Raw genomic sequence first — 72,089 nt, forward strand, 5'->3', positions numbered from 1 at the left:
CGGCTATATACAGCCCCTTGCGGCTGATTTTCAAAAAGACCCTGCTACAAGTCACATTTTTGCCTTAAAACAAATCGTGTAACTACTCCGTAAAATCCAAGACTTTTGGTCAACAATGGCTATATCAAGCAGTTTAACATCGCAATATTCAATTGATTAAGGTGAAGTTTGAAATCCACTCCTACAATATGAAACAATTCAAATGCTGAATATTCACCTGAACTGTGCATTATCAAAACACTGACAGACACAATAATGTTGACACTTTTCCTTACACGTTGGTGCCAGGCCATGCAGGAACTCCCGGCGGTGATGCCGGCATGTTTCCCGGAGTGGCAGCTGAAGGTGAAGATGTCTGCCTCCTCTGTCTCAGCTCCGCTGTGCTACTGGATTGAGCGGAGGATGGTGTGGGCCGTGGCTGGCCAGCTCCCTTAACCTCATCAACACAAACAAGAGCCGTTACTTCTTTAGAAGCTACCATCGTCTGATCTCAAACGGGAGATGGTTGGTCACACACAAAATATTTGCCCACTTCCTGAATTATGAATTGTCCAAGTATTTACAGAACTTCAGGTCACGCTTCGTTTTCACTTCAGCTACAATGAGTGATTTTAAAAAAAAAGTATTCAAAACTGGCGGAAATGTGATCTGGGTGTGCCTGTAACTTAAGTTTGGGTTAAAAGAAAGAAAAAAAGAAGGGGGGTCAGTTCAGTTTTTTTTTCATCTGGAAACTGCATTTTATACATTTTTTGCATTTTATATTATATTTAATTGTGTTGTCTTAGTGAGGTATCAAAGTTGCTTTAAAGGGGAAGTCAACACCGCCCGAAATTGTTTGCAATGGGGAAGTCACTCCCCCGAAATTGTTTGCAATAATATGTTCTATGCACCTTCACTAGTCTAAACATGGCACTGTGATTAATATTGCGTTTGTGCACTACGAGTTAAGCAGAAAAATCCACCCGTTTTTAGTCATCTCGGGGGGCGGCCGTTTTGTCACTTTCTGTCGACTGAAAATTATATCACAGTTGCTCAGGGCTCAGGTAAGGACCAATCACCGCTCACCTGTTCTCTGAAGCTCAGCCACGTTTGGTCACTAGCTGAGCCCCGAGCAACTGTGATGCCATTTTCAGTCGACAGAAAGCATCAAAATGGATGCCCCCAGAGATGTACAAAAGCAGGTGCATTTTACTGCTGAACTCATATTCCACGAACGCGAGATGAACCAGAATGCCGAATTTAGACTAGTGGGACTGCATAGAACATATTCCTGTAAAGAAAGTGTTTGGGTTGACTTCCTCTTTAATGAAAGTATGACAAATATGCAAAAACGTAACTCAGGAAGGGGATTAACGGTTTTTCATAGCACTGCAGCTGTTACTTAGTAATTCACCACCGTTGCTCTTCTCACCTTAGGTCTCGCTCCCGGATGTGCTTTGGGTTGCATCTTAACAGCAAAGACGAGATGCAGCGTGGGTATGACATCTGTCTGAGAAAGCAAAGAGCGCCATTACACAGCTGTGTCGCCCACCCCCAAAACAGGCTTTTTTTTTTTCTTCTGCACTTTCAGCACAGCTTCTTCTACATTGCCTTGATTGCAAAAATACCAACTTGAACAAAGAGTTTGCCGCTTATAGTGCTGCTTTTTGTAAAGTATTGTCATAAGGTGTTGACCGTATTCCACAAAAGAATAATGTGATCCCTGAACAAAACCAAACATATCAGATAGCTTGGCAATTTGTTGTTTTTTGCTAGGCAGGGATTCAATTAATCAAACTGCATCACATCTCACCTTTAATGCTGGCTTCATGTACCATAATAATGAATTAAAGCAAGTTAAATAAACCTTTCTACTGCTTATGTACGCATGTGCAATGTGTTACTCCTAAAGATAGCATGAGTGGTAAATTGATATACGCACATACATAGTTTAGCTAAAGTACAATAGAAAAAGCAGGGCAACGCTACTCGCGTTTCAAGGTGACACATTGTACAATTTAAAACAGTTTCCTGGTGTCTTAATAACACCCGTGGCGGACAGCACACTTTAGTCATCATATTTTCTAATCCCACAAAGAGTAGCAATGCTTGAAGGGGTGAACCTGTCTCGCTCTAATGAGGCAACGTTCCCCCTGACCAACCTGCAATACTGGCTCAGTGCTGAGTGCGGCTTTTAGTCAAAGTTACAAGACATTGCAACGCAAACATTTCAAGCACTGAATACTTCTTAGACAATTACACGCTCTATAATACTTTGAACAACTTTCAATACATCAAACATGAACATTCATTTCAACTAACAAACTAGGGATGAGAATTTCGACTAATTTGCCCGCCAACTCGTCTCAAATTTTATCTGCGACTAGTCGACTAGTCTATTAGCAAGAAAACTTGAAATTTAAAATGCAAATGTTTTGTGTATTTACAGTAGGGGGTATTTTAGCCCAAACATTAAGGACAGTTTGTTTATTTAAATTCTATTGGTGTAACAACAACTAACTGAATAAAAGTGAACAGTTGAAAGAGAAAGCTCGTAGTATCTCCTCTTTCATTTGGTTATGGCTACTCTCGAGTTGGGGCGTTATTGTTTTGCGACTTGGCACCACGTACTCAGACTCGATATACAGCGTTAATTTTTTGAACCGATTGCCCTCAACACAACAAAGCGGCAGCATATCGGGTCATTTTACAAATTCGTTCTGTAATCTTTGCTGTGCGGTGAGCGCCTGGCTGGAACAATCGCTCTCCTGCTCGTCTGCCTGGCCCCGCCGCCATCGACCTGCAGGTTCACATCGAGGTTTACTTTGGCTCCCGTCGCCCCGGGAGAGTGGTTGTATGCGAGTTTATGCTTACGAAGCCTACAGACGACCTTATTGTCATCCGCTGCATCAAAATACTGCCAAACTGTGCCGTTGTTTTTTTGTGGTAGCTTCGACATCTGAAATTACTTTTCTTCCACAAACTTCGTGTCCCCGCCCCCTATGTGTGGGTGCGTGCGTGTGGGGTGGGTGGGGAATAATTCTCTCTGTTGGTGCTCAGCTTGTTCAACAGAGGCCAAGGCGTGAGGAACAAGATGCGTGATTCTTAATGCAGCGTTTAACCGACTAGTATAATACAAAATGTTTAATAAATCGTAGACGGTTAAACGACTAGTCGCACACATCCCTATTACAAACTACTAAATGCACACCACATCAAAGTCATCGCTAGATCAAAGTACAAAATGCACACACACTTCATTTTACAGCTAACATGCGATATGGGTGTTGAATTATTGTGATATTTAACAAGTACCTAAAATCTTTATTAGCTCATGAAAGTTTTTTTCACGTGGAAAAATAAGCAGGCTCAATGTATTATCTAAATATTTAGATAATTACCTGTTCTCTTATCGTATGGTGATGCTCATTTATTTAAGGTTCCATTTGATTGGTCAAAGTCAGATAAAAGCAAACAATTCAATGTAAACTCGTCGCACATCCTTGCGATACTCATCTTGCATGTGCCATTATCACAATGACAATATTTTTTCGATATATTGTGCAGCCCTACTTTATTTCCATAACCAAAACAACAGGCCTTGCGCCCTTTTTCAACCAGGTGCTATGATGGCACACCACATGACAGCTCACATGATCTGCTTCTTTTATTGGTACACACTTTCAGATTCTTCATGGTTTTTTTTCTTTCATCTTCTACTATCTGTCGATACGTGGTTGGAAAACCATCTTTTTAATGCCACTAACTGTGCATTGCCGCCACTGACTGAATAAGGGTGGGAATTCATGAAAACTAAGCCGTACTATGGTCATTTACAAGTACACATGTAAATGAGAGTTTGAGTCCGGAAAAAATATATATATCGTGTCCATTTTATACTATACAATACAATACAATTTTATATGGCGCATTTCACAACAGCTACAGCTGTGCGCTTTACATACAACAGCAAAATAGCCGTTTCGATTCCGGTTCTCGATTTTGATTCTTTCAGGGTGTCCAACTACGGCCATTCATTTTTAGCGGCTAGCATCACAGACTGAAATAACATTTGACACAGCCCGTGTCATTTGCTTGACTTGTACTACGATACTTAGGAGAAAAGAAGAAGTTTGTTTCTCATCCACCACCTTGTTTTCAACCAATCAGTCATCGTTTGATAAGGCCACCGGCCAAGCCAAAATCTTCAAAAATCATTGTTTTGCTTTATGATCTAGCTACAGTATATATAAAAATAATGATATTATAGCTTCACATATCTTTACCTACACTGATGAATTGTGTACACATTTCTTTCTATTACCTTTTCACTTTCTCATGGTACACATTTCAGCGATATCACCCAACCCTAAATGATTTTGAATTTAAAAAATATATATATAAATAAATTCCTGGGATTGAATGGCTGGACTGTGAAAAGACAAGTAAATTCATCCATGGGAGTGAATGAGTTAATTGAATTTTCCATAGTTCCACTTTTCACTTTCACACAAGGTTGAATGGTGAGCTAAAGCGCGTAGCAGAATGGGCAGACAAACAAAACTAACTCAGACATACCTGTGTGAAGAGGTCTCTAATGTGAAGATGGTCAGGTAGAAGTTTGCCGGCGTAGATGAGCCGCTGGTCGCTCTCAGCCTGGTGGGAACAAATAAAAATAAAATAAAGACAAAGTCATGTATAGGTTTTACAGTACAGTGCTACTACCTAACACAGGTAGAAATTCCAAATAATCTGAAAACACACAATTTCCCCCACATATTAAAATGTCATGGCATTTCTTTCTTCTGACCATTTTGTTTATATAGTACTAATCTTATATCATCTCAAGGCACTTTATATATAGAGCAAATCCAAGACCACACCCCAAGTTAGAGCAACGATACTGTGTTTCTTTCAGTACATTATAATTTAAATATTATGCTTGCTCTGGTAGTTTTCACCTATTCTTTGATCTAAATGGCCTGTGTGGTGACCCACAAGGGAGAAACATTCACCAGGGACCTGAAACTTCTTTTTATTTTTTTTATCTAATAAATTAAACCTTTTTTTAATGTTTCTGGGTTCAAAGAGATTGATAGGTTGATATCTATGAAGAGTTGAATGGGAGTGGTTTGCTGTTTGCAACAGCCAGTTTAGTTGTGACAAGTAAAGAGTTAGGATTTTATTTTATTTAAAAAAAAAAAAAAAAAAAAAAAAAAAAAAATATATATATATATATATATATATATATATATATATATATATATATATATAAATATATATAAATGGTATTGCTTTAGCTTCAATACATTAACTTGAATAAATGGTATTGCTTTAGCTTCAATACATTAACTTGACTTTATAGCTGATTAAGCCATACACACCGACCAGCCATGGCATTAGAGCACTTACAAAATCTAATGAGACCCACGGCAACCTTTTAGGGGTGTGCATCTCTCCCATAAAGTCAATTCGATACGGTTTTCGATACGTGGGATGTGAAACAATTCTCAAGAGGGTATGATGCAATGACTTTTATTGTTGTCCTGTTACATACAAAACGACTCTCTCTCTCTTTCTTATATATATATATATATATATATATATATATATATATATATATATATATATATATATATATATATATATATATATACACACACATACAATTCTATCTATCTATATCTATATATATAGATATAGATATATATTTCACCGTGGTACGATTTGATTCGATGCATTCACATTTCTTAAATCAATAATCAATTTTCTTATTCAAATCTCAAATCGTTCGACCTAAATAGTAATATGTGCTAGCTACTGCAATTGATTAACAAAAATACACGAGTCGACTCTAGATACAGGCTTGGGTTTATACATCAAGTCTCATTTGTTTTGTAGAAATGAACAATGGCCCTTATTAACTAATTTACATTACGTATGCTTGATTTGGCAGGAGTTGGAACTCGCTGCAATAAAAGCAACAGTTGTTCACAGGCTTCAGTCAGCCTGGCCAAGCTCGTCTTGACATTCCACACTGGGTTAGCTGGTTCCGCTAACGTTAGCCAACGCCTCAAAACACTCACCACTTGAGTTGGATAGACTGCCGAAAGATGTGTCTTTAGGTCCTTTACCGTCCAGTTCAAATGGACTCCTTCGACTGTATAGTCCTCCACAGCGTGGCTGGGTGTTTTTATGACAATCGAGATAGTCTTCAGTCGCGAGCCCTCCAAGTCCATTTTTCCACTTCTCACGTTTGGTGTCACGTTTCGGCGATAACTCTCGCAGCACGGTGTAAGTAAAAATTCAGTCTTACGGTCACAAAAAATGAATCTAGGAGATTATTTATCAAGATCGAAACTTGCGCGTACTACAGCTACACTGTTAAATAGGCCTCTGTTCATAATATGCTGTCTAAACTGCGACGAGACGGAATGTTGTTGCCAAACAAACAGTGTGGCCGCTCCTGATTGGTCAACTCTTGCTCGCGTTCTACGTGGAGGGTCAGAAACTTCACGTGTTCTGAGCATGCGCACATCATACCTGCAAAAAAAATAGATCGTCAGACAGTTTTTGTACAGTATTACAAATTCGTGTGATGAATATATTCATGATTAATGGTCAAGTTTCAGCCTATCCTGATTGAGGTATCAGATTATTGAGTGCTTTTCGGTTTTGTTAGCAACCGAAGGTTTACAGGAAATGCTGGAAATGACAACATTTCCGGGAAAGTGCTGTTCATTTGGACATTGAAAGAGTGAGACGTCGTTCATCGAGCAGCACTCAGGCATGATTGGTTGTTACGTAAAAAGCGTTAGTCATGTTGCATCATTTGGGCAGGGCTGGGATATGTCATTAAAAAAATAAAATGAAATAAAATATGGATAGTTTTATAATGGCCGGGTCGGTCCGTGTTCTTTTGGTCATTTGGATATTACGTTTAAAAACAGATATATTAAAAAAAAGAAAAACGACTCGTTATTTGAGTTTCGTTTGAATAGTTTGTTGTCTGAAACGATTAAAAAAAAGTCTAAAAAACACTAGCAATTTTATATTCTAAAACTAAAATAGAATATAGCACGAGACACAAATCGATAAAAAAAAAAAATGTTCACACAATGCAATGTACAAAAGTGTGGTACTTTGAGAAAAGATTGGTAATAATTTGACCATATGGACATGTTCAACCAATGTGTCGTCGAATTAGCATCACAATTGTCTTCCAACTTGTAAGAAGTCAGTTGGCCAACATTTTCGGGCATACATACTCCACTCCAACCATCGGGAAAGACCAACATTCTCGCCTGGATGATGAAGGATCCAAAAGTGATAAGTTAATGTACACGTATGCTCCACTACCCAAATAAATAAATAAACACATTTTTACAAATAAGTATGTATGTATGTATGTATGTATGTATGTATGTATGTATGTATGTATGTATGTATGCTTTCATGGAGGACTAAGGAAATCATAATGTATTCATTCACATTTGACTGTAAATCAGATGATTTTGACTCATAATTTAAAAAAATAAAAATACTGTAATGCCAACCACTCCTTTCTGTTTTGTGTGCAAAAAGCTTGGTGGCAACAATGATGTTTTACTTTTTTTGTTGTTGTTTCCCATTCTGCAATACATTATTTTGAGACTTGTGCTTCTTTGTGTTAAACCTCATGGCCGTAGTGCACTTTAAATGCATGCCCCCCTTTAAGGGAATGGTTAAGTAAGATCAGTCGAGCTCAGATGAGTACTGGATACATAAAATTTTATTTTATTATTTTAATGTTCATACATATGAATAAGCTTAAATCTTAGGTGTCTCACTTTGCTATAAGCAGCAATGCTATGCTGTGGATGGAGAATGTGAGATGGGCCACCTTCTCACATCAGGATTTCCTCAATTGTTTGATTCACTTAAAACAAGAACAGCTCCTAGCAAAAGATCCACTTACATCAATGGAGATCCAAACATTACATGACTTATTTTTTTAATTTGTGGCCACATTATTAATATACCATGTACACAAAATGCTAATGTGTGACCATAAAGTAGTCACATATAATGGGTGACCAAAATACTAATTTGTGAATTAGATTCACATGAACTTTGACATCTGGGTTAGTAAATGCCACACAAGTGTCTTTGAATAGTCTGTTCTCATCTTTAGCCTGCAATGGCAGCTTTTCCATAATGTTTTTGTATCTTATTACCAGCCTAAAAGAAAATGCAATCTTATTTGTGTGTCACCATAGTATTTAACCTCGTCCAGGCCTGTTTCATGAATTAATTTTTTAAAGATAAACCTGCTGAATGGCGGCACGGTGGTCAACTGGTTAGCACATCCTCCTCACAGTGCAGAGGTCGTGGGTTCGAATCCAGCCCCAGCCTTTCTGTGTGGAGTTTGCATGTTCTCCCCGTGCCTGGGTGGGTTTTCTCCAGGTACTCCGGTTTCCTCCCACATTCCAAAAACATGCATGGTAAGTTGATTGGACACTCTAAATTGCCCGTGCCGCCTAAAACAGATATACGAGCTGTATTTTGAGTTGTGTCACATGCATATTTAGAATTAAAAATGGAAAACAAAACTGTTTTTTAGACTTTTCCTTATTCTTTCCAGACAACAAAACAGAAAATTAAGCTGTATTTCAATTTTGGTTTTTGTATTTTAAAATGAATTTCAAATAATGAGTATTTTTTCCATTTTTCATAACTGCTTCCAAACATAATATCCAATGACCAAAAGAGACACGGACCAAGTCCGTAGAAAGACCAGTAGCGAAAAAAAGAAAACATTTAAAAAAGGGTCCAACTAAAAACACTTATTTTACATATATACAAAGTAAAGCGCTATAAATAGAAACAAAAAACAAAAGTGTGAATATAAACAGACATGCCCCTATTATACACATCTATAGATAATCATATTCATAAACCAAAAACTAAAGACAGTAAATTAAGAGATTCACTTTCATATCCTGTGTCTATACTTGATTTATATATCTTTGTAATATTATATTTTTAAACCTCTTTTTAAATACTGATTCACACATTTTCAGTTGTACTTCATAATTATTCAATAAATTCACACCTTTTGAAGGAACACACATTTTCTTTATGTTTGTTCTTGTCCTTGATTTTTTAAAGACGCTTGTACCCCTTAGCCTATAACAACCTTCTCTGATTTTGAACAGCTTCTGTATACTGTGGCAAAGTTGATTATTGTAGGCTTTATACATTATTTGTGCTGTTTTATATTCAACTAAGTCATTGAATTAAAGAGTGTTTAACTTAATAAATAATGGATTTGTTGGTTCTATATAAGATGAGTGGTTAATAATTCGTATGGCTCTTTTTTGTAGCTTAAAGATAGGCTGAGTGTTTGTTTTATAAGTGTGACCCCATATCTCCACACCGTATGTCAGGTATGGCAGTAACAATGAGCAATATAATACATATAAAGATGCCTTATTTAGGATATCCTTGGTTTTTATAAAGATACCTATAGTTTTTTAATTTTTTCTTTTAACATTTTCTATGTGTGATTTCCAACATAATTTTTAATGTATAATAACTCCAAGAAATTTAGTTTCATATTCTCTTTCTATTTCAATAGAATTGACGATAATTTTGATTTGTTTAATTTGTTTGGTACTAAAGATTATATGCTTTGTTTTGTTTGAGTTCAGAGATAATTTATTAGTGTCAAACCAGTTTTTAAATACATTTAATTCTTTACCCACAGTCTCCAGAAGCTGCTCAGGGTTTTTTCCAGAGAAGTACAAAGTTGTATCATCAGCATATAGAACTTTTTTTTAAAAAACTTTAGAAACACAGCAGATATCATTAATATATAGTATAAATAGTTTAGGGCCAAGCACTGACACTTGCTTCAAACTCGTTTGATTTTAAATTGTTAAACTGTACATACATACTGTGTCCTGTCATATAGATAGCTTTGAACCCATTTATTTGCCAAACCTCTTATACCATACCTCTCTAATTTTTCCATTAATATATTGTGATCTATTGTATCAAAAGCTTTTTTTTAGGTCAATGAAAACACCAACAGTAAATTATTTTTTATCTATACTGGTTGCGATTTCTTGCAAGTTCCATTACTGCCATAGATGTGGTTTTAATTATAAACTGCATTTATTTTATTTTAGGAGGGATTGGCCGTTTAAAAAAGTGCAGATATTCCCTTGTAATTTTACCTTCATTATTGACACAAATCGAAATACGGCTCGTATATTTGTTTGAGATTCCCGGAAGTTGTCACCGACAGCATTTCTCCTACTGACCAGAAGATGGCGATATGTACTGTAATGCGCCATCCCCAGCCTTATTCCACAAACGCGTACACTGGGAGAGAACAACAACAACAACAACAACAACAACAACAACAACAACAACAACAACAACAACATCAACAATAACAATAATAATAATAATAATAATAATTAGTAGTAGTAGTAGTAAGAGTGCATTTTATTTTAGGCTGGCAATAAGATACAAAGACATTGTAAAAAAGCTGACTTTGCAGGCTAAAGTTGAGAACAGACTATTCAAAAACACTTGTCTTTAAGGACACCAGCCACTGAGTCCTCTAGCAAAGGTGTGTGGCATTTGCTTACCCAGATGTCAAAGTTGTTCATGTGAATTTAACTCTCAAATTAGTATTTTGTGCATCCATTATTTCATGGTCACACATTATCATTTTGTGTCCATGGTAAAAATTAAAATGAAAAGAATCTAACGTAAAATTTGGATCTCCATTGATGTTAGTGGATGTATTGCCTGAAGCTGTTTTTCTTTTATTTTAAATGAAACACCCAATCGAAGAAATCCTTATGTGATAAGGTGGTACACCTCAAATTCTCCATCTACAGCATAGCCTTGCTTCTTAGTGTAAAGTGAGACACCTAAGATTTAATTACATTCATATGTATGACTATTAAAAAAAATCTCAACACTGTATTCATAACACTCCTGTGGTCCGTTTCACAAAGCATGTTCAACAAACTCTGAGTCTAATCCTGAAGTCGGAGTTAGTTGATCTACTCTTAGATAGGAAACTTGAATTTCCGGTTCCAGGACAGCTGATTTGAATTGAGTTTACTCCACTCTGAGTATGTTCACTAGGAGTAAAGCGCATGCACCACAGCTATGAAAAGACAGAATCATTGGAGGCCCGATTCGACCAGTCACCTTGGCAACGGGGTAGAGGCGTGGGAGAACATTGCTGCTCTGCTCTGGTCAAAGCACGAGTTTCAACTGTACACTGAAAAAAATAGGGTGTTGAATTTACTCACTTTTATTTCGTTAAGTGGTTGCACAAAATAAAATTATCTGGAACCAGATGCATTTTTAAAGTAGATGTATAGTCTATTTAATAAATGTATCTGGATTCAGATGATTATACTTCGTGCAACCACGTTGAAGAAATACAACTGAGTAAATTCAACAGAAACTTTTTTCAGTGTAGTCCTTTGCAATCACAATAACATAACAGAGGAAAACTACTTGAATGTAATCCTATCAATTTATTCAATTTAGGTGAAGTCTCGCGGTGGAGAAGCGCACCTTTCAACAGCTGATGAAATATAAAAACATTGTTCAAACAGTTAAGCCCTCGGCATAATCTCATGGAGGTATGCTGAAAAAACAGATATTTCATCAGGTGGTTGCACAAACAAAATAATCTGGAGCCGAATACATTCTTTTAAGTAGATTTATAGTCTACTTAAGAAAAATATTTCTGGATTCAGATGATTATATTTTATGCAACCACGTTGAAGAAATAAAATCCAGTAAATTCAACAGAAACCTTTTCCATAGTATGGACTGTCACATGAAACATACAGCTCAAAAAGATAAGGATCTGGAAATGCTAAATCATCAGAATATTGAATTCCCTGCATAGTAATGCTGCACTTCCATTCTCCGGTGCTCTGTTTATGTTTATGTTGCCTTCCACCACTTACGGCCTGCCAAACCCAACAACAATTCAGGAGGTCCGCTGGTCGTGCGTCATCTCATTCACAACATTGAAAGTGCGGTGAAAAGTCGCTGGAACTCGTCAGTTTATACTGTAATCCAATGTCGATTAAGTCCACATGATTATGGTATCCAGCAATGAAGGCAAAAGTACAGTACGTAGGGAAAAGGTATTGATTGTCATTGTTCTCCGGCGTCCTAGCACTCCGGCGGCCCCCAGAAGCATGGCCGCCGCCGACGTGGTACCACGGCTGTCAGGCCAAGTGACCGCAGAGGAAGCCTCAGCTACAGCACTCAGTCAAGTGTATGGGACCGTGCACTCGTGAAACGTTTTACCCCAAGTTTCGACATTTATAATAAATATTGTTAGAGTTGAGGAGACTTCGGCTGGTTAGATGTTAGTGTATTTTAATGCAGCTTTCAATATCGGCCTAATTTTGAAATATTGGACTGATAAAAGTGACATTATTTTTTTCCAATATCGGGCATCTCTTGGGGTTGAGGGGGAAGCCATTGAAAGGAGTTGATAGGTTTGTCGGTAGGTATTGCGTTTTTGTGATCATATGACTGTATGTATGAGTCTGTGTCCTCTGTGTCATCTTCTGCATATCGCAACTTTTGACTTCAAGACATTATGCAAAGGTTCCCGTTTGCATGGAAGTACCTTGGGGTGATAGAAATGCAATAAATGTATCCTAAGACACAATTGAGATTAAAAAAACACGATTTAAAAAGAAATGGCTGCCAAACATACTTGAGAGGCCCATGTCTTTGCTTATCTCATGACTATAATGACTAATTTGGTTTCAAAGTATACATTTTGGGGGTTGAGAAAAAATTGGTTTAAAGTAAAAACAAAAACAAAAATAAACAACAACAGTATCCCCCTCCCCCTTTATGACAAGTGGAGTGAGTTATTTAAAAATGCACGCCAAAAACAGTCCATTTACAAATCTGGACTGGGTGGTCCCCAGAGCCTTCTACCGGAGGGAAGTGTTAGGAACACCTCCCTGGGGAGTGCATGTATTTGTCCTGAACTGTCTCGGTTTGGACGTCACAGTTCAGTGCACTAAGTCATGCAACGAATGCACCTGAGTTTATTTGCATTTTCTGCACTCCAAACCGGGTGGCGGTAATGCGCCCAAAAGAGTTTGCAAGCCGACAGGAAAAAGTTTTAAAAGAAATACAAGAAAAGTTGCCATCATGGCGAGTTCAGATGACAGTACATATGGTATAGACAATGGAACACCACAGGGTAGTATCATAAGACCTCTAATATTTTCAATAATGATACATGTATTTTGGGGAATGGAGAAGCAGTGTACATAGCAGAATTCAAGACTGAATTAAAAGGATTAACGAAGAGGTTTCAGCATTTACGGGGGAGATGGTCGCATTATTATTGGCAGTGCAATCGGTACCGGAGAACAGTCCATCATGTACACTTTTATGCTCGGATTGTAGTTCAGTGGTAAACAGTTTACAAGTTAATAATTAAGAAAGCAGACCAGATCTGGTGATGGAAATTCAACAAATACTGTATGGGATGAAATTATGGGGTTGATAGTTGTTTTGCTTTGGGTCCCAGCTCATGTTGGTATCAAGGGAAACGAGAAGGTGGATAGACTAGTGAAGAAGCCAACATTGTATTCTGATATAGATATAAGTATTAGGGTAAGTAAAATTGAAGTGAAAGGGATCGTTAAACAGAAACTGATGGTGAGATGGCAAAGGCACTGGGGTACTGAAAGTAAAGGAAGATGGATTTACAGAATTAAGAAATGTGTTGCAGAAATGTGATGGAAAGAAGGCGATAGAAGTATCAAGAATTAGATTTGGACATACAAGTTTAAACAGTTCACTTTTCTAGATAGGGAAGCATGAGTCAGGGAACTGTCAATGTGGAGAAAAAGAGACCATAGGACATGTTATTAATGTATGCATCAGAACTGGGCATTCTGTCCCAGGGACAGAACAGTCCGTCCATACGTCCCAGACGAACCTCCATTTTGTGGACGGTCGGATGATAACTTTTTTTCAAAAAGGACGGACCAAGCAATGATGGAGTAAGGTTTTCGTCCGTGCCTCTAATCGTCCCTAACCGGGTCAACTCCTGGCTGGCATGTTGTGTTGGGTTCTTTTAAAAATCAAGACTGTCTTGCTGGCGGCACGGTGGTCGACTGGTTAGCACGTCCGCCTCACAGTTCAGAGGTCGTGGGTTCGATCCCGGCTCCGGCCTCCCTGTGTGGAGTTTGCATGTTCTCCCCGTGCCTGCGTGGGTTTCCTCCGGGTACTCCGGTTTCCTCCCACATTCCAAAAACATGCATGGTAAGTTGATTGGACTGTCTAAATTGCCCCTAGGTGTGATTGTGAGTGCGAATGTCTGTCTCTGTGTGCCCTGCGATTGGCTGGCAACCAATTCAGGGTGTCCCCTGCCTACTGCCCAAAGACAGCTGGGATAGGCTCCAGCACGCCCCGCGACCCTTGTGAGGAGAAGCGGTACAGATAATGGATGGATGGATGGACTGTCTTGCTAAGCCTGCTTAACACTGGAGTGCTCTTTTTGATGTGTGTTCCATCCTTGCAGTATTGTTTTCACAGGCATAGTCTGCCCTCTAGTGGACGCCCTTTTCACTGATGAGAGAAAAAAAACACTGAAAGCTATGACTCAGAAGTGGAAGATGTTCGTTCTCCTCCTAAAATAACATTGTCTTATTTTGCAACCATTTTAATTCAGAAATAATGCAATAAAAAATGTAAATGTGAAAAACAAAACCCTATGGTATTGTGTTATTACACAATCTTAAATATTATCGTGATGTCCCCTGGCTTGCTCTGTTCTGCGTCATCATCATCATCATCTTCATCATCACATCACGACGTGGCTGCTGGCAGCTAAAAAGTGTCTTAGTTAAACAGTTGTAAACAATTCAATCCACTCAAGATACTCCCAGTAAGTGGATGTGCATAGGAAATTAGCCAGCTAATGAGCTTGAAATAATTTCATTCACAGACGCTTTTTTAAAATTCAAAATGAAACATTTCGGCAGCGGCGGTGGAATGACGGAACGTAACGAAGCGCTTTAAAAGCACGAGGATGGACAGGGTCGGAGGACAATAATATTAATTAATAAGGACGGAGGGACGAGGACGGAGCGGAACACGCGTTGCGCACGGAGGGCAGACTGACAAAAAGGGTCAAGTGAACAGTTTTGGTATGCATTGTAAAAAATATGACAGGGAGAGAAGACGAATGATAAATCTGCTGGAGAAAAAGGAAATTGAAACTGGATTTAGTTCAAATATTGAAAAATAGGTAAAGTTGCCAACTTCTAAATAGGTTTTTAAAGACTACAGATTTGGTTGGGGGAATCTAAAAATTGAAAATCGCGGTTGTTGGGTTTATTTAGTATTTTTTTTCTCCCCTTATGGGGTAATAGTTTAGCTGCAAATCTGGTTCACACTCCTTACCAGTAGGTGGTGGTAATGCACCTGTCAGTTCCTTGCCAACTGCCGTAAAACTTCATAAGTAGTTGAGATGACACAAGCAAGAGCCACTGGCATTCATTTCATTTAAGTTGTTAAGGAAAATTTCGGGTTCCGTGTGGAGTACAACAGCAATGCCGAGCGAGTGATAGATAGTGTGTCGGTACTGTTTGTTTGTTGTGCGGTATGGTATGTACATGGAATTATGTCAAACATTTTATTGCATATTAGATAGCATCATTCAGATGTGTCGATCACCGGAGCCAAGGAAAGAAAATAGTCTGACATTTTATCCCTACTGTTCTAAGAAGTCTATAGATTTTAAAGCACACAGGGCCAAATACACGTTACCAAATATATAATAATGATAATAATACATTTTATTTAAAAGCGCTTTTCATAGCACTCAAAGACGCAATAAGAATAGATGAATAAAACCTACAGTTTTAAATAAAATACAAATTACAAAGCACACTAAAGTTAAGAAAAGAAAAACAAAGCAAAAAATGAGTAACAAGGATTAAAAGATGTTAATGCATGACGGAATAGGTGAGTCTTGAGAAGTGCTTTCAATGGTGGGAGGTAGGGCTGTTTGATTTTGCCTAACAAGAAAATCCAGATTATTTTCTCTCAAACCCGATTTTACGATTACAATTTCTTTATAAAATAAAAAATTAATGAAAAATGAAGTATTTTGAATGTATTTTATTTAAACTTATTTTTTCTTTCTTTGAACTCAAAATGCCAGTCAATTTAACTTAATACACACAGAACAATTCATTGCGATTAACAGCATTTTACTTACACAATAGATTTCAGATCTGTTCTTAATTAAACCAATAATGAAAGAAGAAAGTGCATATACCATCTGAAATGAAATCATCAACATGAGAGAAGGTAGACAGTCAAGTCTGTAAACCAAACAGTCTGTACACCAAACAGTCTGTCAGCAAGTCATTTTGCCAACCAGCTAGTGACTAGCCTTTCATCTTTCTCCCTGGTCTTACTTAAATATAAATCAATGATTAGTGCAAAACTGTCACTCAATAATACAATGCACTGTCAAGCTTAGAAGTACGAATGCACCGGCTGGCCAGAGGTCCGTTGTAGAGGAGAAAAAAAAGGGACGACTTTCAGACGTTGAGTTACTTGCTCGTGGGTTGTATTGTACATGCAGGGCAAACACTACACTACAGATCTATATTTGCCCGATTTATTAACTAAACGCTCACTTGCCTGAGCAAATAGCAGAATCGCCGGTAGCCATGGATGGTGTTGTATTTTTTCCGGTAAGCGCGCTCGTGGGAGGAAGCGGAAATGCAGAGGAAACTACGGTGGCTTAGATTACACCATAAATAAAAAAATCGAAAGTGCAGATTTGAACATTTTTAACATAGTTTTATCCAGAAAATTCAGTTTCAGTTCAAAATCGCTTAATCGAGCAGCGCTAGTGGGAGGTCTGCACAATTGCAGATGTGTTGTAGTAGAGCACATATGTCAAAGTCTAGGCCCGTGGGCCACATCCGACAGTGAAACAAAGTGAAGGGCGGAGGCGAGAGATATTCCTGAGGTGGAAGAAAGCAGTTTTGGTGATTTGGGTGATGTGTTGATCGAAATAGAGATTATTGTCAAGAAGGACACCAAGGTTGCGACAGTGAGAGGAGGGGGATAGGGTGGAGTTGTCAAGGGTGAGGTTAAAGTTGGAGGCAGTTTGTTTGGGTGAGGGAGCTTGGACCAATTATTAACAGGTGAGATTTAGCGCAGTTGAGAAAAAGAAAGTTTGTTTGCATCAAGGATTTAAGATCGGAAAGACATTTAGACGGAGTGGAATGGATTGTAGAGGTGATGGATTTGCTAGAGATGTACAATTGGACGTCATCAGTGTAGCAGTGAAAGCGGAGACCTTGATAACGGATAATTTGGCCGAGGGGGAGAAGGTAGAGGATGAAGAGAAGAGGACCAAGCACAGAACCCTGGGGGACACCTTGGGACAGAGTGGCCGTGGAGGAGGAGCAGTTGTTATGTGGATGAATTGTTTCCCATCTGTGAGGTATGAGTGAAGCCAGGTGAGGACATTGTCAGTGATGTTGACAGATATCAGGCGAGAGACTAGGATGGAGTGGTTGATGGTGTCAAAGGTGGCGGTAAGGTCAAGCAGGATGAGGAGAGAGTTGGCCGCAGTCGGAGGAGAGGAGGAGGTGATTTTAATAAGGGCGGTTTCAGTTTTGTGTTGTGTGCAGAATCCAGATTGAAATTATTCTTTATTGTCGAGGTGGGCTTTGATTTGGGATGCGGCGACACATTCTATGGTTTTGGACAGGAAGAGGAGGTTGGAGAAGGGTCGGAAGTTGCTCATGATGTCAGGGTCGAGACCAGTTTTTTTTTAATGATGGGTGTTACAGCAGCAAGTTTGAGTGAGGAGGAGACGGAGGGAAAGTTGAGGGAGGAGTTAACTATGTTGGTGACGAGGTGAGAGATGGTGGGAAAGCAGTGCTTGACGAAGGATGATGGAATGGGATCCAGTATGCAGGTTGAGGATTTCATTGTTGAGATGATTTTGGTGAGCTTAGCCCAGGAGATAGGTGTGAATTTGGAGAGGAGCGGAGTGATAGGAGGGACAGAGGGAGGTAAGAAGTGAAGGGGGGTGGGAGTGGTGGTTAGTGAGGTGTGGAGGATGTTGACTTTAGATTGAAAGAAGGATAGGAATGAATTGCATTTGTCGACTGTGAAAGAGGTTGAAATGTTGTCACTGGGTTTGAGGAGTTAGTTGACAATAGAGAAGAGTGCCTTTTGGTTATTGGAATCGGTGCGAACGTGGTTGGAGTAGTAGGCGGAGTGGCTGGAGTTGAGGGCTCTCTTGTATAGCTGGAAGTGATCAGTGTAGGCAATGAGATGAACCGTTAAACCTGATTTTTAGTAGGGTGTTCCGACCTTTGTGCTAAGAATAGTAATATATCCCACAATCCCATGCGGTGGACCATACTGGAAGTCAGCTTCGCCTTTTCTTTGTGAATGCAGTACGCTTGTGAAGTGTGAATATTTTGATTAGTTTCGTCACTGTGATGAGAGAAGTTGTTTAAAGCTACTTGTAACTTATTTTTTATCAAGGTGTTTCTTTAATACATGTTGATACTACCAGAACTGCTGTGCTAAATAGACAAATTAACTCCATCTTGATCATTCATATGATGTTTACATCAATGTCAACGTGAATAATAATACTAAAAGACCAGAGACCTTCAATCAGAGTGACAAAAAAGTCTCCACGTACATTTGACTTTGATTTAATCCCACCTGAAACACAAAATATAAAATGGATATTGCTGGTGATAGTAATAATTCTGTCATGAAGAGAGTGCATTTGTGACATGCTTCAATGACATGATGTCATCTTTAGTAGACGTCTCCATCAAATGACATTGACATCAAGGAGCAATCGTTTAATTTCCCCAAAACATCTCTATTGCCCCCCGCCTAGTTCCTCTGTCAAGCTCCTCCCTCCTCATTAGAATTTTGGTGGGATGTGGCAGCATGTACCGTATTTTCCAGACTATAAATCACACTTTTTTTCATAGTTTGGCTGGGGGTGCGACTTATACTCTGGAGCGACTTATGTGTGAAATTATTAACACATTACTGTCATGGATTGTTAGTGCTGACTTGTATTTATGATGTTTTGCCTCCCTCTGCAGGCGCTTCAGCGCTAGAGTGCCTGCAGAGGGAGACAAAACATCATAAATACAAGTCAGCACTAACAAGCCATGACAATTACTTCTATATCATTTCACATGTTATTGTAACCAACATAAAGAAACATAAGATACATCCTAAAAGCTATTAAAATGCATGAATAATTTAAACGGTTAAAGTCTAATGTTTTGTTAAACTAACAGGCCTTGCTAGTCGAGGAAGCCATCTTATCCAAACAGCTAAACATTCACAAACAGACTCCACTGACTCCAGGTGTGCAGCGAAGTTGCCTGTTTATATTGTGAAACTGCACAAGAAACAGAAAATACTATCAATCTATGCATTACATACACATGTATTTTCATAGACATGAACAAGATGAGCCTATGCTAACGATTATCGATCGCAATTAGCATAAGCTATAGCGATTAGTATGTTGAGTCAACAACCTACAATCATCCACAATTCAGCACATATATAAATGTCATTACACACAATTGTCTCAGTTAGTTTCAGACGATGGTTGAACAAGAATAAACCACAGACATGCTAACGATTAGCAACCGTGATTAGCATTAGCGATAGCGATTAGTATGTTCAGCCAACAACACAGTACAATCAGCCACAATTCAGCTCCTATACAAATGTTACATGGTCATTACCGGTACACACAATTGTCTAGGTTACTTACAGACGATGGTTGAATAAGAACGAACCACAAACAGGCAGTTGCCTGCCTCTGGCTGGGGTATTGCATCATGCAGTCACACACTTAAGGAGGAGCACACTCAGCAGAGAGGAGAGGAAGACATAATTACGACGGAATACATAAATACTTTTCGAGACTTGGAAACATTCTACATGGTCGGGGATAACTAAAAGACTAATTTAAGTGATCTACAATCGTTTTGGTGAGTTTAAAGTTATCTTACCGTAACTTTCTTGTATGCTACATGTAGCATTGTAGCTCGGTGGAAATGATGTGTACTAAGCGCACAATTTCCTCCCAAAATGCGACTTATACTCCAGTGCGACTTATATATGTTTTTCTCCAGAGTGACTTATAGTCCAGAAAATACGGTAAACAGAGGAGTAAGGACCTAGCAAGGTGCAATTAGACAAATGAGATGAGGCCTTTCAGTAACTTGAAGGTAGAATAGCGTTGTACAAGCGAAAGGCCACCTACCAATTTACTCATTCATTTTGAATAATAATTAACAAGTAAAACTTAATTCAATTGTGTTACTCGCAAAAGAATATCTGAGTTATTTGTAGTCAAATCAAATAGTTGTTTGAATTACTGTGTTAAACTTAAATGCATCATCGCAATCGGTTTCTACAAACAATTTGAGATGAAATAAATTATCTGGTTTTACAGTGTGGTTACTTGGTGTAAAAGTTACTAAATACAAAAGTTACTACAACCATTATTGAAAAGAATCATGACTTAACATGTTAGCAAATGATGAATATCATGGTTATTGTTCACTGTGATTCACTGTAAAGTATATGATTTTGTTATTTATAATCATTAAACTTGACATTATTAAATATTTGGTTTTGATAACCGAATACCATTATGAAATTAACTTTTTCATTGAAATGTAGATATGTCAGAAATGACAAATTGTTGTTCATTACATATGCACACAAAAAAAGAGGGCAATTCATTGGCAGTAGAAGGTGAGGACGTTTTCTTGGTTTCCTCTGACCAACAGGACAGGGGAGCTTAAGTCACGTGAAAGGAATTCCAACCATGCTAGGTACAGGATACTGGGGCACACTCCTCTCCTTCCCACTGGCATGGTGCTGGATGCATACAAGACCAGATTAATGACATTGCCAGTGTGTGTTACATTTAATGGAACACAGTATGTACAAATACGAATACTCACATAACAATCAGTGTGGCTTCTCGTGAGTAATCCTGCAGAATCTCATTTAGACGAATCTGACGGAAAGACTGATTTCCACAAAAACGTGGACATATTTAGATGATATTTTCATCATCATCATCATCATCTACATCATCACATCACAACGGTGGTTACTGGCAGCTAAAAGCTGTCTTAGTTCAATTCTAAAATTGCGTAACATTTACAGAGAAAGTAGGGACAGACCATTCGAATCGATTTGTGAAAAAAAATGAATTTGAACGTAAGAGGTTCCCACCGGACAGCGACGGTATTATTGCTCCATCTCCTGATTGTTTTTTCAATTTCTCTAATCACTGATCGACCCCAAAAATCCTGGTCGCGTAAAGCCTAATTTATGCATTACTTTTCATAGAGCTAACAACAGATGAACTAATTCTTCCTCAAGAGGGAAATGAAATGGCAAAACCCTAGACACGCAAGCCACTACCATGAACTGAGTTAACCCGTTCTAAGCACTTTAGATAAAAGGCCACGAAAGAGGAGCGCACCCTGAAGCAACACAGTATCCCAGGCAATGAAAAAGCACATGTGATTGCATTGTAAAAGCAAGCATGACTGTGAGATATGTTTAAGTTCTGAACAAGGGGACAGGGCTGGAAAAATGTTAAATTCTATATTTTGAACTCCACTACAGCCATGAAAAGGAAAATGCAATGTGAAGTATGAAGCTGAAGTCAATTAAAGTTATATTGAATCCAAATTCAGTGACTAGTAGTCTTATTTTAGCGACTGAAGCTGGTCCGCAAGAAGGGCCCAGACGCTGCCGTGCACCTTTGTGACCCGGCCTCCTTTGACTGATGCGAGGAGATGAGCAAGACACGTCACACGCGCCTTAGCAGGCACCTCCTTCAGAAAAAAAATGCTCGCATGGTGGCTGTAACCCCAGCCGCAACATGGACTTAGCCTCTTGTCACTCACAAGTGATGATAAAAAATCTTGATCCTCACACATAATGTGCCTGTGAGTGTGCACATGAGCCAGACCTACCTTAGCTTTGTTCCTCTCCAGATCCTGGTCGGTGATCCACCAGGGCTCCTCCTGTACTCTTGATGAGCCAGAATTTGATGTAGTTTTTGGGTTTGTGTCCAGCTTGAAGGAACTCATCATATTCTCAAACTGATGGATGCTGTTACAAAGGAGTGAGGAGTCACATGTTAAAGTTGTGACATACAGTACATGTACAGTGTATTTATGTTTCACTGTACGTCTGAATTTGTTTTGCTGACGAGCAGTTCTATGTTTGCGCCAAACATACCTTTTGGAATTATGGCCAAACAGTTAAACCTTGGTTTCGTCATCACATAACACATTTTCCCACATGTGTATGGGAGATTTCAAGTGTCATGTCATGTCATCTTCCAAACCGCTTATCCTATATAGGGTCGCGGGGAGTTGCTGGAGCCTATCCCAGCCGTCAATGGGCGAAGGCAGACTACACCCCGAACTGGTCGCCAGCCAGAGATTTCAAGTGTGTTTTTGCAAAATTTAGCCAGGCTTGGATGCTTTTCTATGAAAGATAAGGCTACTTTCTTGCCACTATACCACATAGCTGGCACATATGAAGATGGGAGAATTCTGTTACATTTAATCAACAGCCTGTACTTGCCAGAAATTTCTGCAGCTTCTTTACTGTTGTTCTCAGCCTCTCGGCAACCACCCTGACCAGTTTTCTTCTTATCTTTTCATCGATTTTGGAGGGACTTCTAGGTCTTGATAATGCCACATTTTCTTCAAGCCTATCATCATTCTGTTCCATTGTATATAAACAGCAATGCCTTGAAACGCTTCTCCTGACTGATATATTTTATTTATTTATTTATTTTTACAATGAAGCAAACAGGCTCCTTCAGCTGTCTGTGAATGTGGCCCAGAGGAACAAACAGTTGACCACATCGTAACATCCTACCTCCTCTACTGTCTTTGAAATGGTGCATGTGGTCTGGTGGAAGTCCAACACATGCCCAAGCATTTTTAGCATAGGTGCCAAACTCAAGTCCCGGGGGCCTGATTTGGCCCACCAAATCATTTTATTTGACCCGCGAAAGCGACTTATTTTTTCTTGCTAAAATACCATCCATCCATCCATTACCTATACCGCTTGTCCTCACAAGGGTCGCGGGGCGTGCTGGAGCCTATCCCAGCTGTCTTCGGGCAGTGGGCGGGGGACACCCAGAATTGGTTGCCAGCCAATCGCAGGGCACACAGAGACATACAAACATTCGCACTCACAATCACACCTAGGGGCAATTTAGAGAGTCCAATCAACTTACCATGCATGTTTTTGGAATGTGGGAGGAAACCGGAGTACCCGGAGAAAACCCACGCAGGCACGGAGAGAACATGCAAACTCCACACAGGGAGCCGGGATCAAACCCACGACCTCTGAACTGTGAGGCGGACGTGCTAACCAGTCGACCACCGTGCCGCCTGCTAAAATACCAAAATTGCAAATTGTCTTTACTTTTAAAAATGTTGAGGTATTGCAAGCATTTTTGTGACCAATGCCCCTTTAAAATAAATGTAGTCATATTTGAACAAACTGTTTTTACTGTTTTTTTAATTTTTTTTTTACTGATTTCAAAATTAGTTATTCATCAATTTGTTGTGTATATTCAATATGAGGCAATCATACATATATTCGGGTTCACAGTCATCAGCCCTCCAAAGGAAACCATAACTATGGAGTGAGCCGTGAAGAAAATGAGTTTGACACCCCTGAATAAAGGATTTTCACACCTCGACCATACAACCATCATTTCCACATGGAGAAGATGACTCAAACAGGTTCTCTCCTGATCTAATTTATGTGTTCCCTTTGTCAGCAAAACAAATGATCATTACTCATTATTCAGCTGAATTGTGGTAAACATCCTGACAAGCTTACTTTGCAGGCTGAGGTTTTTGAAAGAGGTCAGGAAGCACTTCCACATCATGGAATCCAAGACGAAACTTCTTGATTAGTGTCATCACCCTGAAAGAGATAACAAATCTATACTATAAACTCCTTCCATCCATCCATTTTCTATTCCATCTTTCCTCAGTAGGATTGTTGTTGTGCTTTAGCCTACTCTAGTTTACTAGGAGAAAGAGTACACCCGGAAATGGTCACCAGCCAATGACAGTATATTAAACTCAAAATAGTTTTCAGTAGTTTTAGTGTAATACTGCATACACACTAACAATCAAGCCAACCAACTGATGGTGATCAAAATAAAATCTCTTGCATTTGCTCTATTTGTGTGCATGCACACCCAATTAATTTTCATTAATCACATTCTGACATATTGTCTCACATGGTTATTTGGCCGTCAAATATTTGATCAACTAATGCATGCAAAAGTCTATATTTTTATTAGTACTGTCATGCGATTAAATTTTTTAAAACTAATTAAATGGCAAAATTTTCCATAATTGATCGCGATTAATTGTACTTTTCAACTACAATTTTTTTACGAAGCTCGGAACCGATATTTACTTGAGTAAAATCTTGGAATTAATGTGGAAAAAAAGGCATATTTTGATTCAAGGACTGTTCTAATAGCTTTCTTTGATCCTTTATTATGATTCTTTCCATGTAAAATACAACAGTTTAACGATACACCAAAGACGTACAACTAATACGGTATTTGAATTTGGCTGTGCAAAGTGTGCAAATTATTTGGGATTTCTCCAATGAGCTGCCAAGCAACTTTTTAACGTAAAACTACGTAAAAGTCCGTCTTTGCGACAGTGACTCTCCTCCAAGTTTGGCTGCACAGTAAGCAGAGGTCAGCTGCTACAGGAAGTAAATAAAACTGAGTTAACTGAGTTAATTTTTCTTGTACGTTATGAAATTTAACTTAATCTCCATAGTTAATGCTTTAATTTTGACAGCCCTAATTTTTATACAAACGGTTATATCAGGTTCTTTAAACTCAGTAAGTTTATCTGAACTGCTGGACACACTGTGTACACACCTGCAAACTGCACGTGGATTACCCATAGTTACGTAAGACCTGGGAAGATAAACACTGGCATTTGAACAGATCTGTCATTGAATTTATGATGACTTTGCAGTGACCCTTGGTATGAATAAGTCTGTACAACTTGCAGCTCATAAACTTGCAAGCTAATCCAGTCCAGTGGTTCTCAACTGTTGTCACCCTGGGATCCACATTTTCCTATTGTTGCTAAGTCGTAACTCACTTCTGTCAAAGTTAATGGAACTTTATTTACATAGCACTTTAAAACAACCATTGTTGCATACAAAGTGCTCTATATGGAGTGAAAATCAACCATATAACAAAGTCAGTAAAAGCAGAAAATGAATTACACAAATCAAGACATATTTTTTATCAATTAGAATGATTAACAATGAAGTAATCAATCTATTAATACAAACACAAATGCAGCAGACAGCAGAAGACCACATTGATAAAATAAACAAGAAACACAATTGAGCAACAATCAATACTTTAAAGGTTAAATTAAGTAATCCAAGTTCCTTACTCTTGTCTCCTCTCGTCCTTTTTGGAATTGTCTCCTCCCACAAACACTCGAACTCTACATTTGGCCCAGCGCTTCCTCCGAGTTAGGAGATAAGGGAGCAGCAGAGTCAGACCTAATCAAGAACAACATTAATGAGAAATGATGTTTTACAAGACTAAAGTATAAAGACTTGCACATGTACACGATCAGACCTCCATCATCAGACAGCCAGTAAACGTCAATTGTCTTCTTTCCTTGTTTTTTCTGAAACAGTGTAGGCCTACTCAGTTGAGCCTCTGGGTCAATGGGCACAGCAGCTGCAAATAAAATGGGTGTTTTACAGTACTGAACTCTAGGAAATTCATAACTTAATTCATGACCTACTGTATATTGTAAAACAAGGAACATGTACATACATGAAACAATGTTGAGTCCAGAGGTGTATATGGTATTCATGCTTTCGAGTTCTCTATCAAAGCCTGGATTGACTTTGAAAATAATAAAACAAAATACGAAATCAGGGAGTTTTACAAGTTCTTACAATATTGTGACATTATTTACAACCCCAATGATCACTTCTAACATGTACGGGTATTGCTACTATTCTATTATTACTCTTTTATTTAAAATGACTGTACTTTAATTGAGGTTCTCACCGTGTGACTGATATGAATGAGAGACATCCAGTCTCTCTCTTGTTCTTAACACGCACACACCATACTGAAGGTCAAATGCATCCCTGGACAAATGGGCAAACAAATGTGCAGGCAGCAATTTCACATCACATTTTGTAATCCTGATTCCAAATACTACCTATAGTGCATGTGTATGCAAAAAAATGTCACTCACTGCAATATTCCTACATAACTGTGTGTGGCCTGTGGTGAGTCACTGTGCCAGTCTGTCTTGAAACCCATCAGAAGGACATTGGGTCGCATCCTACCCAAACCTGTCCCCTGGTGTTCACATGACAACATTGCAAGTGGAAAGAGGAAAGACTTGATTGAGAATCTGGAACGGAAGTACTTGTAAGCAGCCATTGCTACATTTAAAACTCATCATATTTGGCCACGTTGTCAGTGCACCTACATAGAGTAAACTATGGTTAAATAGTCATATATTAGTTATCATTTTAGTCAACTCTACTATTCGATGGACATCGATGTTCTCTAGAATCCTGATATACAGTACCACATTCTTTCCCTCATGGGGCCATATAAATTTAACGGAACACGAATTAATGAGATGCTGTATTATCTGAGAGCTATGACTGTAATCATGTAGGCAACCATGTATGGTTGATATTTTCTAAAAAAAAACAACTGACTAACAGTGTGCTGAAGATACAAAGTTCAGTAATTAAAATGATGCATAGCTTTCCATGAGTTCTAAACCAAAAAAAATCTGCACAGCATCAAATAAAGTAGGTTAGAAAGCAAAGCAGTTGACAGACATGCAGACGGACAGCAAGCATGTACTCAATGAAGTCCTTTATATCAGACCTGCAACAGCATGTTCACGCCTGATCGTAGGTCTGCAGCCACCACATGTTTGTAAAATGACTTCACCTTTCTTTGGTTCAACCAGGAAATGTGACTTTCACTTTGCACTAGTGCAGAGAGATCAGTCTGGAAAAAGAAAATGATTAACAAAACCATTTGTTTGGAGCAAACAGTATCAAATATGGAAAGTCATCTGTAACAATTCCATTCATCCATCCATCCATCATGCCAGATATCCTATTATGGTTCCGGGTGAGCTGGATCCTATCCCAGCTGATTTTGGGCGAGAGGCTGGCTAGTGCCTGTCAGCCAGTTGCAGGGCACATATTGCCAACCATTCAACTCACATTCACAGCTAAGAGTCTTCAATGAACCTAACATACATGATTTGGGAAAATGGGAGTACCTGAAGAAAACCAACACACACACACACATACAAATAATTGGAAAGTCGGAGCCAATGTTTGAACCCACAACCTCAGAATTGTTAGGACTAACCACTGTGCTAACCACTTAAAGATCAACAAACACACACTCACACTACACTCACAGTCACCACATGGCCACACATCATGAGGCTAAGATTCTTTGTCAAACAGCTGACAAGATCCACGAGAGCTGGCCGGCTGCTGGGAGGTCCCGTCAGCACCAAACACTGTGGTCTGCAAAAAAGACTATCTGTATCAGGTTCATTAGATGATCAAGTCACGTACAATATGTGCTCGTAATAAAAAAAAAATACAATCAGCTGCCGTCATGACATTCATTATACTAACCAGATTTCTACCATTTTCTTGAGGAAATAAATAAATTGACTGCTTCCCTTGGTTGAAAATTTCTGTGAATTCATGAGGAATGTATGAGGATTAACAGAAATTTATGGGGATAACTGGTTTAAAACAACCCAATGTCTGTTAATTCAGTTGACTTTTTGCCCTGTGCATCCTTGAAGACAGCACATAACTTTCTGTAGGGGCTATTGAGGCCAAATTACCAACAAGCAATGTACATTCTTCCTTCAAATACAGTTTTTTTAAAAAATTCGGACTTTTGCACCACTGCATTTAAGCGCACAGACAAATACGTTCTAACTGTATTATGGGGTACTATGTATTTAGATAAAGGAGAGTAAAACTAGATCAACCAATAAATCAGATAACATATATCTTACATTATTAATTCTGACATCAAGTGTCCAATTTTAAATAGTTCAGCAGTTTCCTAAGACATATATTTTGATAAGTACAGTATAAAAATCATGAAAGCCTATCATCGCTTCTCAGCATAGTTTAACAAAAAATGACAAAGAACAAGTCAAGTGCAATCTGAAGATTTTCCAGGGGACCAAGTCAAATAGACAGATATGCCAAGGAAATCTCCTCTTACCATGAGCGCAGCAAATGTTGTTCTAATAATCAACTGAGCTCGTTTACCTGCCAGTTGAGTAGAAGCACCTGTGGCTTAAGCCAAACTGTGGCAGCGTTTTTACTTTCTGGACCTGGATTACCCACCTCTGCTTGTAAGTGGTTAGGCAGGTTAGTAACATCTGGTATGTTCTACATTTGTTTTTGTTTTTCTCACAGATTGCACACACTGCACAATGCTTCACTGTCACAATACAGAAATAACATTAGTTTAACCCATTAAGGCCTAAAGCGCCTGGCTCAACAGCTCCCCAAAACCTAAGGTCGTCTTTGGAATTACCCTTGAAAACCTGAAGTTTTCCCAGAAATTCAACACCCACAAAATAATTAATATCTCAGCCCCTGTAGCAGACAGAAACATAATTCCAAAATAATTTGAGATCTTAGACTGGTGGCTTTCACACTGACCCGAGTTTATTAATCTTTACTGTTTCAATTGAAGAGGTAAAAGTCAGGGAAAGAAAAACACTACTTTTAATTTTAAAAAATCCAGTGGTGATTACCATCCTCTTTTCTGTTACAAAGACGTCGATATTGTCATTGTCAACAAACATATATCTTAACCATATATCACGTTTGACTGGTTCTCCTGGTGCGTCATCTATTTCACTGCCGTTACTCATTTCAGAGCTCCGGCGGACACCATTATCACTCGAAAGAATTCCGGAACATCCTCCGCGGCTCTGATAATTAAATAATAGGGATGGGACGAGATGTCATGCTACATAGCACTAGAACGCCACGAGATTTCTCGTCCCTGCACAGCACGAGATCTATTTTCTTTTGATGGTGTTTTGGAGTCCGGGTGAATATAGCAGATGCCCTAAAAGGAGCTGTCACCGAATAGGAACTTCCAAGGCCAACATAGCACTAGAACGCCACGAGATTTCTCGTCCCTGTACAGCACGAGATCTATTTTCTTTTGATGGTGTTTTGGAGTCCGGGTGAATATAGCAGATGCCCTAAAAGGAGCTGTCACCGAATGGGAACTTCCAAGGCCAAATCACGGAGTCGCTGTTGTGACCGACAACGTGTCGCAACATGGATGTGGCGATACGTGAGGCTGGCTTTTAGCCACACATTATGCTTATCGTGCAGGCAATGAACGCAACGCTAGTGTAACTGGTCCAAAGTTGGCCGCGTATCATGTTTGTTTAGACGTGTCAAGCGTATAGTTTCTTTTTTTTCACCGATGCTCAACAGCAGCAGCACTTTTGACGTCTCAATAAAGACAGCCCGAGCTGCCCGCGCACAAACAAATTATGGACGTAATCACGCGCTAGAACAACTCTTTGGACATGATAGCTCGCGATCTAGAGCAGCGGGGTGCCGTATCTGCAGCTCTGAGGAGCCCAGAACTACGACGAGTTGCAGAAATCTTGACACAGACGCAGTGACATTCCTCTTGTTGAAGATCGATTGAGAAAAAGGTGAACTCTACAATACAATACAATTTTAGCGCATTTCATAACAGCTAGAGCTGTAACAAAGCACTTAAAAAACAATGCAATAAATAAAAAAAACAATAAGAGGCAGTGATACATCTATTAATAAATATATCAATAAATATTAACAAACACATAAAATATAAATAAAAACATAAATAAATAAAGCCAATAAATTAACATAAAACACTATACAGTTGAGTTACTGCCCCACGACCACAGTTGGATTTTGTCAAAGTATTCAGTAAGAGGAAAGATCTCAGCTTTAGCTGTTATTGCAGCAATATTTGACAGCATGTAACGAAAGTGACTCCTGTTTGCGTTTGCACTTTAGAGCTAGATGATTAATTTTCTTGCAGTCTGTTCGATAAAAAACATGTTGAAAACTGAAAAAATTACATTAGGTATTTGTTTAGGTTCGAAATTTAGCAAAAATCTCGTCTCGTCTCGTTCTCGCGGACTCAATCTCGTGAGACATCTTGCCTCGTGGGATTTTTGTCTTGTCCCATCCCTATTAAATAATAAAAAGAAAATGACGTATACACTCTACCGGCTTTAACGGTAGAAAGACGAAGCAGCGCTCCCAGCTCTAATGGTAGAAACGCGGTTATGTGCTTCTGTCCTTCATGGGTTGAATCAGGGTCACTAGTTAAGCCATTAGTTAATACTGGAAATTACCCCCTGTGATTGTAAAAACATCCACTGGTCTCAAAATCTCAACACAAGGAACAACAAAACTGAGTGAAATAAACTTTTCCATCGCAACAAATGATTCAGGCGACAGTAATATTCAGTCACTGACCTGTAGTTCTTCACGTGGTCTTCCACCTGATTAAGGCCCATACATTGATTCAGTGCAATGTTGTAGGAGCTGGCCTGCACCGATGAGCCCCAGTTCACAGCTAAGCACAACATATAGAAAAGCCTGCGCATGAGTTAACGGCAGCTACTGTAGTGTGCCTTGAACTGTAAGAGTGCAGTGTGCTTACCAGGCTTCTTGTAGAGTGTGTATCCTAAAAGGAGCAAGACGACACCAAAGGCAATGAGAGCTGCCCACCAAGTCAACAAGAACATGATAACCAGACAACACACAGCACACAGCAAAGACAGCCATTTATTGTAGAACCTGAAGGATGGGCGCCAACCTGTAATACAATCAACATACAATCTCAAGTTAGATAGTGTTCAATACATGTATTTCATTTATAGTACTTCCTCAAATTAACTCATTCACTGCCAGACCCTCTTTTACCCTAACGTTTGAAAAAAATTGAAAAAAAATATAAATAAATTCCTGGGATTGAATAGCTGGACTGTGAAAACACGAGTAAATTCATCAATGGCAGTGAATGAGTTGAGTTGGTAAAGTGCTTGTCATCGGTGCACTAAAGCAATCTTTGCAACACATTTCTTGCAGACCAATTCATACTCACAATATAGCATACAGTTATTTGCTATTTTGACTTCAATTCATAAGTTCATGTCTATAAAAATGTCAAAATTTGGCCTGATAAATTTATGCAAAAAAAAAAAAAAAAAAAGAAAAAAAATTCCCTATGTACACGGTATATATAGATTCTCTTATCCTACCAGGTGAGTTGGTGATTGAGGCATGGAAGCAACTGAAGTTGATCAAACAGTAGGAGCAGAGAAAGAAGTTGGAGATGATCGGGGCTATCGTGTTCAACTCGGCTGTAGTAACAGAAAGGGAAAGGGTAAGAGCAGAAAGGATCTGTCATTGTCTTAACAATATCAGAATATTTGTACTTATTGTGGTGATATGACTTCAGAGGCTATATGCGTACAAAGTATCCAATGTTTCAATCTGAAAATGATGCCTTGCTTTTCATTTTTGCAATATGAATAAATATTAATTTAGACTTTGTCGAAAAGAAATGTAATAAAGGCAGTCAATGTATCTAACTTCTCATTAAGGCATTTTTAAGGTGGCCAAACATAATTGATAAGCGGTTTCAAACGTGTCGCTCTATAGGGCAACAGTCTGGTTTTAATTTGCGATGGCCTCTTATTTAAAATGCAGTCAGATTGTCTGGCCTATCAGAATTATATTTTGAGGAAAGGTTTTACTTTACCTTATTAGTTTAAGAAAAACATTGGTGACACAGAAGAGCACATTTGAACTTCACATACATCTGCATTGTCACAATCCTCACCAATGAGAATGAAACAGACAGCAATTAGGAATGCCAAGAGGTAGCTTCGCAGTGCTTCGTCATTTTTGCCATAACCTTTGCCAAAGAAGCCAATCAGAGGGTAGAGCTTGTCCTTACATAGACACTACAGAAAGCAGAGACAAAATGTAAAGACACATTAATGTACACACACAACACCCCCCCCCCCCCCAAAAAAAAACATAACAATCATATTTACATAACTTAAAAAGCATCATATAAGAGACAACTGTACAAGTGTTTTCAAATCTGGGACTGATGTCACATAGAGAGTCATTAAAGCCGTAAATAGATGCATCCATTTGATGCATAAATTCATTATTGTATGTATATATTTTAGTCTTAGTCTGTGTATAGTACCTGGAACACTTTGGGTGCTGACACTAGGCAAGCCAAAGCAGAAGAGAGTGTTGCACCAAATATACCAGCAGTGATGAGTGGAGCAAAGGCTGACACCATGCTCATTGACTGTAGACACAAAGATTGTGTTTACTTGTTGCTCACTTTTCCTACTACCGGTAGTCAAGAAATCAGTTGACAAAACTACTGCCCAGATAAGAATAACTGATTCACGCACAATTGAGGAAGAGGTAACACACTGAGCAGTTGGGTGCTTAATGTTTTGCATGGAGAAACGTCAACAGTAACTACATGTTGACACACCTCTATTCACAAATTCTAATTTTGACACTGATCTGTTGTGGGATTTGAACTAAGACAACCAAAATATGGAGTGCATTTCCAGACATAATCAGTTTTTGAACAAACACATTTGCTATTGATTTGTTCAGAAAAAAATCTAAATCCTCTAAAAGATTTACAAAGACAGACAGAAGATGTAACATATCATTCACTGGGATGCTGTTTGTATTGTGTGTGTTGACCTGATAGTAATTACTAATGCCAAAGGTGCATGTGTTGTTGTTGATACAGTCAGTGAAGTCCCAACCATACTGACAGGCTAAACCAACACAATTCTTGCTAGATGAAGAGGAGGACAAGGTGTCGTTTAACAGTCCAGATGCATCCCTGACCACACAGGACCCTGCAACAATCAAGAAACACATAAAGTATACACACACACACACACAGAAACACACACAATGAAATATGGTTTACACAAACTACCTAAAATACAGTAAGGATAGGCGGTTCGGAAAATGGATGGATGGATTTACTGTATATGATGCATTTGGTAACTTTAAAACCACGTTGCTCTAAGGGTGTGCGGTTTCAAGGATGAGACTATTCCCATGGGGGACTGCCAAAGATGTGGGGCTCCATTAAAAATAAATCAATTTGGTCCCCAATACTGCCTTTTGAAAATGAGATACATATTAACCTTTTGTTAAGTATCATGAGATTTCTGGAATCACTGCTCACGGTTCTACATTAACAGTGGCTCAGTGGCGGAGGGCCACTACATAACTGTGATGGGTCACTGGAAGTTCATCGACGAAAATGTAAATTTACAAATTTAAATAAATGAAATCAACACGTTCTAGTTTTTTAAATATCTACAGTGCATCCGGAAAGTATTTACAGCGCTCCACTTTTTCCACATATTGTTATGTTACAGACTATAAACTCATTATTCCTCAAATTGTACACAGAACACGACATAATGATACATTGATTTGTTTTTGTTGTTCTTGAATAAAAAAAAAAAAGTTACACGTTACACGTTCACAGCCTTTGCCCCCAAGATCGAAATTGAGCTCTGGTGCATCATGTTTCCAGTAGTAAAATGCACCCATTTTTGTTCATCTCAGGGGTGGCCATTTTGTTACATACTGTTAATTGAAAACAACTTCACATTTAACAAGGCTCAGGTAACAACCAATCAAGGCTAAACTTCAGAAAACAGATGAGCCGTGATTATTTGTTACCTGAGCCCTGAGCAACTGCGATGTCATTTTCAGTCGACACAAGTGACAAAATGGCCGCCCCCTGAGATGGCTAAAAACAGGTGGATTTTACTGCCTAACTCATATTCCACAAATGCAATATTAATCAGAATGCCGAATTTAGACTATTGGAGCCTTTAACCAAGCATTCTTGGGTGTACGTTTCACCTATATCTACGAATATTGGGAGTCATATGTAGCTGTCTAGAACATAAGAGACAAGACATACAAATAAGTCTTTTGGAGGCATATGCTTAATCTAGCCGGTAGTTCACCATTTTGAATTTACTTTGGTTTTTGTCGCTGTTTTTGGCTGTTTCATAGAGGTCATATTTTAATGAACTACTCCTAGGGAAATGATCCGATTGTCTTGAAATTTTGCTGTTGTTTCTTCTAAAGATGGTTAAGATGCAGTTATTGAAATCTTTTTATTTTGTCGCACACTACTGCCATGGCTATTTGCTGTTTATAAAGGAAAATTATGCTGTTTTTGAGGGTCTATACCTCGGTGGAAACTCATGAAAATATGCGGAAACTTTGCACACTCATCAGACCTGGCATAAAAATCAGTATTTTAGTGATTTCTTAAACGATTTTCAAAAAAATGGCTCAATGGTGCCCCCTAGAGATTTTTAACCAAGCATTCTGGGTTGTGCAATGCACCTAAAGCTGTGAAATTTGGGACACATATGTAACTGCCCAAGACCTACAAAAAGTATTTTGGAGCCATATGTTAAACCTAACAGGAATTTTGGTATTAATGACTTTATTTTTTAATTGGACCATTTTTGGCCTTTCATAGACCTCATATTTTGATGAGCTCCTCCAACAGACTTTATCTGATCGTCTTCAAACTTTGGGTGTTTCATCTGAAGATGTTTAAAAGATGAAAAGTTATTAAAAGCTTCTTATTTCACTGCATGCTGTTGCCGTGGCAATGTGCTGTTTGCAAAGAAAAAGTATGCTGTTTTTGAGGGTTTAAACCAGGGGTCTTCAATCCTGTTCCTTGAGGGCCGGCTTCCTGCCCGTTTTGCATCTCTACCTGCTGCAACACACACTTGATTCAAATGATCAGGTAATCAGCAAACTCTATAGAAGCCTGACAATGACCCTGTTCATTTGAATCAGGTGTGTTGGAGGAGGGAAACATCTAAAACATTTAGGACAGGGGCCCTCGAGTACGTGCGTTGGTGATCCTTGTTTTAAAGGGTTCTTCTCCTATGTGTCAGTACACCAGCGTGCCAGTACCCCAATGGGCAAGTACTCCAACGTGGCCACGGATGCGAGGGCTCTTTATAGCTGTTCGCAGCTCCAGTTTATTTTATTTTTCAACAACATCCATTCATAAAGAACACGGCTTTGGTTTCTGGAATGAGCATACAATACCAATGGTAGCAGAGATTATGAGGTATGACAAGGTGGTCCAGAATATAGCCATTAGTGTTCCTCTCGGGATAGCCACTGTTGGGTCCTGACAAGGGCACAGACAATATTTCAAATAAGTTTACAGTTTGACATTTGACAGGTAAATATGAGAGGAGACATGGGAGGGAAGGAGAATGCGACATACCTTCAGATCTCCAGAGATGTTAGCTCCTGCCAGAATGCCAGTTGCAGAAGGAAAGAAAATCGAGAACATGCCAAAGAAGCTGCCCTCCTGCCCACGCCAATTGGGTACAAAATTGTTTGCAAAAATGTCCACTATTGGGAGTGAATTTGGTCTGTTATTTCGACTTGTTAAAAACAAAGAGTCAGACGCTCAACATTTTGTATTGGACAAACGCCACAACAGAACAAATTCAAATTCACCTTTATAGCTGAAAAAACCTTTGGCCTGTTTCTGTGGTGATGCAGGGATGATGGTTCCAACAATGTAACCGGAAAATGATACCACGATGACCAGAAAAAATAAAACCTGGGCCTTTGGAAGACAAAACACACATTCACATAGAAATTAAATATCTTCAAATAGACCAAGTATCTTCAAATGTGCCACTTGTTTTTAGTGTTATCTTAGTAATGACTAACGTTTTTAAAAAAATGCTTATTAATCTAATTTGAGATGTGTTAAGACGTGTGTGAGGCAGAGAAGTTGTGTCTAGGTATAGTTTGGGCTCGTATCCATACACAGCTTGGATACCATTCCTCTTAGAGGTAGATGTGGGCATACTGCCTGCCCCTTGATTTGGCGCCTGTACCTTGGTGTTTACCCCGTTGCAAAAGAGTGTAGCCCCCCCTCCGCCTTCGGGTTGGAGGTTTTTTTTGTGCCTGTGCACCATACAGCAATTCAGAGTACCCACACTTTTTGGAGTCCTTGGAGTGGGTGATCGAAAATGCACCTGCTGGGGACTCCATCGTTCTGCTGGGGGACTTAAAATGCTCATGTGGGCAATGAAAGTGAGACCTGGAAGGGTGTGGTTGTGAGGAACGCCCCCTACCATCACCACCCATCCCCTGATCAGAACCCAAGTGGTGTTCGGTTAGTGATTGATCACAGATTGGCATAACAAATACCATGTTCAGAAATAATGGTGTCCATATATGCACTTGGTACCAGGACACCTTAGGCCGCGGTTTGATGATTAACTTTTTGGGCGTTTCATCACACTCAGGTGAATAGAGCGGAGGAGATGTTAACCATTCATCACCTCAGGTGTGTTGGATCAGATGGTGAGGAGGATGCCGGTCCGACCTGGCAGACCCAAACATATTGTGATGGTCTGCTGGGAACGTGTAGAAGAGTCGCCTCTCAGAAGGAGTCTCAACTCCCACCTCCGGCAGGACTTCTCCCATGTCATGGTGGAGGACATTGATTTGGTAGTTGGTGAGGCAAAACCTCAGGCATGGCAGGAGTTTGGTGAGGCCATGGAGAATGACTGCCTCTGGACTGGCAGTGGTGATCCCTCGTTTTCAGAAGGTGGGACCGGAGGGTCTGTTGCAACTACAAGAGGATCACACTCCTAAGCCTCCCTGGTAAGTTTATTAAGGGGTGCTGGAGAGGACGATCCGTCCGGATGTTGCATCTCAGATTCAGGATGAGCAGTGTGGTTTTCATCCTGGCCATGGAACAGTGGACCAGCTTTTCACCTGCGACAGGGTCCTTACATGAGAGTTTGTCCAACTAGTTTCCAGGTACATGTGTTTTGTGGACTTGGAGAAAACGTTTGAATGTGTCCCCTGGGGAGTTCTGTGGAGTGTGCTTCTGGAGAATGGGGTACCAAACCTCCTGATATGGGCTGTTTGTTCCCTGTATGGTCAGTGTCAGAGTTTGAGCTGCATTGCTGGCACAAGTCAAATTCATTTAAAGTATGGGTTGGACACTGCCAAGGCTGCCCTTTGTCACAGATCCTGTTCATAACCATTATGGGCAGAATTTCTAGGCGCATAGGTGCATCCAAGGCATAGACAAGGTATTTAGGAGCAGTTTGGTTGACCTCAGTTTTGCATCTCTGTTTTTGCAGATGATGTGGTTCCGTTGACTTCATCAAGTCGCGATCTCCAACACTCACTGGAGCCGTTTTCAGCCAAATGTGAATCAGTTGATATGAAAATCAGCACTTCCAAATCTTAAAAAGTGGTCCTCAGTCAAAAAAGGATGGCGTGCCCTCTCCAAGGTCGGTGATGAGATCCTGCTCCAAGTGGAAGAGTTCAAGTATCTTGGGATTTTGTTTGTGAGTGGGGGTAGAATGCAACAGGAGATAGAAATGTGGATTGTGTTGCCTCTTCAGAAATATGGATTCTGTGTTGGCCTGTTGAGGTAAGCAGGTGTTGAGTCGAAAGGCGACACCTTCACTTTACCAGGCGATCTAGGTTCCTACCCTAACCTATGGTCACAACCTGTGGGTCATGACCAAAGGAACAAGATCCCGGATACAGAAGCAGCCAAAATTAATTTCCTCCACAGAGTGCCTGAGAGATGAGGCTCCGAGGATAACCCAAGACATGTTGGAGAGACTATGGGCTCTATGTCCGTAGACAGCGCTTCTATGATCGGGCATAAAAACTGGCACATTTTCATTTACGTGCTGGTACAATTCTCGTTTAGCGTGTTTGGGAATTTTGTGCTCGGGCTTTTTTGGCAGATCACGCTATGCCACACTATTCTTTTACATGCCACCGGCGTAACTGACAATTTGGTGGCTGAAAGGAAACTAGACTTTACACATGCAGGAACCAGGTCTATGTGGTGTAATTTGATGTAGCTGAATTTGCTCAAGGTACATGCAGACAAATTCTAAGCTTGGCGAATATGTGTGGTCGATGTCATCGTATTTCATTCATCATAACATCACCCGAGTGAAATGGTGAACACTTAAAAATGCTTGTGAATTAATTTCTGTTGAAAAGTTATTCTGAGGGTTTGCCAACCACTTAAGTATGGTCTTAGTTGATCGTACAGTACCTTTGACTCCCACGCCATGCCAGCCATTGAGATACCTAAAAGACATGTGACTGTGATGACACCAATGATGCGGATGTCATTGATTCGGTTCACCATCACAGCACCATTTTCCTTAGAGAGAAAGTAAAGCACACTGAACACCAAATAAACAACGGGGCACAATCTTGGAAGAAAAAAAAAGGAGTCGGGGTGAGAATGTTTAAATATACTGTATGTCATATTATAATTGGTCACTCTTTTTGGTCCATGAGAGATTTCTATTTCCATGAGGCTTCTGACTGTTTCCGAACAATTTTGACTTAAGTCTACAGTCAATTTAAACAAAATAAACCAGCCAGGCTGAATGAAGTGTAAATTAAACATCAGTAATTGTCCATTCTACACCACTCGGTATGGCACTTACATGCATGAGATCTACAACAGTCTCAGCGAAGCCCACAGTGTGCATGGCCACAGCCACAGCATTGGCAAAGGCAAAAATCAGACCAATGGACCCACCCAGCTCCGGACCAAGGCTACGACTGATTAGAAAGTAGGTCCCACCTGAGAAAAATGTAGGATTAATTTAATTAAATTAAATTAAAATACAGTTTTTCCTTGAGATACGAGTTTAATTCATTCCTTGATCACGCAAATCATTTTTTCCCATAGAAATGAATAGAAATGCCATTATTCTTTTCCAGGCTCCCATAAAACAACAACAAAACATTTTTGAGTGTTTTTTTTTTTTAATTGGGAAAAATTGCACTCCACTGTATAATATAATACTTTATAAATACATATAGTAATTACATTATTAAATAAAAAAACAAAAATTTAAAAAGGAGGAACAGTTTTTGGCACACTTTCTAATTTAATTCAATGGACATTGTGCTCCTCATTCTGGTCATTGGGGGTAACAATAAGGCCAATTCATTTACTTTTCCACCCAGATGCAGCAGCCAATTAATCTACATTTTTCAAAATATTGTTAACCCTTTCATGCATTAATTATGATTTAATGTCATTATTTAAAATAGAAATATATTTTTTAAATTCATTAATATAGGCGAAAGCAACTTTTAAATAGCTGTCCACTGTAGTGACCACTTTGCATGAAAGGTTTAAAGTAATATTAAGTCATTCTATCGCAGTGACATTTATATGTCATTTCACAGAGGGTCTGAAAAAGTCTGGTACTGAATCAGTTAAAGTGTGAAAACCTTTAAGTCCAGGTTAACAACTATGCTTTTCCTGATCCCTACGATTGAGGTCTTTCATAGTTTTTACACGTACTGAGGTACTGACGAGATAAAGACTGGTGGACCGGTGAAATTTACTGATGGAACCGATGAGGGAAGCACCGTAAATGGTTTGGCTGAAAAAACAACTGACTAACGATGACGGATGGGTACCCAGGCCACTGATAGATGATAGACCAGCAAAATGTTTTAAATTGCCCACCTCTGATTTGGCCATTCTTCTTGGCTGCAGATGTGTATATGAATGCTTTGAGAGTCTCTCATTACTCCTTGGTGGGATCCTAGTGTAAAACATGCACTGATAACTGTGTTGTCAGCGGGAAAATACCAGATGTTGCCATATGTAGCAGTCCTCGCGATACTTCATTTTTTTCTTTGTTATATAAAATGAATTACTCCTTCACGGAGTATGTTCCAAACAGTGTATAGCGTTCACCACTTCCTGCTTTCTTCCATGCTGCCTGCTTTCAAATTGGCCATGTTTGGAGGACACATCACAAAAAGTTCCCTTGCCTCCTGTTTGCTCTCAACGACTGCGCGAGTGGAGTCAGACGGCCCATATGAGCCAGACAAATTGTGACAATTTATCCACTTGTTGCGCTCAAATAAACAACATGGCCGATGGCGTATCTCTATCCTTTAGACTCACAATTACAGATGTTGATCTCTTGTTGCTCTCTCTAATCATCTGCCCTGTTTCCTACAATTCAACATGGGTGGAGGAGTTGTTATTATTATTATTGTCATCATCATCATGATCATCACTATGATCATCCACTGATGACAACCATAAGTGAATCAGCTCTTATTTCATAGTGTGAATTGAAGCATAAAGTTCACTCTAAATGCCTGTCAAAATTGACAACAGCCAGGAGCTTCACATGCACTGCAGACTTATCGACAAGCTATTATTAATAGTATGGGACTTTCTGCTGTCAGGTGGGCCGTGGCTGCAGCTAACTAGTTATTCCTACCAGCAGTGATAAAGACTTATTTTCTTGAAAAACTTTCTTTTATCCATGATTCTTTACATTCTTTTAGTCTGCCCTGTCTGCTAGTAAGATATGTATCAAATGTTCAGTCCACTGGACACTAATAGCGGCAGGTACAGGAGCAAGCATGGTCGTATGGAAAACATGGAATGGATTATCAGTAATAAGGACATTCAAGTGGAATAGCTTGTAATTGGAAAACTAACAATGACAATAGCTCTCTCTATCCAACAGCATGAAGCGAAGGAAACCAATTCATTTATGATCATTATATAAGTAATTAATTAAAGTCCATCCTTCCCATATTTTCCTCATGCTGCCTTTAGTTGGCAGACTCAGCAGAGGTAGCAAGGAAGGCGGCAGTGAAAACATGGACTGGGTTTATACTCGGGGTGTCTCGATCCGATCGACATGATCGGAAACGGGGCCGATCACATGATTTTCAGCTGATCTGGCTGAAAAGAAATCTGATTTTAAAATGTTCTTAATTTTGAAAGTCAAGAATAAAATCTTTTATTTACTTTATTTGACACACTACTGATTTACAGCCATATACAAAGGTATAGTCTTGAGATACCTTAATTAAATAAAATTTTAAAAATTAAGATAATTGAGACAATTTGGATGTGGTCTTCCTTTTCTTCTTCACTGCATTGCAGAGGGATTGGATCGGGACTCGTATCGGCAGATACTTCAAATCAAACTCAAATAAAAAATGGGATTATGATATCCGTAGTTTCGACTAATAAGGACTATATGATTAAGTGGAATGGATTGGATAATGACACACGACAAACGCTGTCTATTTTACCCTAGGAAGTAAAGGGAACCCACAGATTAGATTAGATTGACACGAATAATGATAGTTTAGGTCATTTAGGTCAGGGGTGTCCAAATCCGGGACTCGAGGGGAAAAAATGACATATCTACACATGCTAACATCATCTCACATTTAATCAACATTCACAAAAATATGTCTAGAGCGTCTTTAGTTTTTTCTTTATTTTTGAAGTTTTCCGACATTATGAGCACAAACCACAATTAGCCAATCTAAAGACTCCCAAAACATTAGCAGGGCATATTCCTCTCTTCCCTCCAATGTACAAAAAAGAAGATTGTTGCAAACATGAGGACCGCAGTTAGCATTCACTCTATTCTTTTTATTTATTTATTTTAAAATAGGTGCTAGAATGGTTATAATAGTCTATGAATACAGTGACAATATATCTAAATTGGCAACATTGAAGACAAGTAGTTTCTTTTGAGCGTGCGCTGCTGACATGTGATACTTTATGTTTTATTTTGACCTCATGAAGGCTAGGAGGGTTGCTCAATGACTGTGGACCAGCCAAATGTGGCCCGCGGGCCTTTACTTTACCTAGATGTGCTGCACGTCTTTAATTTTATCCATGAGGTTGAGGGTCGGGTCAAAAACTGAGAGTGGCAATAAACATCTTGATGCCTCTTTTTTGGGAAGATTATTTATTAATTCTGTCTGACATTACCACGACACAGCACTCTCAAGTTTGGGTTCACAAGTCAAATAAAAAAACTGGCCAACGGCGCAAAAAACCCATAAAACGGGATACTCGTAGCTCAAGGCATCACTGTACATTTTTGTTCAAGTGGCCGAAGTGTAATGTTAATTGTAAAAAGTCAGTGATTGATAACAGATGGAACAGACCTCCTTTCACTTTGCCGTTGGTAGCGATGGCAGATGTAGAGAGCCCTGTGATGCCAGTTATACACGAGGACAACAGGATGATCACCCAAGTCAGACCTGGGGAAAACAATAGGAAAGGAAGAAAATGTGAGAAAGAATGATTTTTTTTTTTTGTCCACGTTGTGTACAGATTACATAACTCATATTCAGGGTATCCTCTAAAGTCAGGAATGGGTTTTTTTCACTTGCCTATGCCAGCTTGTGCAGTAATCCAAGGCAGCCTCAGGTACAAGATCACCCCCCAAATGTTTAACATGCAACGGATCTAAAAAGAAATGAGCAGACTGAATATAGTCAAATATACTGGCAGCACATGTCACTGAACACGAGAATCTATTGAATTCAAGCACCAACAATGGCAAAAAAGAATTTTCAAAGCTTGCTCGGATGGGAAAATATTGCTTTTAATAAGTGAAAGGCTTGTCAAATTTATATTAGCGGTCCCTAAAGAAATCAGCCTGAGTGCAACGAAGACATCATGACTTTTATCAAGGCTGGTCATCATTACTTGGTTTCAAGACGTGCCAAGAATTTTTCCTAAGCTTTCATTATGTTTGGCCACATCAGCAACTTGCATATTTTCTGTTGGCTCTCTCACCTACACCTTGGTACATGACCTTATTTAATATAAATTCCTGCTTCTTTTGCTATTATTGAATTGCTTTTGTGGAGTATGGCTGACCTTTTCCAAATAGTCATCTCTTCCTAGACTTATGTGTAGAACTCTCACCACGTTCGGTCAAAGGGTTTTTTACTTTAAAATGATCCGGGAAGAATTTTACAAAAAGGTACTGGATCTTGACAATTTGTCATATTGTCCCATTGCGTTCCTGTAATTTACTATATAACTTCATATGTAATGTGTGGAAGGGCTTTATGTTGTATTTTAAATACTATTACAGATTAAGGAGGCACGGTGGTCGACTGGTTAGCATGTCCGCCTCACAGTTCAGAGGTCGTGGGTTCGATCCCGGCTCCAGCCTCCCTGTTTAGAGTTTGCATGTTCTCCCCTTGTCTGCGTGGGTTTTCTCCGGGTACTCCGGTTTCCTCCCACATTCCAAAAACATGCATGGTAAGTTGATTGGACTCTCTAAATTGACCCTATAGGTGTGATTGTGAGTGCGGTTGTTTGTCTCTGTGTGCCCTGCGATTGGCTGGCAACCAATTCCGGGTGTCCCCCGCCTACTGCCCGAGGTCAGCAGGGATAGACTCCAGCACTCCCCACAACCCTTGTGGGGATACGCGGTATCGATAATGGATGGATGGATTACAGATTAATATGCCGAAGTAAAATACTTTTGTTAATGGCTTGTTTTGATTAAACAACAATTCACCTAAGCCATTAGGATTCTTGTCTAGACTCTCTTAACCCTTGTATGGTGTTTGGGTCTGTGGGACCAGACAGCGTTCAGTTTTTATCAAAAGAAAAATGACCCAAGGCATATCTGGAACTTCCTGACAACACACTATTATGGATTTTTTTTTTATTACATTTTATTTTCAAAAAGGAGTAGCACATTAATTCATAAATTTGATCTAACAAAATGTAAAGGACAAATATTACCAATATTTGCTGTTCATATGACTTGCAATTGGGATGTAGTAAACATCTATGTATGTATTATGAACATGTTTGGTTCAACTAAAAATCTCTCTGCTAATTATTGTTTTCTAGTATACACAGTAATAGTGACAATCTTTGAAAAAATTGTGAAACATCAAAGTTTGTGAAACTAGAGATTCACAATTGTAGATTTTCACAAATAAGTCATAATCATTATTATGTCATTTGTAAGAAGTTAAGATCCCTGTCTTTCCTTAGCCAAGCGGTGGCCATGAAATCCTAATCGCTGCAGATCATTTGTATCTTTGGCTACAACTCACAGGCACATTATGCGCTCTTCATTAATACTGACCATGACTCCATGAACCCAGCCGAATCGTGTTGGTTCAGGCAGTGGCTCCTTTTGCTCCTCTTCCTCAGAGCTGTCTCCTTCCATGCCACCAGATGTCTCCTCATACATGGGAGGTTGAGAGTCGTCCTAGTAAAGGCAATCAAAGGTAGCTGAAAATGACAAATTTGCACATACTATAATAATATTGATATTGTGTAGTTGGTACATTTTAATGAATGCATGATTCTTCCTCACCTCAGGGTTGGCGTACAGCTGATAGAGAGATGGCCTGAAGCGCTTCCGGCGTCCACAAACTTCAGTGTTGGCGTAGAAGTCAGAGTTTGGTGGTGCATCCAGGGTCTCATAGTGATCTTGGACATCAGATCCACAGGACACAACAGGACTGCTGTCCCCGTAGAAATTATAATAATCAGACTCATACCCTGCTGGTGTTGTCTTCCCATCGGTCACTGACTGAGGAATTCCGGGTCTGTTTGCAGACAGATGAATGCCATCGCTGATAACTTGTAGCTCCATTCAGAATACAAATATATATTTATATAGATATATATATACCTATATATATATATATATATATATATATATATATTAACACAGTTTAAAACAGGCCAGTCAAGGGGATAAAAGCAATCCCTTATCAAGGCTGTATGAAGGAGGCTTCATTGTATCGGTCAGTTTTATATTCCACCTTCGTCAGACCAGGAAGCACTTCAGGCTATGTTAGAGGCCATGTTCAGTGAACAGTTACAGAACTCATTACAGGACCTATTAAAGCGCACCATAATGCGGGCTCAAACAGAACTGTTCTTCTGTTGTACAAGGAAATGAAGGTCGATTATCTCTCTCTTAAGTTTGTTCATTATGTCAATTATTAAACTTCAATAAACAGTAGGCCTGGTCTAGAATATAAGTTGTATAAATGAAAACTGCAACCAGCGTTTAAAATATTTTTTCTAAAATAATAGAAGGTAAAGACTGGTCACTGATCACTACTATTATGTAACAAAAAAAAACATGGAGCAGAATTCTGACCCAAAAGCAGACATGACATGAAACTTGAAAAGTAAAAGTCATTATCTACAAAAATATGAAGTAACTACAGAGAGCAAGGCTGTATGCACAAGACATGGAAGAATGTCTGACATTGAGCCTCGAAGAAAGCGTCACGTATTGACAATGCGTCGCTGAGTAACCGAGCTTATATACTGTGAGACATCAGGCCTATATGACAGAATAAAGGTGACATAATAAAAGAACCAAAGCATAAAAGGAGCACAACATCGAGCAACTGATACATCAAGGAGCAACCAGTCACAACATTGTATGTAGTACTATTTTTTTTCCTTTAACACATTTTTAAAATAAATGTTTCCAAAATCTTGTTCTTTTATTGTATGTTCTATTGTATGGGGTGTTGTGTAAAATGTGAAAAAAAAACAGAATACAATCATTTGAAAGTAATGTTCAACATATATTTGATTGAATACACAACAAAGACAAGATATTTAATGTTCAAACTGACCAACTTTATTATTTTTCACAAATGATCATGAACTTGGAATTTTATGGCTTCAACACGTTCCAAAAAAGGTGGCGAAAGAGACTGATAAAGTTGAGGAATCAAACACCTGTTTAGAACATCCCACAGGCTCCCCTGTGCTTCCCTGAATTGCTCAGTCATTCACAAGCAAACATGGGGCAAGGTGAGTGAGAAAATCACTGAACAGTTTAAGGACAATGTTCCTCAACGTACATGTAGGGATTTCATCATCTACAGTCCATAATATCATGAAAAGTTTCAGAGATTCTGGAGATATCACTGCATGTAAGGCTGAAAACCAACATTGAATGCTCATGACCATTGGATCCCTCAGGTGGCACTGCATCAAAACGTCACATGGGCTCAGGAACACTTCAGAAAACCACTTTTAGTAAATACATTTTGGTGCTACATCAATAAGTGCAACTTAAAACTCAACTATGCAAAGCAAATGACATTTATCAACAACACCCACAACCGCCCACGGCTTCTCTGGGCCCGAGCTCATCTAAGATGGACTGATGCAAAGTGGAAAAGTGTTCTGTGGTCTGACGAGTCCACATTTCATATTGTTTTTGGAAATTGTGGACGTTGTGTCCGCCGGGCCAAAGAGGAAAAGAACCATACGGACAGTTATGGACACTAAGTTTAAAAGCCAGCATCTGTGATGGTATGGGACTGTGTTAGTGCCAATGGCATGGGTAACTTACACATCTGTGAAGGCACCATTAATTCTGAAAGGGTGTCTGGTTACAAGTGTCATTGACATGCATCCGTATTGGCCATGTCTCGGCCTTAACACAATAAGCAGTGACAGGCCTGTGTGTGTTTTTTTCATTGACAAAATGACCAATGTCAGCGCTGTCCTGGGGGCCCCTTCCAGCTCGGGGGCCTACCCCGTTGCAGCATCTCTGACTGTACATCAAGCATGAATGGGAAAGAATTCCACCTTCAAAGCTTCAACAATCAGACAAATTTGACATATGTGCAAAATTATCAACTGATGTACACTAACTCCCTTGTGTACAAAATCTTACTTTATTATAATCACACAAAAAATGATTGTAAATGTACTATTACATGTTTTCACAGCTAAAAACATTCACAAATTGTTTTGGAAAATTTGTAGTTATTTCACAGTACAGGCTGATGACGTGAGATTACATTTTATCAAGGCAGTTGGGGAAAAAAAGTCTACGAGTGCTAAAAGTTTTCACTTTCTTGTCAGATCTGTGACGCTATCAACATCCCACTGTCTGTTAGTGACCACCCAGCTATGAGAAGATTCCCGAGAGAGAAAGTCATCAATGGAATATGCAATCTGACTTATCACCATCTTAAAAAAAACGATGTAGCTGCAGTCTACCAGAAAGAGGAAGCGCTGAGGAGCCACATTGAGAAAAAGACTGTTGCCGTCATATTTGATTCAACTCCAGAAGCTAAGAGTAAATGTGTACTAATATCCTTTTTCAATTAAAAAATATACACAATTGTAAATATTTGTTGCTTTTTCAAACATCTTTTGAAAAAATCCACTTAAAAATTGTTGAAAAAACTTGCTTGATTGTAAACAAATGAGGTTTTGAGCAAAACAATGGCAACTTTTATGGCAACAAATCAGGCATTATAGACCGCAACAATCACAAAAAATGCCCGCAAAATCATGGAGGCACTCATTAGTGTCCTCAGTTCCCAAACGTTTTTTGAATGTTGTTCAAAGAACTGTCCCAAGTTTTTGGGAATATGTTGCAATCATAAAGTTCATGATTATTCGTTAAAAACACTCAAGTTTATCAATTTGAATATTAAATATCTTGTCTTGTATTGTAAGTGTATTCAATTAAATACAGGTTGGAAGTGATTTGCAAATCATTGTGTTATGTTTTTATTTACATTTTACAACTTCAATGCAATTGGGGTTTTAGTAAGATACTTTTTATTTATTTACATTGCTTTTAAATATTTTTAACTCTTTTGTTTGTAAATGCTTTAATATGTTGTACTTTTAACAATGTGAATCATGTTAATTTAGCTTGTGTAGTGTTCTATAATTAATACTGCCTTTCCTAAATTAACGATTCAGAACAAAACATTGTTCAAAGAGGAATGAGTTATGAGAACTACAAATGCATACAGTATGTATTCTGTAATTCAGTGATTCTCAACCAGTGTGCCGTGAGAGATCATCAGGTATGCCTCCAAAAATATTCCAATTTTCACAAAAAATGTATTATTTTCTAACACCATTTTGGGGTTAATTCATATATGTCAACCACGTGTATCCATCCATCCATCCATCCATTATCGATACCGCTTATCCTCACAAGGGTCGCGGGGAGTGCTGGAGCCTATCCCAGCTGTCTTCGGGCAGTAGGCGGGGGACACTCTGGATTGGTTGCCAGCCAATCGCAGGGCACACAGAGACAAACAACCGCACTCACAATCGCACCTAGGGTCAATTTAGAGAGTCCAATCAACTTACCATGCATGTTTTTGGAATGTGGGAGGAAACCGGAGTACCCGGAGAAAACCCATGCAGGCACGGGGAGAACACGCAAACTCCACACAGGGAGGCCGGAGCCGGGATCGAATCCACGACCTCTGAACTGTGAGGCGGACGTGCTAACCAGTCGACCACCGTGCCGCATAACCACCTATAGTATCAGGCAAAACAATTAATTAAATGCTCTTCCAGTAATTGACTGAAGGTGCATAATTAACCTGTATGCATACTTTTTTGTGAATTTTGCTGAATAGTGTGCCGTGATATTTTTTTCTGATGTGAAATACGTGCCTTGGCTCAATAAAGCTTGAGAACCACTACTGTAATTATATTCTTTGAACCTGCATGAAACAGCAACCGGAACATGCTATGCAGTTTAACAATATCACCTGATCTCCAAAATTATTGCCCACAGGTCTACTAACTTGATCAACCAAAAGGTTATACCATTTTATGGTTTAGTGGGTTTCACTTACGCTTGACCTTTAGTCCCCAACTTTCATACCTTAATGCCTTTGTCAAGTGACTGTTATCCATTTTATCTTATTTCATACAACTACATCCAGAACCAATGGAGCATTCAAAACCTTTCATGTTTTGAGAAAAGGTAATGGCTTGTTCTTTTTGCTTAAAGCAATAGAAGCTGCCTAATTGCCTGAAAAGGCTAATTATTAACTCAGAACATAAAACAACAAGCATACAAACACAGGCGCACGCACCCCGCACGCACCCCCCACACGCACCCCCCACACGCACCCCCCCCATACACACACATACGCACACATATACTGTACAGCATTTTATGATGGTTTCAAATTAAAGGTTACTAAAGGTGACGAGAAAGGACTGCAGTAGATTACAATGTAAATAGTACATCAGTTAAGTTCAGTAAATGTACAAAATATAGGTTGAATCGAAGGCAACTTGAATGCTGACTTTGTATCTGAAAGTATACAGCCACACCCCAAAATAGAAGACTAACTCAAATATCTTCAGTCCCATGCTTAAACCAACCTTTTAATGAGTTTATGACTGTGGGTAGTTCAGGGCCTCGGTGCTCAACCCTAACTGCTCGCCAATCGCAGATGGGTGGTGGGGGCACAAAGTCATTCATTTGGACATGGTTGTTTACAGAAATGGCGAGCGGCTCCTTTGCTGATATAGCACATCAAAACTAGATTGAACAAGTGTGCCCCCTCCCCTGTAATTTCTTTCTGCAGCCGGGTCTGAATAAAGACAATGCAGAGAAAAGCACGTTTTTGTCACTTTTTGCTTTCCCTCCCTTCAATTCAATTGCTGCTCCTCTTGTGTACTTGTGCAACGGGTTGAGCATATCAACACGTAGATCGAAATAGAGAAATGGAAATGGTCTGTCGATAGATGTGTGCGGGCATGTGTGTTTGGGTGTTTAATGAACAGTTAGCAAAAACTTATTGCAATAAACTTACCCTGGGAAAAAAAGGTTCATGAAAATCACCAAAAATGCTTTTATACAAAATCCAAAACTACATCTTCCGTTTTCAAGAACTCAAACAACCTAGTGGAATGTCCTTCGCTTTCGTCCTTGTTATTATCATATATGTGCAATCTGTTGACAGTATTTTGGTATTGCTGTTCATCAATTGCATCATCCAAGGACGAAGGTAAGCTGCTTTGAGAACAAAATACTTGCACTCAAGAAATACTCCATATATAAACAAAATGGGCGGTGGCACGGTGATGGACTGGTTAGCACGTCCGCCGCACAGTTCAGAGGTCGTGGGTTCGATCCTGGCTCCGGCCTCCCTGTATGGAGTTTGCATGTTCTCCCCGTGCCTGCGTGGGTTTTCTCTGGGTACTCCGGTTTCCTCCCTCATTCCAAAAACATGTATGCTATGTTAATTGAACTCTCACAATTGCACCTAGGTGTGATTGTGAGTATATATGTTTGTTTGTCTCTGTGTGCCCTGCGATTGGCTGGCAACCAGTTCAGGGTGTCCCCCGCCTACTGCCCGAAGACAGCTGGAATAGGCTCCAGCAGGCCCGCGACCCTTGTGAGGATAAGCGGCATAGATAATGGATGGATGGATAAACAAAAAGTGCAGTAATTTTTGAAAAAAAATCACTGGCCCTTGAAGGACTTGTCCCGTATTACAATCAGGCTGGTAATTACTTACTCTAGATGGATGGCTTTATATTCTCCAATGTGTTAGCCATATGCTGATCAGACGGTAATTGATTGCATTGCACATTTAGGGTTATCACAAACAGCTAAATGTCTTTACACATAAGCAGGCATATAAATTAACAGTTCATTAACAGGCATCGCAGCACTGCGGTGGCAGCAGCCTTCCTGTCGTTGGAGAGGTCAGTGCAAGTTGTGGCATTTTGTGCCACAACTTGCAGCCGCTTCGCAGCCCAACGTGGTCACCTTGTCGTTGTTGCCTGCGAGGTGTCAGAATGAGCAAGTCAAACGTGCCGAGAACATGTTCGATGCGCCGCCGCTCGACCAAACGCGGCATTCCGATGAAAATATTTTCCCTGCGCAACAGGAACGAAGCAGCAAAAGACGGCCATCTTCATCTGCCTCAGGGGGCGGCCATTTTGTCACATGTCCCTTTTTGTTCCACCGGAAACATCATTGCATCGTCATCCAGGAGAACGAGGCATTCTCAGCGCTTGACCTTCATCAGTCGCTTGCCCAAAGTAACAAAAGTAGCAAAGTTTATACTCTCGTTCACAGCGGCAAACAAAAAGCAACATTGGGGGAAAAGCCTTTCATGACCTTTTTGTGAACAACAAATTGCAAACTAACTCACTGCGTGCATCACTTTTCGAGAGCTGAATGATGAAACTAACCACGACGGGAGCAAAAATCTTAAATTGTCTATTTTGAGTTGCTTTTTACGTGCGGATAGCGCATGCCTACTGAGGCCCTGTCTACACGTAGCCGGGGTTTTTGATATAAGCCTGCGGTTAGCCCTATCATCCACACGAGTTTTTTCAGTGAAAACGCAAAACTCCGGCCGCAGTGGAGATTTGCGAGTATATCCGGATATCTCCTGATCCGCGTTTTCGTCTGGACGGGTATAGCCGGAGATTTACATCGTCACCGTGCGACAACAATGCTTTGACGTCACTTGCGCGACTTGTGTTTTCATTAGAGTCAACATGGACTCTCGTGGTGCTGCGTTGGTTACAGCCATTCATTATTTGATTACGTACGCGTTGCTTGTTTACGTTGTAATCGCCTCGTGTGAGTATTCCATTTTTTTGTTGACTTTTCTGTGGATTGTGTGATATTCGATTATTGTCAAGTAACGTGGGGACGAAGCGTTTTTTATGGTCTGAATTTTGAATGCCAGATTGAGGTGGTGAGACGTGGAACTGACATGGCAATGTTTGGTCTGGCAACCAATTCTGGGTGTCCCCCGCCTACTGCCCGAAGACAGCTGGGATAGGCTCCAGCACGCCCCGCGACCCTTGTGAGGACAAGCGGTATAGGTAATGGATGGATGGATGGATTTTATTTGCTCATGTGCTCCATAGGTTTCATTGGTCACATCGGATACACCGATAAATAACCCGCAGGAACACATATTGGCAATGTAAACCCCATCCCATGTGTGTAAATTAATTTCAGTATGTTTCAGTATGTAAGTTCCAATTTCTATTTTGAAAAATACATCTTGTTATTGATATTGATATACATATTGAAATATTAATCAAAGGCAGTGATGACCAGGGAGTTGACTATTTAACATTATATACCAAACATGCACATTAGTTGATTTAAGAGTTATGGTTGCAAATTTCCCACTTCAGTTTAAAATGACGAAAACATGTGTCATCTTCCAAACCGCTTATCCTATACAGGGTCGCGGGGAGGTGCTGGAGCCTATCCCAGCCGTCAACGGGCGAAGGCAGACTACACCCCGAACTGGTCGCCAGCCAGTCGCAGGGTACACACATACACCATCACTGAGCGGGAATCGATCCCACGCTGCCCGCACACAACTCAGGCGTGTGTACCACTACACTATCAGTGACCTATGACGAAAACATTGAATCAATTATTCACGATAAAAAAAAGTAACTTTACAGTAATAAACTTATTTCTCTTCACAGATGGTAATATTTTAAATAAAGTAACTATCAAATGCAAGAACCTAGTTATATGAAATACATTATAGTTAGGAAGTAACTTGCCCAACACTGATGAAAGACAAATCATTTCACTGCTTCATAAAGAACTGGCAAGAATAGGACAACATATAATTCGATCACATTTATTATTATTTCCATAATGTGCAAAATATTTTTCAAGTATTTTAGTAGCTCATTTTTTATAAGCCATTTCCATCCAGCAACCACTTAACCAATAATAGAGTATGCCTGCAGATGGCACTGATTATCTTTGCAGTAGTCTTTCGGTGTTAGTCCGACTGCTGTGCTGATGCTTATCATCATGCTTACATGCACAAATTATTGGTATTTATTGCTGGTATTTTTGTTGGACTTGGATGTATGCATTTCTTTAGTTGTATTTTCATTTGGATTTAAATTTAAATCAAGTGAAACATATGAATTAATAAAACACATTTTGCTTCTTTGTAAAGAAATGCGAAATGTTCAATACTACAGTATTTTTAAACTGTTCTTGATCTGACCTTTGATTTACAAGTTTCAATCTTCCGAGGGCTATCATCAGCATTGATCTCTGGGGCACAATGATAGGGGTAATGAAAGAAGAAACCCCTGACGATTTCATTATGGTAGTTTTGGCACCTTTTTTCCCCGTGTCAAGGAGCAGAGAGGCACTTGCCGGTCATGCTCTGATCCCAAGAATGATATGTGAATGATTTAGTTGCTTTTACCTTGTACAAAGTCTGATTTGCTTGTGGTCTCTCTTAAAACATGTTTGTGTGCCATTAGTTTTTACACAGTGGCTCTGTTATAGCTGTCAGAATACATTGCATATTCTGCTTTTGAATTTTTAACTGGCACATATACAGCTAATTAACATACTGGAGATATATGTCATAATTTATGGGTTATTTGAGGTAAATATCAAAATATGTATTTTGTGTGCTACCAAACATTTAAAGTGCATCTCGAGAAATAACAAGGAAAAAAGACCGAGTCACCAGACTTGACATTATTGATGACCTTAGGCCAGTTGTCTCATCCATCAAACTAAACTACTGTATAGCATTTGAAATGCTGCTGTGTTTTTACCCCTCGCATCTTCTCGTGCTGACTTCAGTTCGGGGTCACTCCAAGGAAAATAGCGGAGACAGATGCTGTAGTCACCACCTTGCAGGCCTGTGTGCTTGAGGTATAAATCATATTTTTACTGAGATTCAAATAAAGACCTTCTTAAAGTGGAAGTCAACCCAAACATATTTTTTTCAAAAATATGTTCCCAGCAGCCCCACTAGTTGAAACACAGCATTCTGATTAATTTTGCGTTTGTGGAATATAAATTAAGCAGCAAAATGCACTTGTTTTTAGCCATCTCTGGGGGCGGCCATTTTGTTTTCTGTCGACTGAAAATGACATCACAACTGCTCAAAAGGACGAATCACGGCTGACCTGTTTTCTGAATCTGAGCCGTGATTGGTCGTTGTGAGACAAAATGGCCGCCCCCTGGGATGGCTAAAAACGAGTGGATTAACACTTAATCCACAAACGCAATATTTATCAGAATTCCCTGTTTCAACTAGTGGGTTTGCACGGAACATATTCTTGAAAAAAAAATGTTTGCGTTGAATTCCGCTTTAATGTGTATCATTTCAATCATAATGCATAGCCCTGTTACAAGGGCATTGTGAAGATCTGGAGCCTGTCCACAACCCCAAGATTTGCCCAAACCTGGGTATTTTGAGTGTAGTTTGAGTGCAGCCTATTTAAAGATACTCAATGATCTACCATGATCTTCAAAGTTATACTCATCATGTAATCAGATTAATTCAATTCCGTATAGTTAGTCAGTCTAGCTCAGCAAACATTTTGGCTCGGGGGGCCACATTGGACAGACGGGCCAGCGCAAGATACGATTAAAAAAAAAAGCATTTTTTAACAGTATATCTCAAACAGAAAGAGAAAAAGTACTAACATACCTTTTAGTGGGAACAGTGTTGTTGATCACCCATTTTCGCCAGTGTATCGAAGCCTGGCGGTAGTTCGGTTGTGGTGATTCTCAGAACAGATTTGAGGTGTTCATCACTCAACTGGGATCTGTGGGGCAGCAATGGGGACTCAAGTCACATGACTTGACTCGAGTTTATCTCGAATTGCTATTTTTAGGACTTGTGACTTGCTTGCCAAAGACATGGGAATGCCTTGACTTTGGATTTTGTATGTGAGTGACTTGACTTGAACTACATTAGGTCATTTTATAAGTCATCTTGTTCATAGTTTTAAATCTGCATTTTAACACAGTTTGCTTTTTTTTAGGAAAGAAAGCAAACAAGAAAGACAAATATGCGATATGCAGTGTGGATGTTGACTATTGCGATATCGATATTATTGCGATATTTAACATCTAGCCAAAGAAATGACATTTTTCTTATCCACTGAAAGATGTACTTTTTTTTCATGTGGCAAAATAAGCAAGCTCATTGTTGTCTTAGCTAATTAATTGTCATTCCTTAGGTAATGTCCAACTATTTGGGTGGCGATGCACATTTAAATTTGCTTCTGACTGGTCAAATTCAGATAAAAGCATACAATTCAATAAGAAAATCGCCTTTGCAAATATCTTTGCGATATGCATATTGCATATTCATATACTTTTGTGGTCATGAGCGTGTCCGCCATATTTGATGTGGCAGCGCCTCCATAAACTCATGCATGTCACCTTCTCTGAACTTCCAAAAGTGCTAACCTACAAAGTGCACAAACCTAATGCCTTTCATCCACTCATTTACACACACTAATTAGATTTGGGTAACAGATTGGCAGCAGAACCATTTTGTAGTTATTAAATCGGATATTGTTTCAGTATTTAGCACTACATATAAACGTATGAAAAAGAATGAAAACATGACATGCATGCTCCTAAATAATTTGTGTCAACAACTTCAGTTGTTTTTAACTCCATTTTTACAGATGTAAATGCTCATTACATTTTTATAGATAATGTACTTTTTGTAGTACAATCAGTGAAAAAAAATGTATCATCACTCCAACAAATGTTTTACTGAGCACGATTCTTATAATTTATGACTTGCTTGAACCAAGTAATGAATTGACTTTCTTGAAATTTGGAGGTGACTCGGCTTGTTTGATATTTTTTTCCAGAGTGACTTGGGACTTTCTTGAGACTTGATGGCTACGACTCGAGGCTTACTTGTGACTTGCACATATGTGACTTACAACCAACCTCTGCTGTGGGTTTTCACACTAAAAGTCTGTTCACACATATACTGTATAAAGAGCCAAACAACACCAGCACGCCCTGTGCCATCTTCTGCGTGTTTGGGAAATTGGCTGTGCTTAGTGAAGCTTAAAACTCATCCAGTTTAAGGGAGTTGAACTTCTCCTTTAACATCACGTCACAATGGAGATCAATCAGTTCCAACTGCAACTCCTGTGGCACCGTTTCAGAGTCTCGTGAGATAGAACATGTCACAAACCCTGTCAATTTTTCCAAAACCACAAAAACAACGTCAGAATTCTTCATGCAGGTGATCCTATGATTTCCTGTATTTTTTCACATGTTGCAGGGCCTCTTTTAACATAGCCAGTGTAGGACAAAGAGCAAATTTTGACTTATCTGACATTTGCTTTGAAAATTAAAAGTATCCTGGTTTTGAAGGCTCTGACGTTTGCTTGCATTTCATGCACAAACAGTTTTTTTCCCTTGTAACTTCGCATTCAGCTCGTTCTTTTGTGTCAGTATGTCCAAAGTAAAAGCAAAATCACAAAGGCAGTCTGTATCATTCAGTTCAGTGTTCTCAAGTAGCTCCTAAAATGAAATAATCTCTTGTTTGAGCTCCCACACTCATTGACATACTTTCTCCAAATGGCATACGATCGTTCACGCATGATGTGCACACTCGATGATGTTGCAATGCATCCCCTCATGCGAATTGGGGGCCCCTTACGGACAAGATGGTGTCCCCCATCAGAGTTGGGTAGTAATGAAGTACAAATACTTTGTTATTGTACTTGAGTAGTTTTTTCCAGTACTTTGTAATTCACAGAGTATTTATATCTTAAAATACTTTTTACTTTTATCCGTTACATTTTCACAACAGTATATGTACTTTTTACTCAATACATTTCCAAAATAGGGTCGTTACTTTTAGCTTACATGGTTGAATGACGGTTAAGGAAGGCGCTATGCTATCCGCTAGCTATATAGATAAAAGTGTATTGTATTGTATTGTACAGAAGATAATTTAATTCGAAGGTGAGAAGAAATAAAATGATCGACGACGTGGCATTGTGTGCTGTGTCAACCTAAAGTCCTAGTGAAAGTTTAGTTGGAATAGCCAACGGACGTCTGTTTAGAGGTGGACCGTCCTATAGTACTGTATATCCTTTTTTACCTATGGAAAAGAAGGCGGATGACAGATGATGGAAGGGTACACACGCTGCAGACGGATGACGAATAATGTGTAGTAAAATGCCCAGCTCTGGTGACGGCCTTTCAAATGTAACACCCTTCAAACTATATGACATGAGGAGGTAACGTCCGGTAAAAATTATTTTTTATTTTTACTCATGAAGTATATTTCAGAGCCTGTACTTTTTTACTTTTACTTGAGTAAATATTTGAATAAGTACTTTTACTATTACCAAAGTCATTTTTATACAAGTAATTGTACTGTTACAGTACAGAATGTCTGTACTTTTCCCATCTCTGCCCCCCATGGATGATGGTGCCCTACACACTATTTGAACTCTGTATACGGAGCGGTGGCCCTGAATGTGGTTCCAGCCAAGCGCTTGTGAAAAGTGTACTCAATCACCCAAGAACAGAATTCTACTGTTAAAACGTTTTTCTCAGTTGCTTTGATACATTTCTCATATAAGAATTGAATTTCTCAAAACTAAAATTACATTTTCACATCATTGTGTCACTTGTACACACCTAAAGCAGTTTCTCATTTCCAGAGACGGGCACTGTACCCTATTTTGCGGGTCCATCCTCCGTCCGCGACTTGGGCACCCTCCCGCCCTTGTCCTTATTCATAAAAATAATCGTCCAACGACCTTGCCTGTCCTCGTCCTTCCATTCCGTGGGAGAGATGATAATGAACGGTAGATGTTTCATGATTCATAAATTTCCTATTCACATCCACTTACCGGCTGGGATGGGAGTTTCGTGAGTGGATTAAATTGTTTACAACTGTTTAACCAAGATAGCATCTAGCTGCCAACACATCCACGTCGATCATTAGACCGGAGCCCACCAGGGGACATCACGAGAATATTTAAGATTGCTTTATAACGCAATACCATTGCGTTTATTGAAAAACGTTTGTGGTATAATGCAATAAGTTTTCAGTTTTTATTGTGTTATTTTGCAATAAAATCATTATTGCAAAATAACGCAAGGTTATTTCAAGAGGAAAAGAAAATCTTCCAGTCTTCCAGAGATTTTTACGCTCAGTAGATGTCCCAGACAAGACGTACTTTGCATGCAAAGGGATAATAAGTTATGTAAATTTAAAAGTTAACAAAACAAAATATCCACCTTTTTCCTTTGCCCAATACATACCTAAATACCTCCCGGATTGTACACACAAAAGAGGCTGGGTGAGTTTCTGTCAATCAGTGAAATGGGGTTGTGGCATAATCCATGGTATTACCTGTGTTGAACCATTAAGGGGCAGACTATGCCTGTGCAATATTACTGCAGGGAGCACACATGAAGTGTTGTGCAGTCAGATAATAATCTGTTGTATCGCAGAAAAGAACAGTGGTCTTGCTTATAACGCAACACGTCAGTCGGTACTTGAAAGGGACGATTAGAGGGACGGACAAAAACCCACTTCCGCGCTTCCTTAGCCCGTCTTTTTTAAAAGACTTATCCTCCCCCGTCCATCCACAAAATGGGCGTCCATCCGGGATGGACAGAGGGACGGAGCGTTCTATCCCTGGGACGGAATGCCAATCTCTTCTCATTTCTTTGAACAAGTTTCAAATGGTTTGGCACATCCATGCAAATGATTATTTCCAATCCTCAGCTGTTTCTGACATTAGCAATTGCTCATGTCACGTTGATCAAAATTTCGTCTGCATCGGACCAAAACCCCATTTTGTCAGATTTTGGTGAATTTCATTTTTTTTTTTTTTAAATTGGTCAGTGCACAAGTGTGGGTGTTACTTTTACACATTACTGACAAATCTAAAGTGTTGAAAATGGCTTGCTCTCTTTCACGATGCAATGCAAATGGATGATGTGCTTTTACAAATACAATATTTGTACACTGAAAATAATTGCATTTAAAAGGAGCTTTGCAATGTGGGACCATATAAAGAAGGAAATATTCTTCGAGATCACCTCTGGAGAATCTTCTTTTCATAAGATCACTGGTAAAATATTACCATTAGCTGGAATGTTGTTCATGGTTCGGTCACGTGAGTTTACGGTTGCGGAATATTATTTTTGATTTAAAAGCCTTGTGGTGGAACCACTGGACTGCTTGATGCGTGGGTTATGTGGACTACTCACTGAGAAGCACAAACACAGGGAAACGTGGAAATTTTCCACAGAAAGGCTCAAAATAATTCATAGGTTGTTCATGAACAATCCCACCCAGGTTATCCTTTGTACATCCGCATCTAAAACAAACAATGAAGAGTCTGAGTTAAACTGTGTCATTAATGGGAGCAGTTCTGATGAACGCTGTAAATAGTTTGCACTGTAAAGCTAATTTTCACTCAGCATGTGGTGGCAATGCTGCTTTATGGGTACCAACAACCATAAGCTCTGCAGATGAAAAAGGATGCTGGAGTTAGGATGAGACACTTTGCACTCTGCAAGAGAAAGGAATGCAACGCCAGTGGACATTGAGCTCAAATTGTTGTGACACATTCCAATGAGATTCATTACACAAAATGTGGTCATGCAAATGAAGCAGTGGTCAGTTGGGGGCTCTTGGCAGTATACATTCCAAATACTTCCTGGGAGATGTTATGTGACATTCCTTATGGGTCTGGTGTGGTTGTATGTTCTCTCTGGTGACATTCCGCTTTACATAAAACATGTTCCATATTCAGCATTTTGTAAACATGTTTTGGGATGATCACGAGAATGAATGTACTTATGTAAATGGGACTGAAGCTTTATGGGGGCAACTCTACCCTACAGTTGAGAGACAGATTACTCCACCTGATATACAGACCATCTTGTTGAACATTGAACATCAAGCAAAGGCCTAGGTATCATTTCAGAAGTGGGGTGGGCAAATTGTTTAAGAGTAAGTCATCTTTGATGAGCAAAAATGATCATTCTCTTGCGTTCAACCACTCCTCTCCATAGCCCAAAAAAATAAATAACTAAACCGTCAAACTGTTTTTGGGGTAAAACAGAATGAGACAATGCCAAATAATGAAATGTCCCAAGGCAGCAATGAAAGACCAAAAAATAAAAAAGCACTAAGACATAATATTTGCCAACCATCTTATTGCACACAAAATGGAAAGGAAGTCAAGATCCTCACGAATAAACATGTTTGGAATCAAACACTACACTCGTCAGTCCACCAACATTTCAACATTTTCATCACCATAACCACAAAAAGTGTACTGTATATGGTCATACACATTCTGTACAGTATGAGACTGCAAATCAATAATCAGTCCAAGTCACTCAATCTGAGATTTACTTTGTAATTTAAACATGTTTTTATCAGTATTCAGAACCCTTGAAATTGTTCACTTTCTGTGTCATTGCAGCCATTTGCCAAAATAAAAAAACGGAAAAAAAAAAAATATATATTTCTCATTAATGTAAACTCAGAACCCCATCTTGACAGAAAAAAAACAGAAATGTAGAAATGTTTGCAAATTTATAAAAAAACCCTGAAATATCATATGGTCATAAGTATTCACACCCTTTGCAGCGACCTTCATATTTAACTCACATGCTGTCCATTTCTTCTGATCTTCCTTGAGATGGTTCTGCTAATTTATTGGAGTCCAGCTGTGTTTAATTAAACTGATTGGACTTGATTAGGAAAGGCACACACCTGTCTATATAAAGTCCTAGATAGACCAGTCCGACGCTGGCCAACAGTGACAGACGCTTACCCTATGTGGCGTCGGGCCGGCTGTCGGCACGTCACGCAGGAACAATACAACGCAACGACAGACAGCGATGCTGACCATTAAAGTACCTTCTGCGCATACGTGCGATGTAATACCCTTCCATACCATGGGCGGCGGTAGTCACTATTCCTTGCGGTTAGAAAAATCCAACCAGGAAGCTATTGGGCGCGGGCGTATTGTAAAAACGTAAACAATGCATGCAGCTATATTCTTCGCTCACGATGAAGTCCCACCCGAAGTAAACCCTTACGTTCTTGACACGGTAGTACTTAAATTGTCAACCCTCGCTCTTGTACTTGTAAGAAGATTAAGGCAGCGAAGACGTGTTCACTGTTCATCCGCATTTGTCACTTCCCGTTGGTGCCCCGAGAGCTGATTTGCTAGCTAACAGCCAATCAGAGTGACCAAACGTCACGACTTGACGCGGGTTCAACATGCGTAAACGCCCCCCAGACACTTACAGACGGATTACGACACTACGACGGTGGTCACTACACCAATCAGATGGCGCATTCGGATGCCATGACGCTTCACGACCTCCGACGTCGGTTTGGTCTATCTAGGCCTTAAGACCTTACAGCTCACAGTGCATGTCAGAGCAAATGAGAATCAAAGGAACTGCCCAAGGAGATCAGAGACAGAACTGTGGCACGACACAGATCTGGACAACGTTACAAAAGAATTTCTGCAGCACTCAAGGTTCCTAAAAGCACAGTGGCCTCCATAATCCTCAAATGGAAGAAGTTTGGGAAGACCACAACTCTTCCCCGACCTGGCCGTCCAGCCAAACCGAGCAATCATGGGAGAAGAGCCTTGGTGAGAGATGTAATGAAGAACCCAAAGATCACTGTGGCTGAGCTCCACAGATCCTGTAGGGAGATAGGAGAACGTTACACAAGTTCAAATATCACTGCAGCCCTCCACTGGTCGGGGCTTTATGGCAGAGTGGCCCGACGGAAGCCTCACCTGCATAGAGTTTGCCACTAACCGGGTCAATACCGATGGACCTCAAGGTGCGTCACTGACGGATGCCTGTTTTGATGACGACTGACAGAAACACGACGCCCCTGTATCCCATGTGTTCGTTTGCGGGGGTTTCCCCACAGTGTGGTTCACCGGTATGTCGAAAGTGAGCGGCACCACGTCCATGTTGGTGATGTGGTTGGCCTGGATGCGTTTGTTGGCAATCTTTGTACTACAGTAGGAGCGGAAGATGGCCATCTTTTCCTGCTTCCTCCACTTGCGAACCATGGATTCGTTGATCCTAAATTCCCTCGCGGCTGCTCAATTTCCATGTTCCTGCACGTGGCTGATAGCTTGCAGTTTGAACTGTGCTTCGTAGTCGTGTCTCTTTGTTGGTGCCATTTTCAATGTTGTTATGCACAATTAATGCAAATACAGACACTATACACCTACTGGGAGCGTGCCTTTAGCGTGCTCTGTCACGCCCACCCTTCTCCCTTTAACGTCCGCATGGTGTCCCCACTCACGTCCGCCTTTTCTCTATATAACCAGCGTGTTGGCAGCAAATGCTCCCAGTCAGTCAAACGCAGTGCTCAACAAAGTCATATAACATCCACAGATATTGGAACTCAGTGCACACATAAGGCGCGCCGCATTATAAGCATTATAATTTAAAATTTTCGAAGAAATTTTAGACTTTTAAATTCTCCTTATAGTCGTGAAAATACAGTACTGGTAATATGGTCATTTATTAGTTAGGTAACGTGTTGTAATTTCCAGCAGAAACATGAATAAATACACACACATAAAATACTACACTCAAACAAAGATTGTAGTTGTGTTATCTTCATGAAGTCATCTGGTTCCGCCAATCACAGCCGGCCATTAAAGTCCCCGTAGAGATCCTAGTAAAAAACGTTCACTCCCACGTATATAAAGTCAATGCGGTCCTTTCTATGAACCACTTAGAGTATTTTTTCCTCTGTACTATGTACAGGCCGAAATGAGTGTTCCTCATACTTTTTATGTAGATGTAGGTTGGTGTGTATATACATGTGTATATACACATGTTACTGCGTATATTTACATAGGTTTGATCCTAAATGTTTGCCGTCAATGTTATACATTAATGGCCACATTATGCCGCCGTCCCTGTGTGACCTATATCTTTGCTGCTGTAACAATGAAAATTTCCCCACTGTGGGATCAATAAAGGCATTCTTATCTTATCTTATCTTATCTTAAACAAGACTCATGAAAAGATCACGGATTACGACAGCCTGAGTGAAAATGACAGTCGAGTGAGTAAATAGTACGATCAAGTAGGCTCTATGGTCTTTGGTCATTCTTGGACAGCGGAGCAAAGGATTCTGCTGTGGCACTGCTGACCCAGGTAAACGCAAAATACTCACAATAATACCGTATTTTCGCGTCCAAAAGGCGCACCGTACTAAAAGGCACAGTCTCAGTTACGGGTGCTATTTCTGTATTTAACATATACATAAGGCGCACCGTATTATTGGGCGCAGGCATGGTCAAACATACGATATCTTAAAACATACGGTAGCATGCATGCAAGCTAAAACATATGCTAGCAAGCATGCTAACGTATGTTTTTAAAAAGGCAGCAGGAGCAAAACTGAGTTCGGTTGTTTTTTATTGAAACATTTAACAATATACTCACGTAATTGTCAGTGATTAACTGTCATCCATAAATCCATCAAAGTCCTTATCTTCGGTATTCGAAACGAACAGCCATTAAACACGCCAGGTTCGCTTTCGTCATTGTCCGAGTCAGTCTCGTTGCCGTGTGGCTCCTCAGAAACGATGCCGGCTTTTGCGAAAGCTCGCACAACAGTGCAAGCAGACACTTTAGCCCAAGCATCCACAATCCATTCACAAATTGTGGCGGAATTTACCCGGCGCTGCCTCCCAATCTTTGTGAAGCTGTGTTCGACGTCCGTCATCCATTGCTTCCACGCTGATCGCAACTTAACTTTGAACGCCCTATTGACGCCAATGTCCAGTGGTTAGAGTTCCTTTGTTGAGCCTCCGGTAATAATGGCAAGCTCGGAGTTCATTTGCTTCACTTGGTTTTTCACAGCGGCTGTGAGATGGGTGCACATGGAGTCACAGATTAACAGCGACGGTGACGTGTGGAAAAAAATATCCGGTCTCTTTGTGTACACCTCAGTCAGCCACTCTCTCGTTTTCTACTCGTCCATCCAGCCCCTTTGATTGGCCTTGATGATGACTCCGGCTGGAAAAATCACCATACGTGTCAGTTTCTGTCCATTACCATGGCAACCAAGCACAACAGTAAAAGCCGACTTCTCGTGCCCCGTTGTGCGTGTCGCTACCGTGCTAGTCCCCTTAAGTGACAGTGCTGCAGTGCTGTAGTGAAATGTAAGGGACAGCATTGGATAAAAATAAAACTAGACTAACAGTAGTGGGGAATATTGGGTATTGCACGAGATGAGCTCAGGTGCAGGACTGCACAATTGCACTAATGTCTGCCAGTTTGTAGAGACTACACAATGTTCTTGTTAAAGAGTCTGACAGCAGCAGGCAAGAAGGAACGGCGGAATCTCTCCTTTGCACAGCGAGGGTTTAACAGTCTGTCACTGAAGGAGCTGTGGAGTGCTTTTAGGGTGCCCTGGAGGGGGTGGTCCGGGTTGTCCAGCATTGATGACAGCTTGGCCAACATCCTCCTGTCCCCCACCGAGTCCACAGAGTCCAGGGAGCAGCCCAGGACAGAGCCGGCCCTCCTGACCAGTTTGTCCAGCCGCTTCTTGTCCCGGGCCGAGACGCCGCCTGCCCAGGTGACCACTCCCTGGAAGATGACCGATGCAACCACCGAGTCATAAAAGTTCATGAGGAGTGTCCCCTGAACCCCAAAAGACCTCAGTCTCCTGAGTAGGAAGAGTCTGCTCTGACTCTTCCTATAGAGGGCGTCTGTGTTGTCGCACCAGTCCAGTTTATTGTTCAGATGAACACCCAGGTACTTGTAAGTTGAGACTCTCTCAACATCTGTTCCCCGGATATTCACTGGTGCAGGTGAAGAGTGCTGGCGCCTACCGAAATCCACCACCATTTCTTTGGATTTCCCCGCATTGATCAGGAGGCGGTTCTGCTGGCACCAGTCCACAAAACCCTGAGTAAGTTCTCTGTACTCCCGATCATCTCCGCCTGTGATGAGGCCGACAATCGCAGAGTCGTCAGAGAACTTCTGCAGGTGACAGGTAAGGGTGTTGTAGTTGAAGTCCGAGGTGTAGAGGGTGAACAGGTAGGGAGCCAAGACAGTTCCCTGTGGGGCCCCCATGCTACAGAGGAGCACGTCAGACACACAGTCCTGTGTCCTCACATACTGTGGCCGGTTTGTGAGGTAGTCCTGGATCCATGTGGTGAGGTGGTGGGCCACCCCCGCCCGCTCCAGCTTGTCTCCCAGTAGGGTGGGCTGGATGGTGTTGAAAGCACTGGAGAAATCAAAGAACATGATCCTCACAGTGCTCCCCGCCTTCTCCAGGTGGTAGAGTGAAGTGTGGAGGAGGTAGATGATGGCATCATCCACACTGATGCCAGGCTGATATCCGAACTGGAGTGGGTCCATTGAGGAGCTCACCAGGGGGCGCAGGTGGACAAGGACCAGTCTCTCCAGGGTCTTCATCAGGTGAGACGTCAGCGCCACTGGTCTGAAGCTGTTGAGCTCCTTCGGGTGGGGGGTCTTTGGCACCGGGACCAGGCAGGATGTTTTCCATAGCTGGGGGACCCTGCCCAGCTTCAGGCTCAGGTTGAACATGTGCTGTACAATTCCACACAGCTGGTCTGCGCAGGATTTGAGGAGCTGGGGGCTGATGCCATCTGGACCCGCTGCCTTCCTCGCCTTCATCTTCTTCAGTTGGTTCCTCACCTGAGATGTTGCGAAGGCCAAGGCTGGGCAGGAGGGAGTGGTGACTATCTGGTGTAGCTGGGAGCTGGACACTGTGGAGAAAAGGGGGGTGGGGGTGACACGCCCAGCAGGCTGAGTAGGTGGCGGCTGCTGCAGGAGAGACTGAGTGGAGGCAGGCATCTGATCGAACCTATTGAAAAAGAGATTCAGCTCATTTGCCCACTGCAGGTCCCCCCCAGTCCGGGTCTTGGGTTGTCCGTGGCCTGAGATGGTCTTCAGGCCCCTCCAGACTCCCCTGGCGTTATTCTGCAGCAGCTGCTCCTCCATCCTCTTCCTGTAGGACCTTTTCCCCTCTCTGATCCTCCTCCTCAGCTGGCGCTGCACAGTCCTCCGCTCCTCTATGTTGCCTGACGCAAAAGCCCTCCTCTTCTCCTTCAGGAGAGCTTTTATGTCTGGTGTGATCCAGGGTTTGTTGTTGGAGAAACACCTTACTGTCCTGGTGGGTATGGTGTTCTCCATGCAGAAATTTATATAGTCTGTAACAGTGTCCGTTAGACTACTAATGTCTTCCCCGTGAGCATCGCAGAATACTTCCCACACAGTTGTGCTGAAGCAGTCGTTTAAGGCCACCTCGGCCTCTCCAGACCATCTCTGAACCGTGCGGGTCACAGCTGGCTGCCTGCGGACCAGAGGTTTGTACACAGACTGGAGAGCCACCAGGTTGTGATCAGCTTTGCCCAGCGGGGGGAGGGGCAGTGATGTGTATGCCTCCTTGGTGTTGGCCTAGAAAAGGTCCAGTGTTTTATTGTCTCTGGTGTGGCAGGTGACATACTGTGTGAATGAAGGCAGAGAGGAGGAAGGGGAGGCATGATTGAAGTCACCAGAGATGAGTACCAGGGCATTTGGGTGCTGTGTTTGTAGCCTGCTCACTGCTGCAGTCAAGACATCACAGGCTGTGTCGCCGCTGGCTGCTGTTAGGACGTAGACGGTCACCGCGATCACATGACTAAACTCTCGCGGGATGTAGAATGGCCTCATGCCAACAGCTAGCAGCTCAATATCCCTGCTGCAAAGCTGCTCCTTAATCGTGATGTGCCCAGGATTACACCATCTATCGTTTACAAACACAGCCAGCCCTCCTCCTTTCCTCTTTCCACTCTCCAGCGTCCTGTCCGCGCATATGATTTGGAAGCCGTCCAATTCTACGACCGCGTTCGGCGTTAGCGCTGTTAGCCACGACTCCGTGAATAGCATCAGGCTAGCCTCCCGGAAGTCCCTCTCGTGCCGGGTAAGCGCCGCTAGCTCGTCCATCTTGTTGGGGAGCGATCAAACATTCCCCATGATAACAGACGGGAGGACGGGATGGTATCGTCTCCTCCTTTCCCAGCGTTTAAGCCCCGCACGAGATCCCCGTCTCTTCCTCCTCAGCTCACGGGGGATATCGGGTCTCGCCCAGGGAGCCGGCGCATGGTTAGCACGGAGTGCTAACAGCTGATTCCGGCTGTAAACAATGGGGGCTCGGCTCCGAGCCAAGTCGCCGGACACGATCGCGCAAAAAATAGCCATCAGCAGCAGCAAGAATACCGCAGTTTGGGTGTCCATTGCTAGGCAAGTTACGACTATCAACTATATGAAAAAGGTATGAGGTGGAGTAATATTAAAGAACAAAAACACACAAAAACGCCACTCGCGCGGCGCCGGAAACAGAAATAGTAAATTCTCTGCACAAAACGACTTAACTTTGCATCTTTCACGGACTTGTTTTGCCGTGCGAACAGTATTAAACTTGCTCGGCAGGAATAAGCTGGGCAATTTGGTAACATATTTGGTCACTCCTTGTTGCCGATTTAAAGTTGGGCTGGATATCTTTGTCCCCCATAAATGCTCAGAAGAGCCAGCACATATTTATCCATCTAGGTTTTCATTCGCTTTTCTTTCATTTGTTTGAATAACGGACGAGCGAGCACATGTTACCGCACACTAGTTAGCAGTTACCGGTAGCTAATGGCGGCATAAACAACACACCCCAAGTTCAACTTACCAATCGGCGTTCGTCAGCGCAGCCCGCCCCCAGTAAGAGTTCCTGGTAGGCCAACTTTGGCCCTGATCAAAGGGCCCTGGGTAATGTAGTTACCCCGATAAATGTTTTTGGTGGGAACAAAAGGCCGACTCACTTTACCCGGGTAAATTGAAAAGTTCCACAAAAGGTTCCTGCGGTGGAGAATGGGCGAATCAGGCCACAAATTGCATTTGACCAACCACTGGCATATTCAAGCAAAAAGAAGGAATAGAAATATGATAGCAACATGTAAGCAAGCAGTGTGTATTCAGAGGAAAAGCATGAATGCTGCTGTAGAGAAGTCTATACTTTCACACAATTTTTTTTATACACAACCCCATGGTGTGACACGCATAATAGCACAATGCTTGCTGGGCTCTAGGAGACGGGTTTCTTTTATGTTTTATATCCGGGTTTGAAGAATGCTCAGTCAAATGGCCTATATGTAACCATAACATGCCTAGCTAGTGTGCTAGACTCTTCAGACGTTTGTGTGGTTTCTTCGGAAGTTGTGAAGATTCAAGTCAATCACATCAAACAGTCCATGTGGGGTAAGTGGGCTGTATGATAGAGAACATTAGCATGTATATTTAACCCCTTTAATTCCCTCCAACTCCAGATTGTCCATAAGAGCTGTCCATCATACGGTATCTACACTGTTATGAAATGCGCTATATAAATAAAATTGTATTGTATTGTATTGTATTGCTTTCTGATTTCCTTCCTTATTTACAATTTTAGCCACATACTCATACACCCGTTTTTACAAAAATTACTTTTACAAGTATTCATTCTCAAATCCTGCCATGTTTTATACCTGGCTCACTAAAGAAATGACAAGACAGTTTATTTATAGTAAACACTTGCATGTGCAATACTACTACTACAACTACTATTTGACTGGTAACGGATCCAGGGAGGGCCTCTCCCTCTGGTCCAAAATCAGCAGGGATAGACTCCAGTTTATGCACAAACAAGGTTTGTGTGGTGTTTGCATGTTCTAGCTGGACTTGTGTGGGCTTCTCTAGATAGATTACAAAAGCTTGCATGTTAAACCCATTGAATGCTCTGAATGGCAAATATGTGTGAGTTTCAAAGTGATGCAGTGTTTTGAAAAGAGCTGGAGATGAGTCACATTTTTATATAATACAGTTTATTTACACTATGATATTTCTGCCTCTGTTCTGTCTCACTGTAACACATGACAGATATTCCCCACTATTAATATAATTTTGTCATTGTGCCAATGAACCAAATGTACCTGTATACATTTCTTCTGAATCCTATTCATCATGCCATTATCTCCAATATAGTTTTACAGTATGCACAGTATGCTTCTTTTTGCTGTCATAAGCCCTGTTAGGAATGTTCAATCATGTTTTTCATCACCTGCCCACACACTTTCATACCAATTCTGTAGCTGTGTGTGTGTCACAATATTATTATAGTTAAAAACTAACAAAATAAATAAAACTAAAATGAAAAATTCATTGGCAAAATAATCTAAAACAAAAAATGCTTTAAAAAAATGAAACTAACTGAAACTACATCTTATGTTTGTAAAATTAACAAAAACAAACTGTAGTTAGAGCAAAAATGCCCTTCGTTTTCATCTGTCAGTTTTATCATATGAGGTTCATTTGAAATGTATTTATTTCAGTATTGATGTGCATTCATACAGAAGAAAGGTCAGTCAAGTAACTGAATTCAAATCCAAAAACAAAAGTCAAAACAAACTAAAAAATAACTACCGTATATGAAATATCCCAAACTATTATAACGTTGGCATGTCGTTTCAAAAATTCATGTTCTGCTTTACCCTTCAAGCTCCTTTGTGATTATTTTTTTAATTGCATTTTGTCGTACAATTTAATTATTTGTTGTTAAAACAAATACAAAAACAAACAAAATTTTGCTTCTCAGCTGGTTTGTCTACAAAGTACTTTCCATTCAAGTAAACAGAATAGCTTCCCACAACAAGTTGTAAACAAATTGTATAATAAAATAACTTCATGAACTACTCATAATCGAAGTTTCTGATCAGATTTATGTGAAGCCTTTGAAGGGGCAGCTATTGACACAGGACTCTCTTGCAGCAATCCAAATGAAAAGTCAAGTCAAGTCAAATGTATTTATATAGCCCTTAATTACAAGAAAGTCTCAAAGGGCTTCACATGCCCACAGTAGGCAAATGTTGATGACATCCCCTGATCAAAATCCCCAGGAGGGCAAGGAAAAACTTTAACAAAAAAAAAAAACATCTGGGAAAAAATGACAAATGTTGAGAAGGGACCGCAGTTGGGGGGGGATCCCCATTTCAGGATGATCAGGCTGCAATGGATGCCGAGTGGGCAACATTTAACAATCACGGCTGACCTGTTTTCTGAATCTGAGCCGTGATTGGTCGTTGTGAGCAGTTGTGATGTCATTTTCAGTCGACAGAAGACAAAATGGCTGCCCCCAGAGATGGCTAAAAACGAGTGGATTAACACTTATTCCACAAACGCAGTATTTATCAGAATGCCCTGTTTCAACTAGTGGGCTTTCATAGAACATATTCTTGAAAAAAAAACGTTTGCGTTGACTTCCGCTTTAAGTGCGCGGGTTTCCTCTGTAAACCACGGAGTAGGCCTCTTAGGACGAGTTTTAAGTGTTAATGGTGCTACGAAGTTAAGCGCATTTAATAGAACAGCACTGAAATCATTTGTGAGATTATCAATCGAATCAATATAATAAGGAAAGAAAGTGGTTACCAGAGGCACTAGCTCAGAGTAGTGTTGGGTCGTTCGCGAACAATTCGTTCAAAAAGATCGAATCTTTTCAGTGAACGTGAGTGAATGGATCACTTCCTGAAGTGATTCGTTCTTTTCTCAGTTCATTTGAGCTCAGCCACGCGCATGTTGTCAATCTTCGCGATCGACCAATAAGCAGCCAACCTCAGATGTAAGCGGGATTTACTGAGCATACTGCCACGCTATTGGCCTTCACGAAGGAATCAGTGATGTCATTTCCCGTTCACCAACGATTCGGTGAGTGAATGTCTCGCTGCGGGAATCAGAGATGTCATTTGGCATTTTTTGCCAGCACTGCCTCGCGGAGTCGAGCGCTTCAGCCGCCTTTTAAGCTTGAACACGTGGCTCCTACGCACTTGTGGCCACCTTGACTTTGCTTTTATTGACAATTTTAACCTATTCTAGAATCGCCTGTCTTTTTACCAGCAGGATGGTGTTCATCCGAATTTTCTTGGTAGCAAGACTTTAGCCGCTAATATCCACCATGTCGTTACCAATTCCACTCCCAGCTGACTCTTGTTTACCAATCACATTTCTTCTTCTACTCATAAACACTGCAATGACAATGTCACTACAATCACCTACAGGCCAATACCAGCTGCTCACAGTACCACCACCCTCACTAGCTCCCCCTGCAGGCCCCCATTATCATTACCACCATCGGACAGCTTTCCCGTTGAAACCATCACCGTCAGACGCTTCCCTCGCACACACAAACAACGTGGTTTTAAGAGTGGTAATCTGGTATATGTTAATACTGCTCATCCATACCACCATGAGTGCACGTCCACCACAATAATTAATCTGGCTGTGCTGAAAGTGCGCTCCTTTTTAAACAAAACCTTTATCATAAACGACCTGATTTTAGACAATAATTTACATAGTGTGTCTCTATCTGAGACATGGCTTAGTACAGATGCTCCAGTTCAGTCCAGCTCCCTCGCCGAGGCTTGCCCACCAAATTTTAACTTTTTATTTTCTACCATGGATGGGAAAAGAGGAGGCGGGACTGCATCAATTTTTATTTATACTCTTTTCTCAAAGGAGATCATTTTTAGCAGCTATTTATCATTTGAACATCATGCCTTTGTTTTTAGCAGTCCCCCTATTCTCTGCATTACCGTTTATAGACCTCCCCATCATTCCACTTCTTTTATTACAGAATTTTGAGAATTCTTATCCATTTTATATGCCAGTCATAACAGGATTTTAACAACTGGCGATTTTAATACACACGTGGACAACATCTCGGACCCACTATCCAGAGAATTTTTAAACCTTTTAAACTGCTTGAATTTTAAACTGCACGTCTTGCAGCCAACTCACAACAGAGGACACACCCTGGATTTGGTCATAATCTATGGCTTGTCTGCTGGTGTGTCCTCTGTTGTTGACTTGGCAGTGTCAGACCACTACTGTGTCTATTTTATAATCGCCAGTTTTAACCATCTAGCAGCCCCGGTGAGAACAGTGAAGAAACGCTACCTATCTTCTGAGGTGGCTGCAAATTTTATCGAGATCTTAAAAAGCACTCCTGCTGACATTTTACCTGCACCCTGTGATCTTATTGTTGACAATTTTAACCTAAATCTTAAATCATCATTAGATTCAGTAGCTCCACTTTTAATTAAAACAACAAAAACAAAGACTGTACCCCCGTGGAGAAACAATGCAATCAACACATCAAAGAGAAAATGCAGGAGTGCAGAGAGAAGGTGGAGAAAAAGTAAACTTACAGAACACTATGAAATATTATGCGAACAACTGAAA

The 72,089-nt window shown here is 40.3% G+C and overlaps 2 protein-coding genes across 5 annotated transcripts in view; both read right to left on the reverse strand.

Moving 5' to 3' along the window:
• herpud1 (homocysteine-inducible, endoplasmic reticulum stress-inducible, ubiquitin-like domain member 1) overlaps positions 1–6,472 on the reverse strand; it is an 11,615-nt gene extending 5,143 nt beyond the window's left edge. Inside the window, exons 1-4 of one of the 2 annotated variants that reach the window (XM_086028023.1) lie at positions 6,066–6,472; positions 4,558–4,635; positions 1,412–1,489; positions 276–430 (exon numbers count right to left, since the gene is read on the reverse strand). In XM_086028023.1, coding sequence (XP_085884149.1) covers positions 276–430; positions 1,412–1,489; positions 4,558–4,635; positions 6,066–6,218 — 464 coding nt within the window. In that variant the 5' untranslated portion in view covers positions 6,219–6,472. Of the gene's footprint in view, positions 1–275; positions 437–1,411; positions 1,490–4,557; positions 4,636–6,065 lie in introns of both variants that reach the window. The other variant, XM_086028022.1, reaches the window with a different exon arrangement.
• A 12,264-nt stretch (positions 6,473–18,736) lies between these two features.
• slc12a3 (solute carrier family 12 member 3) lies at positions 18,737–45,464 on the reverse strand. 3 transcript variants are annotated; one of them, XM_086027351.1, is made up of 26 exons: positions 44,541–45,464; positions 44,307–44,432; positions 42,580–42,655; positions 42,352–42,447; positions 38,838–38,977; positions 38,435–38,545; positions 35,842–35,953; positions 35,603–35,628; positions 35,419–35,503; positions 33,010–33,170; positions 32,486–32,593; positions 32,108–32,231; positions 31,524–31,625; positions 30,923–31,078; positions 30,736–30,835; positions 27,615–27,726; positions 27,065–27,190; positions 26,412–26,518; positions 26,219–26,301; positions 25,979–26,050; positions 25,775–25,879; positions 25,584–25,695; positions 23,980–24,066; positions 22,083–22,221; positions 21,054–21,121; positions 18,737–20,967 (listed from the first exon to the last, which is right to left on the reverse strand). In XM_086027351.1, exons 1-26 carry the CDS (start codon positions 44,820–44,822, stop codon positions 20,826–20,828), a joined length of 2,958 nt encoding a protein of 985 aa, XP_085883477.1. In that variant the 5' UTR covers positions 44,823–45,464; the 3' UTR covers positions 18,737–20,825. The 3 variants fall into 3 exon arrangements, with proteins under 3 accessions (XP_085883477.1, XP_085883476.1, XP_085883478.1); XM_086027350.1 differs by having other exon boundaries at positions 35,603–35,733; XM_086027352.1 differs by having other exon boundaries at positions 35,603–35,733; positions 44,307–44,455; positions 44,541–44,676.
• Between the last annotated feature and the right edge of the window lie 26,625 nt (positions 45,465–72,089).

The sequence above is a fragment of the Filicampus tigris genome, chromosome 4, assembly GCF_054856515.1.
Source record: "Filicampus tigris isolate MCC_2025a chromosome 4, RoL_Ftig_1.0, whole genome shotgun sequence".
Classification (NCBI taxonomy): domain Eukaryota; kingdom Metazoa; phylum Chordata; class Actinopteri; order Syngnathiformes; family Syngnathidae; genus Filicampus; species Filicampus tigris.

What these genes read in the sequence shown, in the direction of transcription:
- slc12a3 (XM_086027350.1), bottom strand. Translation starts at nt 44,822, where the DNA reads ATGGAGCTACAAGTTATCAGCGATGGCATTCATCTGTCTGCAAACAGA. An exon ending in CTGTTGTAGATCTCATGCAT is followed by an intron (nt 38,546 to 38,837) that starts GTAAGTGCCATA and finishes TTTCTCTCTAAG; the next exon opens with GAAAATGGTGCTGTGATGGT. An exon ending in TGTCTGTTTCATTCTCATTG is followed by an intron (nt 31,626 to 32,107) that starts GTGAGGATTGTG and finishes CTGTTACTACAG; the next exon opens with CCGAGTTGAACACGATAGCC.